Source organism: Cajanus cajan, chromosome 6, assembly GCF_000230855.2.
Source record: "Cajanus cajan strain Asha chromosome 6, NIPB_CcT2T_4, whole genome shotgun sequence".
NCBI classification, from domain to species: Eukaryota; Viridiplantae; Streptophyta; class Magnoliopsida; order Fabales; family Fabaceae; genus Cajanus; species Cajanus cajan.
The window spans coordinates 40670266-40734051 of record NC_138522.1 but is presented as its reverse complement, the minus strand read 5'-3'; the positions used below and the strand labels follow the sequence as shown (position 1 = coordinate 40734051).

The 63786-nt window shown below is 32.4% G+C and overlaps 2 protein-coding genes across 7 annotated transcripts; both read left to right on the top strand.

The window, feature by feature from the left end:
* Positions 1-22029: 22029 nt before the first annotated feature.
* LOC109787967 (mitogen-activated protein kinase kinase kinase 1) lies at positions 22030-29351 on the top strand. 5 transcript variants are annotated; one of them, XM_083077081.1, is made up of 9 exons: positions 22033-23379; positions 24985-25069; positions 25266-25328; positions 25876-26033; positions 26743-26815; positions 26956-27015; positions 27624-27734; positions 28192-28440; positions 28941-29351. In XM_083077081.1, the coding sequence occupies exons 1-8, from the start codon at positions 22442-22444 to the stop codon at positions 28402-28404; spliced, it is 1701 nt and encodes a 566-aa protein (XP_082933207.1). In that variant the 5' UTR covers positions 22033-22441; the 3' UTR covers positions 28405-28440; positions 28941-29351. The 5 variants fall into 5 exon arrangements, with proteins under 5 accessions (XP_082933208.1, XP_082933207.1, XP_082933206.1 ...); XM_083077080.1 differs by having other exon boundaries at positions 22034-23379; positions 28926-29351; XM_083077079.1 differs by having other exon boundaries at positions 22034-23379; positions 28900-29351.
* Positions 29352-33865: 4514 nt separating this feature from the next.
* On the top strand, positions 33866-41337 carry LOC109787971 (uncharacterized). 2 transcript variants are annotated; one of them, XM_083077078.1, is made up of 3 exons: positions 33866-34088; positions 34230-34340; positions 39927-41337. In XM_083077078.1, exon 3 carries the CDS (start codon positions 39946-39948, stop codon positions 40930-40932), a length of 987 nt encoding a protein of 328 aa, XP_082933204.1. In that variant the 5' UTR covers positions 33866-34088; positions 34230-34340; positions 39927-39945; the 3' UTR covers positions 40933-41337. The 2 variants fall into 2 exon arrangements, with proteins under 2 accessions (XP_082933204.1, XP_020202175.1); XM_020346586.3 differs by lacking the exon at positions 34230-34340 and having other exon boundaries at positions 33867-34088.
* The last annotated feature ends 22449 nt before the right edge of the window (positions 41338-63786 follow it).

The following is a 63786-nucleotide window of genomic DNA, read 5'->3' as shown; positions in this document are numbered from 1 at the left end:
TTCTTCTCCAAAGTTGTTTGTTCCACTCCTTCTCACATAATTTTTCTTCTTCTCTGTTTCACAAAGAGGCACAACGCACATAGACGCACGACTCTTTCATTTTTCCTTCTTCTGAGAGGTTGATCTCACATTACAAAGGTCACTACAATTAGGCTAATACAATTAGCATATTGTGCTTTTTTGTTTTTTATTTTTATTTTTAAACCAACATGAGTCCAAATAAATTGGTAACCCACTTGATAAATATAAAGTTATTGAGTGGTGTAATACTTAGTAAAATTACACTGGTGTTATTATAATCCTTATATATATATATATATATATATAGAGGAGGGTTCAAACGATACCGGTGTAACTTTTACTAAGTGTTACACCGCTCAATAATTTTATATTAAATGTCAATTTTGAAAATCCAACCATTAGATTGAAAGTTCATATCTCTTAGATCATATATATCAAATTTTATATTAATCTAAGATGATTTGATACTTCATTCTCATAAAACAAAATTGACGTAATATATAATTTCAAAATATACCAAAATATGAACACTTTGATTACCTTCAAGTTGTTGTTCAATTTTAACAAAATTTGACATATATGATCTAAGAGATATGAATTTTCAATCTAACGATTGAATTTTTAAAATTCATATTTAATATAAAGTTATTAAGTGGTGTAACACTTAGTAAAAGTTACACCGGTGTCGTTTAAACCCTCCTCATATATATATATATATATATATATATATATATATATATATATATATATATATATATATATATATATATATATATATATATATAAGGGTTATAATAACACCGGTGTAACTTTTATTAAGTATTACATCACTCAATAATTTTATATTAATTGTAAATTTTGTAAATCCAACCGTTAGATTGAAAGTTCATATCACTTTATATGTGTAAATCAAATTTTGTTAAAATTGAACAACAACTTAAAGGTAATCAAAGTGTTCATATTTTAATATATTTTGAAATGAATATATTACGTCAATTTTGTTTTATAAGAATGAAGTATCAAATCATCTTGGATTAATATAAAATTTTGTATATATAATTTAAGAGATATGAACTTTCAATCTAACGGTTGGATTTACAAAATTTACATTTAATGTAAAGTTATTGAGTGGTGTAATACTTAGTAAAAATTATATCGATGTTATTATAACCCTCTCTTCTATATATATATATATATATATATATATATATATATATATATATATATATATATATATGGATATACGTATATCACCCTTCACGCGCCCACCTATCTATCGCAAATCTTCATGTTTTCTCAAATGGAGGTATGATTCCTTGATGTCTAAAATCCTAGTCAGAGTTGGGGAAGAAGGATTCATACAATGATTCCGAAGATTAAGTTAATATAGTCGGTTGGTTTAAGCGTACATGGAAAGTATGTGCTTTTATAGACTTCTTAATAACGTGAAATTGTAAATTATTTTATTCTAGGTGAAGTCTTTATCTTTGACAGGTTGATATGGCTTTTATAGAATTATTCTTAATAATGTGAATTGTTGTTGATATCTTTATGGCACTTAGACCTTCTCAGAGTTTCCTTCATTGATTAGGATAATTTGGCCTAAATTGAGTCTAGTCCGGAACAATAGTCCTAAGGTATATCTATAATTTATGGAAACACGAGCTTAGACTCAATTGAACCAAGTTTGAACTAAATCTGACATGCATACAAATATTTAATTTACACACTCACGATTCACAACACACACGTATATAGAAAAGATTATAAAAAATGCTAAAACATTCGATTAATACACACGCTAAAACATTTCATTGCGACCCAAATGGGTCCAAATTCACACACTCACATGCTAAAAATACTGGTGTAATAACTTGTATCTTGTCCAGGTGTTAAAGTTGATAAATTATAACTTGTATCTTGTCCAAGTGTTAAAGTTCATAATTTATGAGTTTTTCTTTATATTATTATATTTTTAATACATTTTTTGTTGTTGTCCATGGATACCATCTTCTAGTAGACTGAGATGTAGAACTATACACAAAAGAAAAAATGTTGAAAAATAAAGAAACAAATAATTAAACAACAGTATACTAATTCTATTTATACAAAGAGATATCACTATAATTAATCACGATAATTAAAATTAATTAATTTTAAAATATTTAATAATTTAAAATTAATTAATACTAAAATAATTAAATTATAATATCTCATTAAAATTAATATTAATTAGACTTTTAAAATTATTAATTAATAAAATAATGGTTTTAAATTTATATTTATATTTTAAAAAAATTATAAATAAATAAATTTTATAAAATATACAATATTTTTAAATTATTTTTAGTTTTATAAGAATATATTTTTACACATATATATATATATATATGAATATTTAAATATTTATATTCGATTAATTGTATAATCACACGTCTTATATCACTTTTAATAAATTAGTATAATATTTTGCTATGAATATTTATTTTTGTGAATTTTGATCTTATATCTAACATTTTTATCAAATTAAATGACTATTTGACTACGAATATGTTTCATAAGGCATTTGAGGAGTTTAAAAGTTTCTTTGATGAGTTCATAAGTTAGTTTGACTAAACAAAGTTTGTTTAATATGCAAACTTATTTTATGATTTTATAGTTTATTTTTATAAGTTAATTAAAATATAGCATAAATCTTATAAGCTATTTTTATTTTCTTTTCTTATTTGTCTTTATTAATTTAGTTGAATTTTTATTTTTTTAATTTATAAATTATTTTACTTATATGTTATTATCTCACTCTCATTATTAAATAACTAAATATTATTTTACATTGATTTACTAGCTTATTAACTATTTTTATCAAATATTTTTAATTCAATAAGTTAAGTATGATTCTTAGTTGATTTAATGACATCATCGTTAAATCAATAACAATTTTCATTGCATGATGACTTGACTCATTTATATGCTCAGTTCTTTATTAGATTGATCCAAGTGGTTGTTCCAAGTCAAATTTAATACTTGAGATTTAGGTGATTTTGAATAAATGTTTGAGTGACTCAACTTCACTTAACACAAGTATGTACGTGTATATATATATATATATATATATATATATATATATATATATATATATATATATATATATATATATATATATATATATATAGCAACGACCCGTCAGGTCTCACACTATCTATAGCGTCCAGATACAAGTATAAAATAAAATATCACTACTAAATAATTATATATATAATGAGAATACACAACTAGAAAGTCTCATAATATATATAACTAAAAGTAAGGCATAATACCCTACATAACAACTAGATAGTCGAATGCTACTAATCAACTAAATAAACCGTCAGCTCTCCTTTTGAGTCTCAAGCAAAAAGAATCTCATTGAGTCCAACAGAGCACCTAATCTTGATCTGCTCGCATATCAAGGTATGGTCATCGCAGTCCCAACCACAAAGGGAAACATGCTAGGATTAACTCACAACAATAATCATAAAAAAATAACATCAACATATAATAAATATCAATAGCATTCAACTTTCAACTTGCAACTTGAAGCAACACAACACATACAACAATAGATATACAACATCATCTAATAGCAACAACATTTTCAACACATCGTACTTTACTCAAATTGGTCACTTGTAATCGGTATAGTTCGGCTTGACTCCTATACCGTGATCGCTTCATACATGCGTATCTCGACCTTGCCCACACATCATCCACTCCAAGGGACAACTCTCCAAGGAGGGTTTTTCAACAAATTGGGCTTTTAGAGCACCACAACTATATCTCAATCCGCACAATGAGATGAGCAACTTCAAAAACTTCTCCTCTAGTCCTAGTGAACAACAATTCATTATCACGGCACAACCACACAATTTTTATCACAATAATTCAACTATCAACTCATTCATACAACATTATATACAACTTGAATGCAACATCAACTAATGCGTCGTCACGCATATACAACTAGGAGATCTTTAACAATTGAAGTTGAGCAATCTAGGTGGCATAAACCCTACTGAATCCAACGTTTAACCTATCTCAACAAGGTTAGGCATAGGGCATTATTAGGAACTCCGAAGAGAACCAGGTATAGATAATAATAGGTGATTGCTCAAGTGTGCCACTCAGACTCGGAGGTCTAGTACTATTATTAAGGTAGAAGGGTTTGGGTATGGGCCTACCACGGCCTTGGCTTGCATAACCAATCCATATATAGAGTTAGCCCATCCACTGTCTTCCAAGTACCACGCACCCTTCAGTACCTAGTCAAAGACTACATATCTAACTAGATAACTTACTCAATTTGGTCATTCAACCATGACATGGAACGACTACTTCCATGTCGCCCACACAATACTAAGGGATTCAACTTTAAAACAACATTCAACTTATCACCTTAGTACTATGTATCTCAACATAGGACATATATCTTCACCATATGTCCCCAACTTTATAACTTTACAATAATAGGCATCTTTATACAACTTTACAACAATAGACATCATAATATCAACTTGAATAAACAACTTGAGCAACTATAGTCATCACAATATCAAATTTATGACTTCACAACTATAGACATCCTTCATTAAACTTTACAACAATAGTCATCTTGATACTTTAAATCAACTCAATGTAACTTAACAACTTTACAACAATAAACTACTTCAACTTATACATCTTGACTTATTAATAATTCAATGCTAGACAACATGTAAACAACTTAGTTTCATCAAATACACAACATATAAACAACTTAAGCCAACAACTACTCAACTCATCTTCATCAGACAACTTAGCAACCCAAAATAGCTTTCAACTTAACCAAATCACTTATTGTGAAATGAAAACCTTCACATAAAACAACGTATTGGGAGTTATACTACTCTTATCAACCTCATCCTTATCTCATATGAAAGATAATAAGATTTCCTACAACTCTTATGAATACATCAAGTCATAGTTCCATCATCTACTTTGTCAAAACTTACAAAAACTGCAACATCTATAACTAATACTAACAACTTGACCCCTGTTCACTAACACAACCATATCTGTAGTTCTAGACCTCCTTTTTGGATTATTATAGAGCCATTGGAAATCTAAGATCCAAGGCTACAATTTTCATGAAGACCACAAAGTCAAATTTTGAAAGAACAAAAGCGCTTAGTGCCTCGAAAGCGTTTAGCACTTCCCAAGCGCTCATCATTTTACCTCTAGGAACTCTCCCCTAGCACACTGCCCCCAAAGGGCTTATCCCTTTAAAAGGGTTCAACCATTTTCCAATGGCTCAACCCTTTACCTCCAGGGAGTGCTCCCCTTGCACGCTGCCCTCAAAGGGCTGAGCCCATTAAAAAGGCTCAGCCGTTTATGACAGAACCCACATGTTCTTCACCATTTTCACCCAAAACCAAAATGCAAGTGCACTCAATTCATATATAATCATCAATGCAAAAAGATATAACACACAAAATCATACATTTTTAGTACACAACCCAACATGCAACTCAGAAATCGTTAGAAATACCACATGCAAACCTTAAACAGCACAAATCCAACACATTTTCAACTTTTCCCCCAAAACAAATTTTCAACTTCAATCCGCACCAAATAACTCAACTATTTCAAGGAAAAAAATTGCATGAAGTTTCCCTAACCTTAGAGGAAGGAGAAGAAAACGTTTTTGCACGACTTCGGGGTTTTCGAGCTCCGTGAAAGAAGAACGTGGAACCTCAGAGCAATTACGAAAGAGAGAAAAATGAAGCTGGGGAATGAAACAGCCAAACACTCCACTCTTAGAATCCACCTTCTTCATGCTTCAACCTTGAAAAATGGGAAGATGATTTAGTAAAAGCATGGCTGAGGAAAGGAAGAAAGAAAGGAATAGAAAAGAGAGAGGGGGAGGAGTGCATGTCTTAATGTATGTATATATATATATATATATATATATATATATAGAGAGAGAGAGAGAGAGAGAGAGAGATCCGTTTACTTTAGGAGTAAGTCTATATAGACTTGCTTCATTCAATAACTCATGCTCTACATCAAATCTCAACAATCCAACCATTAAATTTAAAGTTCTTAATTTTAAAAAAATTTGAAAACCATTTGATATTTATTTTCATTAATTTAAATCAAGGTATATAAAAATTTTATGATTATCTGTCAATTTGAATTAATGAAACGGAATCTCAAATAGTTTTCATTTTCTTAAAGATTTGCATAATTGACCTAAGCATTAAGACTTTTTAATTCAACAGTTTGATTGTTTAAATTTATTATAAAATATGTTATTAAGTAAACTAAATCTAAGTAAAATTACTCATAAAGCAAGTGAATCCCTCCTTTTATATACACACACAAAAGCAAAGTTGCAATGAGACAAAAAAATGATTACATTCTAAATCCTAGTAAAGTAGTCAGATAGATACAATAATAGAAAACGTATAAAAAAAACAACAACAACTTTACATGACAAATGATATTACACAAAAATATATATTAATCTAACCTTCCCCCTAAAGTTAGAACATATAAAATATATGCTCCAAGCTTGGAACAAATAAATTGAATGTGAATTGCCCCCTTAAAGACTTAGTTAGGATGTCAACAAGTTGGTCATGTGGAGTTGGTGAATTTAGTAGTGATCTCCTTAGATAATAGCTTCTCCCTGACAAAGTGATACTCAACCTCCATATGTCTAGTTCTTTTGTGGAACATCGAATTAGAGACAATGTGAAAAATTATCTGGTTGTCACAATATAGTTTCATTTATTGGACTTCACAAAACTTTAACTCTTGGAGAAATTATTTGATCAATATCAACTCACAAGTGCATCTTCCCATAACTTTATATTCAGCTTCTACACTAGACCTAACAATAACATTTTGTTTCTTGCTCTTCCAAGAGAAAATGCTTCCTTCAATAGATGTACGATATCCAGTAGTTAATCTCCTATCTATGGGACATCCTTCCCAATCAACATCACAATACCATGAGATTTAGGTATTTCCCTTGTCTTCAAACAATAATTCTTGTCCTGGAGCTTTTTTAATATACATGAGAATGTGAATCACATCATTCTAGTGTTAAATATGAGGGGCCTGCATGAATTAACTCAACTCCAACTTTAAAAGACATATTAGTGTCGCAACCAAAATTTTCGATCTTGTGACCTATGGTTTAGACATCCGATTGAAAATCTCATCAATTAAGGAATGCCCAGATATCAGACTAATTCCTAATTAATGGTTTTGAAAATGGTTCATGGAGTCGCCACCAATGTTTTACTCAAAACATTTGGAAAAGAAAAGGTTTTTAAAGATCCAATAATGACCTTGATAACCAGAATTAGGTTTGGGGGTCGATTACGTGTAGGGAATGTATTAAGCACCCTTACAACGCCCTTAATCGGTACCCTATGATGAAGATAGCGTAATAAGAATTAATAGTTTAAATATTTAATCCTCTTTATACATAAAATTTAAATTACACGATGAACTCTAAGATATCTACATGATTGTGTTTATTATAACAACATTTGAAATAAAAGAAGAGAAAGATGGAACAAGAGATTGATGAGTAATACCTCGTAGCAAGCTTTATTAAATCTTCAACTATGGAGATTTTAGGTGCTTTATGGCAACCTTTCACACTACACAAATACCTCACAAACCTCAAGAAATACAATAAGAGAGAGAGAGAGAAATTTCGAGCTCTAAGGAGTCTTGGACGAAATTTTGAGGCCATGAGAATTGTGCCCGAGTCTGCTATTTATAGACATCAAAAAGGTGTTAGAATGGCCCGTTCCAAATTCGGAATGGTCCATTCTGGATCTATACGTTGTGTGTTAATTTCGTATCTTGGAACGACTCGTTCTGAAACTAGAACGGCCCGTTCCAGAGGTGAGTTTAACACATAACTGCCTATGCTGGAACGGCCTGTTCCAAATTAAGGTTTTAGGCCTTTTTTTGTAACTTGGAACAGCCCGTTCCAAACATAGGTTTTAGCCTTTTTTAGGATCTTGGAACGGCCCGTTCTAAACTAGGGTTTTAGGCCCTTTTTGTAAATTAGAATGGCCCGTTCCAGTTTAGGAACGACCCGTTCCAGTTTTGGAACAACTCGTTCCGGGCTACTAAAACTGGCTTATTTGGGCTTTAGGCTTTCTGATGTCATGTCCTGTTGTTTCCATGCTTCGGGAGCTTCTTTCCTTCGATAATGGAAGTTCATTTCTTTGTTTGTATGCCCCCGGACGAAATTGGGTGTCTACAATTAGGTCTTGTAATTGTGAGATAATTGAGTTTTCCAACTAACCTTCTACATCTTTATGGATTTAGGAATGGTGCACCTTGCTTTGCCATTAAATTTTTATTTGGGTCCATAGGACTATCAATGGGTTTACAATCAGTCATCCCAATCTCTTCCATAATATCCAAAGTTTACTTTCTTTGTGAAATAACAATGCCTTCCTTGGATTGAGCCACCTCTATGCCAAGGAAGTATTTCAGACAGACAAGATCCTTGGTCTAAAAGTGATTGAACAAGTGTTGCTTTAGTTGAGAAATTTTAACGTCATCATTCCTTGTATTGACTATATCATCAACATATACAACTAGACAAACATATTTTTCAAGTGAACTGTGATAATAAAAAAAGACTGAATGATTTGTTTCACTATGTTTCATTCCAAAATTTTGTACAATGTGACTGAGTTTGCCAAACCAAGCTCTTGGAGACTGCTTGAGTCCATAGAGGGATCAACGAAGTTTACACACCAAACCAAAGTCCCCCTAAATAATAAACCTAAGGGGTTGCTCCATGTAAATCTCCTCTTCCAACTCATCATGAAGGAAGACATTTTTAATGTCTAACTGATGAAGTGGCTAATGACAAATGACAACCATAACAAGGAAGAGACAAACAATGGAAATTTTGGCCATAGGAAAAAAGGTATCACCATAATCAAGATCATATATCCGAGTATAACCTTTGGCTACAACCAAGCCTTAAGGCGATCAACCTTACCACCAGGACCAACTTTAATGGCATATACCCATTTGTAACTAATCGTTTTCTTTTCAGGAGGAAGAGGAACCAAGTCCCATGTACCACTATGTTCAAGAGCATGCATTTCAACAATCATGGCTTGTCACCATCCAGGGTGATCAAGTGTTTCATGAACATTTTTAGGAATATTAAGAAAAGATAACGAGGAAACGAAAATGAAATATAAGGGAGATAATGATGGAATCATGCCTAGGAAGGCAAGAGGTGACATATTGAAGGAGCCAAGAGGAGTTGGTTAGACATGAAGGTGTGGGCCAGTCAAGGCCCAATGGGCCCGATGGGCCTGGGAAGGCCCAAGTTGAACTTTTCATGGGCCATATTTTGTTATAGCTATTTTCATATGTTTTGTATACATCATGTTAATATAGGTATCATATATTTTGGTCTTGTATTTTGGACCACATAGAGTAGCATTTTAGGTTTTAGGCTTGTTGGGCCTAGTTTTGGGCTTCATGGGCCTTTGGGCTTTTGGTACCCAATATTGGGCTCATTTTCATTCTTGTAATTTTTCCTTTCCATTATATTTGTTTGACCATTGTATTTAGGTCATTAGATTAGGAATATACAAGAATTACTTAAATAGGTAAATTAGGTTAAACTAGGTTTAATTTGGAAGTCATTTAAGTTACATTTGAGTCACATGTTTAGCACCATGGGTGGCTGAACATGTGCCACTCAAATTAACCCTAAATAACTCTCAAATCAAACCTAAATGCATCTAGGCACCTAAATTTTCAGACTAGCACATGGGAGCCAAAATTTGAATTCAAATTTCAAGTTTGAATTCAAATTTTGGGCGCCACATGTAGCCTTGGATTTAGGTGCCCAAAGTTGCACACTTGGAACCCTACTTAAGTGATTCTTCCACTCTTTGTATTCACTTTTGAGAATAATGAAATTTGAGAGCTTATTCAGCCAAATTTCGTTCAAGAGTCACCATGAGAGAAAACTTCACCTTAGGAACCCTTATAGGATTTCCTCCTCTTTGAAGTGAGCTTTCCCTTGCACCTTAAGCTTGGATGCTTCCATCCAAGGCTTAAGCCTTCTTCCTATCCGAGAATCTCCTCCATCTAGTGTTCTTCACGTTGGTTTCTATTTCCTTGAAGAAGATCCGTGCATAAGGAGAGCTAAGGAGAAGAACATTCATCACTCCTCCTTACCTCTTCCATCAGATAAACAATAATAACTCAAAAGATTATAAATAGGGTGAGGATTTTGAGTAAATCGAATACGTTTCCTCAAAGCAATAGGCTAACTAGAGTTTTCATCATGAGAAGCTGATGATGGAGAAGGACCCATCGTAGGGCGGTCTGATGAAGAAAAACTTGAACCAGGAAGATTTTTAGGCAGTACGAGATTAACTTCTATGTCCTATGCTAGTATGTAATGAAAGAAGACAACTCGACTGTTGAGTGGAGACTAAGGTTGATTTTCTTCTTGGGTAGAGGTAAATGGAATAGGCAATACTTGTTGTATGGAGGTGGAATCATGCACGAAAGATGAAAAGAAATGTGAGTCTTCATAAAAGGTAACATCAGTAGACATGTAATACTTCCTAGTATCTAGAGAATAACATTTATACTCCTTTTGAAGGCAAGAATACCCCAAAAACACACATTTAATCACTACAAGAAAAAATGTTATTATCTACGGAATATTACCTATGGAATTTTTTCCGTAGGTAATTTTTAGTTATCTACGGAATATTACCTACGGAATTTTTTTCGTAAGTAATTTTTAGTTACCTACAGAATTTTTTCCGTAGGTAATTTTTAGTTACCTACAAATTTTTTTTCGTAGGTAATGTTTAGTTAACTACGAAATATTACCTACAAAATTTTTTCCGTAAGTAATATTTAAGATTTTCTACAGAATTTTTTATTATATATATATTTTTTTTCTTTTAATACAATGTAGAAATGAAATGCGTATATTATTTTTCTTTTAATATTTTAAAGTTTAATATTAGTAATAATTTATTTTATTTTTAAAAAAAATTATAATAAAGTATGTAAATAGAATACGAATTTATCTTTCAATAAACTTATAAATTTTACTTTATTATATAAATCAACAAGTTTAATATTTAAAAAGATAAATAAAATTTTATATAATTTTAATATATTATAGTAAATTTAATATAATAATAATAATAATTATTATTATTATTATTATTGTTATTCATTTTTATTCAAATAGATCAATTTTTAAGTGTAATATAAGTTTTTTTTTTAAATAACTTGTAGCGTATGCTTTTAAACTAAATAGATTATAGTAAAAAATAAATATTATTAAAAATTATCAATTTAAATTTTTTATTTTTATAAATTAATGATGATAAAAAATAACATACTAATATTTGGTTTTAAATTTGATATGAAAATATTATAATATAGTTAGATAAGATTTTAAATTAGTATTTTATTAATGGTTGATAATTAGAAAATAAAACAAGAATAAATATATTTTTTGAATTTTATATCTTAAATTCAAGATAAATAAATATATTAAGTTAATTAATTAATAATTTATTTAAAATGTTAAATTTTAGTTACCTACGAAATTTTTTCCGTAGGTAATATTTACTACCTACAGAATTTTTTCATAGGTAATTTTTAGTTACCTACGAAATTTTTTCCATAGGTAATGTTTAGTTATCTAAGAAATATTACTTACGAAATTTTTTCTGTAGGTATTATTTAAGATTTTTTTTCTCACAAATTTTATTATATATATTTTTTTCCTTTAATACAATGTAGAAACGAAATGCGTACATTATTTTTCTTTTAATATTTTAAAGTTTAATATTAGTAATAATTTATTTTCTTTTTAAAAAAATTATAATAAAGAATGTAAATAGAATATGAATTTATCTTTCAACAAACTTATAAATTTTACTTTATTATATAAATCATCAATTTTAATATTTAAAAAGATAAATAAAAGTATATATAATTTTAATATATTATAGTAAATTTAATATAATAATAATAATAGTTATTATTATTAATATTGTTATTCATTTTTATTCAAATAGATCAATTTTTAAGTGTAATATATGTTTTTTTAATAGTTATTATTATTAATATTGTTATTCATTTTTATTCAAATAGATCAATTTTTAAGTGTAATATATGTTTTTTTTTAAATAACTTGTAGCGTATGCTTTTAAACTAAATAGATTATAGTAAAAAATAAATATTATTAAAAATTATCATTTTAAATTTTTTATTTTTATAAATTAATGATGATAAAAAATAACATACTAATATTTGGTTTTAAATTTGATATGAAAATATTATAATATAATTAGATAAGATTTTAAATTAATATTTTATTAATGGTTGATAATTAGAAAATAAAACAAGAATAAATATATTTTTTTGAATTTTATATCTTAAATTTAAGATGAATAATATATTAAGTTAATTAATTAACAATTTATTTAAAATGTTAAATTTTAATTTATAAAAATAATATTTTAAAAGAGAAGGGTTATAATAACACCAGTGTAATAATAAGAGTTATTTACAATGTTAAAATTTAATTTATAAAAATAATATTTTAAATGTGCATTTTATAAATTCAACTGTTAGATTGAAAGTTTTTTACTCTTAGCTCATATATACAAAGTTTTATATTAATTCAAGATTATTTGATACTTCATTCTTGTAAAACAAAATTGATGTAATATATACATTTCAAAATATACTAAAATATGAACTCTTTGATTACCTTCAAGTTGTTGTTCAATTTTAACAAAATTTGATATAAACATATAAAGTGATATGAACTTTCGATCTAACGGTAAGATTTACAAAATTCATATTTAATATAAAGTTATTGAGCGGTGTAATACTTAATAAAAATTACACCGGTGTTATTATAGCCCTTATCATTTTAAAATATATAAATTATTATTTAAACTTTTAAATTTATAATAAATAATTAAAATTCTATCATAATATTAATTTTAAATATAAATAAGTAGATTGTTAATTATACAAGTAAGTATATATATATATATATATATATATATATAAAGATTAATTAAATATAATATAATTATTATTATTGGTAATATAATTATTATATATATTTTTATATTTTTATAGCGGTCTGGGCATACCAAAATGAAAGGGATTCAAAAATAGTATAAGTATGAGATTGTATAGTTGAGAATGACTTAAATGAATTAATTTGTACTACTTATACTGATAACATGCATTAGTTTTTCTGTAGCCCATTTCATCAGAACTCCACAGTTAAGGGTGCTTGAGCTGGAGTAGTACAAGGATGGGTGACCTTCTGGAAAGTTTCCCAGAAAATGTGCAGTAAGGATAAAACACGTTAAAAAGTGAAGTGTCATGAAATAGCATCCTTGAGAGGCCAAATATGAAGGTTGTTACATTAATAAATTTATTAAAATTAAAAAAAATCATAGTTAACGCTACCTATAGAATTTTCCGTAGGTAACGTTACCTATAGAAAGTTTCGTAGGTAACGTTACCTACGGAAAATTCTGTAGGTAACTTTACCTACAAAAAATTCTGTAGGTAACGTTACCTACGGAATTTTTCATAGGTAAATTCCGTAGGTAACGTTACCTACGAAAAATTTCCGTAGGTAACGTTATCTACGAGCTTATTACCTATGAATTTTTTTCCGTAGGTAATTAACAGTTACCTATGAATTTTCAGCATTATCTACGGATTTCTTCCATAGATAATGCTTATTTTTCTTGTAGTGAATTACTCTTACAGATAACTTGTCTAAACATGGAGAAACATCATGAACAAAACATATACAACCAAAGACACAAGGAGAAACATGATATAAAGGTTCATTTGGAAAGATGATTGAATGGGGAATTTTATTTTCAAGAGAGGAGGAGGACATCCTATTTATTAGAAAGCAAGCAACGAAAACTACATCACTCTAATGATGTAAAGAAACATTTGCATTTAGTACTAGGGTGCGTGCAATCTCAACTTAATGTGTGTGTTATTTTTCTTTTCACTATTCCACTTTGTTGTAGTGTGTGAAGTTGTGTGGATTGATGTAAAATGCCATGTGAGGATAAAAATGAAGAAAGTTCAGAAGAAAAAATATTCTCTGGTATTGTCACTTTGGAGAATCTTAATTATTTTTCCAAATTGGTTTTTGATCTCATTGAAGAATGACATAAAAATAGATAAAAGCTTGAATCTGTCTTTCATTAAATATACCTAAGCACATTGAGAATATTCATCAATAAATGTAACAAAATATCTAAAACCAAAAATGTTGCATGACTTGGACCCCAAATATCTGAATACATGGTAGAAAAAATCAATTTACATTTTTTTCTTCAAATTGTTTAGGAAATGAAGATTGAACATGTTTTCCTAACTGACATGATTCACAATCTAATATTTGGAGTTTTTTGAGGCTAGGAACCATTATCTTTACCTTGGCCAAACTTGGATGACCTAACGATCATACAAAAGCTTAGGAGGTAAGGTTGCAAAACAAGACATAGAGGGATTAGTTTTTGTAGACACCCAATTTCTTCCGGGGGCATACAAACAACAAGATAGGACATCAGAGGGCCCAAAAACCCAAATCAACTGTTTTTTGTGGCCCGGAACGGGCTGTTCCAAATTCAGAACGGGTCGTTCCCAAGTCCGGAACGGGCTGTTCTTGAATTGGAACGGGCCATTCCAAGACTCCTAAGAAGGCCTAAAATTGTAGGTTGGAATGGGCCGTTCCAGACCAGAACGGGCCATTCCAAACCAATCCTAAACCCTAAAGTTTGTACCTCGGAACGGGCCATTCTCATTTCAGAACGGGCCGATCTAGGGTGCAAAAATAATACATAACGTTCAGATCCGGAACGGGCCGTTCCGGCCCACGTCTGATGCCTATAAATTGAAATCTCGGCCACAGTTCTGAGGACCCCAAAAAAATTCCGTCCAGCACTCCTTAGAGCTCAAAATTTCTCTCTTTTTCTCTCTCTCTCTCTCCTATTGTATTTCTTGAGTATTGTGAGGCAATTGTAGTGCGAAAGGTTGCCACAAAACACCTAAAATCTCCCTATTTTGAAGATCCAATAGAGCTCATTCAAGAGGTATTTCAGTTAATTTCTTTCTCTCTTTTTTTATTTCTTATCTATAATAATTATTATTATAATAGAAATAATCATGTAGACATTTTAGGGTTAATTGTATAATTTAAATTTCAAGCGTGTAAATAGTTATTAACAAAAGGGGATTTAATATTTATATTATTATTGTTTATAATGTTAACTTCATCATAGGGTACCGATTAAGGGCGTTGTAGGGGTGTTTAATACCTTCCCTATACGTAATCGACTCCCGAACCCAATTCTGGTTATCAAGGCCATTATTGAATTTTTAAAAAACCTTTTCTTTTTTTAATGTTTTGAGTAAAACATTGGTGGTGACTCCAAGAACCTATTTTCAAAACCATTAATTAAGGATTAGTCTGGTGTCCGGACATTTCTTAATTAATAAGACTTTTAAAAGGATGTCTAAATCATAGGTCGCAAGATCGAAAATTTTCGGGTTGCGACAGTTTTTAAGTAATAAAGTCCACATGATTCATGTCTTTCTCCAATCAAACGACCCATACCAAATTCCTAGATGACAAAAGAATCAACATCAAATATTATTGAACAATTTAAGGATCTAGTTAGTTGACTTAAAAAAATCAAATTAAAAGAATAATGTACAAGACAAATTTTAAATTGAAAGTAGAAGAAAGAAAAACTTGACCAATTCCTTAAGAGACAACTTTAGAGCCATTGGCTAAGGTACTGAGACAAGGAATCTTAGGTGAAAAAATAAATGAGAGTAAGGAACTATTATAAAAAATATGGTCTAAAGCACCTGAGTCAATTATTCATGGACCTTGACCTTCCTAAGATTGAAAAAATTTACAAGTTGCTGAAATAGCAGGGGTTGAAGATGATTGGGCCATGTTGCTAGATTTAACCTCAAATATTCTTAATACTCTTCATAAAAAAATCTAGGTTCAACTTTCTTTGACTCGGAAACATTTGTTGGGGAAACCATGTAAAGAGCAACAAGTTTCTGTGTGACCTATTCCTTTGCAATATGAGCACTAAGGACCTCTACCACTATGTCCTCTTCAACTGCCACGACTTCCTTTTCCACAAGTGGATACCATGAATGAAGATTTTGTAGGCTCAAGTAAGTGTCCACTCTTAAGAGTGGGAACACGAAGAAGACATGTTACTAAATTTTCTATTGAAGAAACTTTTTGACTAGTCAAAATTCGTGATCAAAATCTAGATTCATAGCAGCATGAAGAACCATCACCATATACAACTTTTCCAATTTCCATTTAATTTATTCGAGAGAGTCAACTTCCAAGAACAACTTTGGCTCTTCAACACAAATTAGGTTTGAGCAACAAACGAGATCATATCATGGTCAAATTGCTTAAGATAAGCCATCCTTTGGGCAAAATCATAGAGGCATTGGAAATCATTTGTAAAGATGCTTTAAGCCTTCTTCCAAAAAGAATTACAAGTTTTGAATATTGTTCAAAGGGTCCCCGATATATTGTGTTTCACAAATAGTTTTGAATGTTCAAAGGGTCCTTGGTATATTGTGTTTTACAAATTGGCACAACAAAGCACAAAACTAAAAATCCAACTTCTTCCATTATTCTTTGTTTTCTGATACCTTAATTACTAATATCCTTCTCCAAGTGATCTGGTAATCTTAACCTAAGAACCAAAGTTCAACAGAGGCAACTTAGGACAAATAATTTTTTCCATTAAGTTTCTCTGTAGTTATAATGGCAGATCCTTAGATGAAAAAAATAGGACCTGGAGTGGACATTTTGATGTTAGAAGGTATAACTGAAACCCAAGAAAGAGAGAGAGAAGATGGATCCACTCTCAAAAAAGATCAAACATGGGATGTGAGGTTTGATATGGAACCTGAAAACTCCAACAAGTAGAAACACAGTGGTGCAATAACTTTTCGGTGATCGAAGATTAACGCATGAATTGCATGCACCTAACAAAACAACGAAGAACAAAGGTGCGTGACGGAGCATGAAGCAATTTTTGACCTCAAAATCACATTGGTTGAGTATCACTCAACGAGGCACATCAGACCCATTGATTGTCGAAAAAAATTACAACGACAAACGACACCCACAAGTATATATATATATATATATATATATATATATATATATATATATATATATATATATATATATATGAGCAAAGTTACAATGAGACAAAAAATAACAATTATATAATTGGAAAAGTAAAAAAATAAACAGCTTTACATAGTAAATGATATTGCACAAAATATATATTAATCTAACATTAATAACATTGTTTAAGACACATTTTAAAAGTATATTTTCAAAATAGAATAATTTATTAAAATTATTATAGTTTTGTTTATACTAATATTTTAGTTTGTGCAATGCACAACCTAAATAATTATCATATGTACTAAATTTTATAATAAATAAAATATATAAATAAATATATATTTAAATATATAAATCACATTTAAATTTATTTAAATATATAATTTTAAATATATAAATTATATTTAAGATTTATGATAAATAATTTATATTATATCACAATATTATTTTTATTTATTGATAATTTATTTTAAAATATTAAAATTTGATTGATGAATAATAAGGATAAAGAAAAATCAAATTAAATAAAGTTAAAGGAATTTTTAAAGACTTTCTCATTGAAAAATAAAAAGTCCTTTAAAAATATTTTAGAAATTCATGATATAGAAGTTAATTAATTAATTTTAATAAATTATATACATATATACATATATATATATATATATATAATATTTGAATATATAAATTACATTTGAAATTAGTATACATAAATATTTTATTTATTTATTTATATTTTTATAAATTATTAATATTTAATTCATAAATAATTATAATAAATAAAAATTAAATTAAATTAAATAAGAAGTTAAAAAAATATCTTCAAACTCTCGTTGAAGAAAAACTCTAAAAACACTCTTGTACAAGATAGAGATTTATGTTTAATATATAAATATTAATTTTTTTTAAAAGTAAATAGATACAATATTATTATTAGATTATATTATGTAATTATATTTACTATTATTTTTATCGTCTATATAAAACGTTTTATTTAGTTTTCATTGAAATATTTTTAATTCCAAATAATTTTTTTTTATATTAAATTTGAAATATTTCTTTTCACTCAGATATTATTTATTTAAACTAGTATTTTATCCTAGAAAACCAAATATTTAAACTTATAATACATCTTTATTTTATATAATTAAAATTAAAATTCACAATAAACAATAAATATTTTTTAAACAAAATATATTATAATTAAAAATCCTACTAAATAAATATACCTAAATATATTAATTATACTTGAAACCATAGTGAATAATTTAAATTGTGATATAAAATTATTATTAATTATTGAAATTCAATTTTGAAATAAAGATAAAAAGGTAGATTAAAAGAGATAATTAGTTAAGAAAATCTATATGTATATTATATATAAATTAAGAAAATTTATACCTATATTATATATAAAAAAATATGAGTAATTCGACAAATCTGACGTATTGATTAGACACTCTACACTTACATGTTATGGAAACAATCTATTTAATGAAAAATTTATGTTTGATCTATATTATGTATGAAAACTCATCAAATTAAAAACAATCACAATAAATTAGTCTCTAAGGCTTTGTTTGGATTTGAAGATGGAAAAGGGGGAGTGGAAAAGGAGAGATTTAAAGGGAAAGTGAGGTTATTTGGATTAAGGGAAAGTGAGTGAAAAGTGTAGAGAAAGTTTGTGAGTGAATTGATTGATGTGATAGATAAAAATAAATTTTTTAATTGATAATTGTGTAAGATTACTATTTTGCCCTTATGTTAAATTTTTTTATAATTATTATAATTAAAATATAAATATATAAATTTTAACTAAAAAATAAATATAAAATATTAATTTAAAAATAATTTAATTTAAATATTTGCTTTAAAGTTAATGAGATAAAAATTAAAATTTTAGTAGATGAATATATAATTTATACTTTTATCTTTGAATTAAAAATGAGTATAATATTATTTATTGTAAATAATAATAATAATAATAAAATTATATTAATAGGTATAATTTATTAAAAAATTAATAAATAATGATAAGAATAATAATAAATATTAGAAAAATAATAAGAATTATAATAAATAATAATAATACTAATTATAATAAATAATAATAATAATTTATAATAATAAATAATAAAAAAATATGTATTATGAAAACGAAAACACCCTAATCGATTATGCAATGTGGTTGTACTTGTATCAATCTTAGCGGTGCCCCTTGAAGCTTTTTGGGGAGGTGATGGAGGCAAATTATATCTATTGGAGTATCCCGAGGAACTAGCAACTTTAGCAGTAGGTATGCTGACTGGAGCACTTTCAGATCGTAAAAGTGGCTTGCACCCGGAACTATAAGTTGAAGGTGATGGAGAGGGATAATAATCATCAAAATTTGTATTCTTCTTCTGGATCAAAGGCATCTCAGTTAGAGGAGGAAGCAAACTTGTAGGGGGGAAACGCCGCAAACCAGCATTATACACTCATGAGAGTGATTCTGAATGAGTAGGCGAAGGGAAATAAGACGGAGGCGAGGCTCTATAATGATCAAAACTCAAACTTCGCGGCCTTGATGATGGCTTGGATAATCGATTATGCTCTCAGCATAATCGATTATGCAAGTCACATAATCGATTATTTGGCTTGCATAATCGATTATGTTTCGTTCCTTTGCTGTATGGCTCATGTATGGGAGGGGCATTTTCGAGTTTTCACAAATCCTACGTGTCTTTCAGCTCCTTTCTTCAGTTTTGTGCGAGGAGAGCAACAGTGCTTCTCCTCCCTTTTCTTCGCTTTTCCTTCATTCCAAATCACGGGAAACAAACGCATAGTTTCCTCGCCTTTCGTTGCTCGTAAATAGTACTTCCCCGGAAACAAACACTACCTAAGTCTGTAAATCGTAATTACCCATGAGAAAGAAAAGAAAAAGGAGAGCAAGAATTATGTAACTCCATGTATGCTTATTTAATGTGCATGGCTTTTTGGCTTTTATTTTCTCCATTTTTTTTCTTCTTTCTTTGATTCTCTCTCTACTCAAATCTTTCTTTTCTTTGAAACTTTTTGCAGCAACAAACTTCACTCAACCCACCGAAGAAATTAACGAAGACAACGAAACAAAAATACTTTAAACATGTTTAAAATCAGTCATTGTCTACCATTTCGAATTCAAACAGATGGTAAATAACACTTTTTTTTTTTTTTTGAAGATGGTTTTAGGAGTATAAATGAAATGGTCAAAAAACAAAGAAAGGGTCACGAATAGAGTAAGATTCGGAACTGGAAGGGAAAGAAATCGCAAGAGATGGGGAAGGGTGGATGAAGGAGGAGGCATAAAACTGAAAAAGAAAAGAGAAAGTAAACAACAACAAAAAAAAAAAAAATCACAACGATCCATTTATTAAATTAGTAAACCAATGGTGATAAAAGCTCACCCACGGTTGGGGTATGTCATCTTTTTCCACGCTAAAAATCCATCCTCGACATGTACTTTTAACTTAGGGACAACAACAAACAAGACCTACTCTTTCTGCACTTAAATATAAATATAAATAATTATTTTTAGTTTTAAATATCTTTTTAGTTTCAATAAAATTTATGATTTTGATTTTCCTCTTTTTAAATTTTTTTCTTTATTATTTTATCTTTTTAAAATTTATAAACATTATTTTTTGTTATCGTAAAATAATTAAATATTGATTTTGATTCTGCAAAATATTTTTATTTTATTTTTATTCTTTAAAATTTAAACTAATTATTTTTAATTTTTAATGATCATTTTAAAGTAGATAAATAATATTTATTTTAAGGATTTATAATTTTTTTTAAATATTAAATATTAATATAATATTAGTAATAATTATAAGTAATACTTAAAATGATTATTTAATTTTTTAATAATTAAAAAATGATTACATATAAATAAAACTAAAAGTATTAATTTTAATTTTATAAGAATGAAAAAAAAAAAATTACAAGATAAAAAAAGGAAAGTCACTTCATTGCTCGCATTAGCTAACACAGCAACTAGTGAAGCTCAATACGCGAGACATCCAGCTCTTAAAACATGGTATCAAAAATTCGAACCTAATTTTGCCAAAACTTTTAAATAGTTATTGTCCTCCGAGCCCGATGGCATGTTTAAGTAGAATACTTCAAGTTATTTATTTATTTATTTATTTATTTATTAATTTTATGTAATCTCTGGTACTATAAATAATCGTTGCATATTTATGAAAAGATTTTTGAGATTCAATTAATTGTCAATTTTGAGATACTAAATGGACTACCTCCATAAAAAGAAGTAAAATAAATATAAAAAATAAGATAAATAAAAAATAATAATTTAATATTTTTTAATCTCATTTTACTTTTATAATTATTCAAAACTATTTGAATCGTCTAATTATTACCATTCACTATTTATTAAATAAAATACTGAAAGGCACAATATTTTTTTACACTAATAATTCCAAAGACGTAAAGAGGAAAAAAAAAGAAGAAATTTTCGATAAAATAAAAGTAAAATAATGATAAAATATAACACTATTTTTTTGTCCATATAAATTATAAAAATGATTGGTGAGTTTGAATCTAATAACACATGCATTCTTGTTAAACTCGAAACTGATACAAGTAGTTGAATATAATTTAGTGTTGAGAAAATAAAGATAATATATAAAAACCAGTATCCTTACCATGTCCATATTCATATTTGTTTGAATAGGTATTGCAGTAGCTAGCAACTGGTCCAAGAAGAAGAAGCGAGTTAAAAGAAGAAAGAAAGAAATGAAATGAGAAAGTAAAAAGAAAAAAGTCCACGAGAGCAATCCGAGTCATGCATTGGTCGTCGATGTGGCACCGCGTTTTGTGTTTCCAGTTCAACGACGTTTACCAGTGGCGTGTGTGTGCAGTCTTTCTTCACTTTCTCTTCCTCCTTCCACCCCCGTTTCTCTCTGGTCAGCTCCGTTTACTTTCTCCCTCGTCTCATGCGTTTCCTTTCTCACACAACGCCAGAGAGAACCAACCAACCAACGCTATAAAATCACGAACCTCCCTTTCGTTTTCTCCATTTCCCGCTCCACCTGTTGCAGCCATTGACGTCGCCGTTTTAGATGGATTATTCAGATGAATCGCCTATCTCGGATTTTTGACCACAGCAACCAAACCAACACCATGGACCGCAAGAACCCGCGCCGCAAGCCCAGGCTCGAGCGCCGCAACGCCCTCAAGTACTCCGAATACGACGCCGCATCGTCTTCCTCCTCGCTCGACGACGCGCTCTACACGCGCTCCATGGAGTTCTACGACCGCACCAGTTTCCGAATTGAAGGCGTCGAGGGCGAGTTCGATCGAATTTGTCGCAGCTTGGGCCTCTCCGGCCCGGAGGACTTCGCTATTCCCGCCGCGGCGTGGGAGGCCATGAAGTTTCGTTCCTCTTCGGATATTCTCCCCAGGCTGAAGCTCGACAACCTCGAAATTCAGGAGGACGAAGAGGAGAAAGAGGAGAGGAAAATAGATTCGGCAGAGGAAGGTGAATCGAGTGGAGAATGCGGAGATAATAAGGTTAGGGTTAGGGTTAGGGAAGTAGATGATTCTAGCGAGTGCTGCAGTGGTATTAAGGGGGTTCGGCCGCCGATGCTGAAGCCGCCGCCGGGGGTGAAGGTTACGGCGGTGGATAGCGCGTGTTCCACGTGGGACCTTTTGAGGGAGTTGGCGCCGCAAGGGGAAGGGTATCCGGTGAACCATTCCGACGAAGAGAGGGAAGTGGAGAGAGGAGACGCGGTGAAGGAGGAAGGGGAGGTTGGTGGAGTGAGTCCGAAGAGAGAAGAGGAAGGGAATGTGGATAATGGGGCGAGGATTGCGGAGATTGTTGCGGGGCTTTCTGAGTCGAGTTTGTTTTCCACTTCCAATGAAGATGATTCTTCTAGTAGCACCACGGACCCTAAGTCCACGAACATTTCTCCCAACACGAGGATCAAGCGTATTATTACTGCCGGTAGCTGGCAGAAGGGTGAGTTCTTAGGGGGTGGCTCGTTTGGTTCCGTTTATGAAGGAATTTCTGAGTAAGTGCAATGCTGTTCATCTATCACCCATTCTCGTATTCTATTTTCTTAAAACTGCTGCTGAAAGTCTATTATGTTAGATGCAAGTTGGGAAAATTCCAATTTGAATTTTGAACGAGAGTGGGATAGGATTGGAGGTGAGGTTAATGCTTTGGTAGTTTAGGAGTTCATGATTGGGTAGGTTTGTTCAAGAATATTGTTGGGTGGGTTTGGATATCTATAACTGACTATGATAAAGGCAATAGGCTTTTTTCTTATACCCCATTTTATTACTATTCCTTTATAAGTTACTACTTTTTCCTGTAAATTACATGTTACAAATCACTCACACTTTTTAAATAACTATTCTGTCTACTTTTTTTTTTTTTTTTAATTTCTTTTTTAAAATGAGAGTGGCACGGCGTGCCTTTTTCTCCCTGTGAAAATAAATTAGGTAATGGTTTTGCTGTTGTTATGGTTTTTGATGCATCGGGTGGAGATTTTCTGTCTAGTGAAAAAGAGGATGGGAAAAATACACTTGCTTTTACATTACTAACATTTATTCTCTCAAATATTTCCAAATAAAGCGTAGCTAATGGAGCAATGGTTATAGTGAGTAGAATAAGTAAGAGCAAGTATTGTTCTATAGATACTTTTTGATGTTCCCATTATAACACGAGTAATAATTATTTCTCGAATTATTTTTTTATTGATGAACTGTTACACTTATGTATGACAGCACCTAAATTTTGTCCAATAGGTTATGTAATGAGCCCCTTGAATCTGTTGAAATAAACAACTCAGAAACTGTTAGTTTGTGTTCTGAAACCAAACTTTTTTCTTTGGTGGGTTGGAAAATATTTTGCATTACATTGGATAGTATTGTCAAATAGGAGTATTTAATTTCTTTTCCTTTTGAAAACACCTACACTTTTTGGCCACAATGACCAGCATAGGAGCACAAGTGCTTTTGATTTTTGAACTCTCCAACATCCAATTCCATTGCTTTCCTTTTATGGAAGATTTCCTCGAGCAAAAATGGATTATTTCCATCTCACCCAAGGTGTCAGTCATGTTTATAAACTTCCAATTTTTAGTTTTGAATTCCCAATAAAATGTATCTTTCTGTGCGGACAACTAAATTCAAAATTTTGGTTGGTCAACGATCTACTGAAAAAGAGCTTGATTTTAGCGACCCTTTGTTCTACGTGGGGCGGGGTTTGTGTCTGTGTCCAATGTTTTCATTTGAGCTTCATTACATTTGTGTTTCCCGTTAATTGAAGGGCAAATTGATGCAGTGATACAGTTGGCTTCTAGTTGAATAAACAATGTGAACATATTTAAAATCTTGGTTAAAGAAAACTGGAAAAATTAATGTGGTGAGTGATCTAAATTTTGCAGGGGCAAGGATACTGTAATTGCTGTTTACTGCCAGATTTTTGTCAAATCCAAAAAAATATCAATTGACTATTTATAATTTAGCATCTTACTTTTAAATTGTTGCTTCCTTTGGAATTTTTCTGTATGAAGCCTGGCAGTCAAGCTTTAAGATGATTTAGTCAACTATTTTATGTTATACAAATGATAAATACTAACATGCTATTTATACTTTCTAAATCGCTGTAGCGATGGATTCTTTTTTGCCATAAAAGAAGTTTCACTACTTGCTCAAGGGAATCAGGGAAAGCAAAGTATCTATCAACTGGAGCAGGTGACAGGCTTGCACTTTTTTTCTTCATACTTTTCCAATAATGAACATTCTTCAATTGAAAATAAAAAAGAAGTTTCACAACATACATATTATGCTATCTTGTGCAATACCTTATAGATCATTTGAGAGGTTACTCTTCTTCATGCTTCTCCCACTATGTTTATTTTCTCACATTTGTTTTTTTCTTCTCTATCAGGAAATAGCACTTTTGAGTCAGTTTGAGCACGAGAATATTGTTCAATACTATGGCACAGAAATGGTGCTTTCTTCTTGTCCTGATTTTCTTTTATTTTTTATGTTCATTTTGTTATTTTCTTGTTGTTTACCATTGTTGAGTCTATGTTTTCTTGTCTTGTTTTCTTCTTTTACGTTAAATTTGATATTTTCTTCTTGTTTACTATTAGTGAATGTATTTGAAAGTTGCCATTACAGATTTTGTCAATGGTAACAGGTCCTACCAGGCTACCACATCTCAAAAACTCAAACTTTTTACTATGTTTCCATTATAGGTGGAATGATTGTACTTAAGAGTCAGCACATGATGTCATGATAGGCTATATCAAATGTGGTCTTCTATTGTTTGTATGATAGAGAATCCACAATAATACAATAACTAATAATGTAAAAGTTCAGACATAAGGAACTATAGTATTTTGGAATATATTAGTCGCATACTCTCATTATTATCATTAGAAATATATTCATCTGTGGGACAGGTTTTGTTCTCTATATTTTTACATCTAACAGAGTAAACTCATTATTCAAAATGGGATTTGTACTTTACACTTGGCTTGATGTTTATGCAGGACGAATCAAAGCTGTATATCTTTCTTGAGCTTGTAACCAAAGGTTCCCTTAGAAGCCTCTATCAGAAGTATACGCTTCGAGATTCCCAAGTATCTGCATATACCAGGCAGATTCTGCATGGTTTGAAGTATCTTCATGATCGAAATGTGGTTCACAGGTGACTCCAGATTTTAATATTTTTAAATCGATTTTAACTTTCCTTTATGTATGTATGACTTTCGCTTTTCTGTGGTAATATTTGTCTTGAATCATATGGTTTCTTTCAGTTTTCTAGAACAATGCTGGCAAGAGTTCTATGGTTCTTGCTTTCCTTGCTTCAAAGCAACTTTCACTTTTGTGCACTGTCTCATAATTGCGATATATATATATATATATAAAAAAAATTTCTTGTTATTTGGCTGCATACTTTTTCCCTTTTGGAATAATTTTGCTTCATATTCATTGTTTGAATTGCATTTTGCTTATTGGGCTGAAGAATAGAGTTGAGGTGGACAGAACAATACAAGGGGAAAAATATATCTCATCTAATTATTGTCATTGTTATTCTTTTCATGCCCCAAACCACTACCTTTTGATGCTAATATGTAGTTTATGGCAAAGTAATTTCTTCAGCTGTTAGTTACTTTGAGCTTCAAATTTCAAATGATTAAAAAGGAAAATAAAGTTGATCTATGTCAGACTACGATCAGATTGAATAGTAACTACATGTGGGAATTTTCAGTTATGAAAATTTTAATGGATAGTTTTTCTTCTTCTTTGTTTGGGTGGAAGCTCGTGATTTGTTTAACCTCCCATTTTCTTCATTAATATGTAGTTATGTAATTGGGATGAAACTATATATACTAATTATATTTCCCCAATTTAAGGGATATTAAATGTGCAAATATATTGGTGGATGCAAGTGGATCAGTCAAGCTTGCAGATTTTGGATTGGCGAAGGTATCCACTCTCTTTTGTTTGTTTCTCAATCCAGGGTTTCTATTATTTCTTGAATGTTTTGATATCAGTTATAGATGTCTGAATAATGTTAAATTACTTGTCGTTTCCATTTTCTGATATGACTATATGAATTTTCTCAGGCAACCAAATTGAATGATGTTAAATCAATGAAGGGGACAGCATACTGGATGGCTCCTGAGGTTTGCCTCCAATCTTTACTTCTGAGCAGAAATACTGACTAATGGTTCTTCCAAATTTGTTAATTGAGTGTGTACATGGTTCCAACTTCTAAATTATTTCCTTAACAGTAGTTGGTTACGTTGATAAGTAGGTGCACAACTCTTAACTTTTTCAAGCTCTCATTTAGGTTTGAACTGAACACTTGCTAAGTGAAATTATATCGTCATAGTTAAAATTGTATGCATTCAACATGTTTCTGGTCTAAAACCCTAGAACCTAAAGAGATTATTAGAACTCTGAAAATAAATTACATAGCAACATCAGATCGTGTTACATTTTGTTCGGAGGGCTATTAGAGAATATGGAGAGTTGGAATTTTTTCTTTTGCTTTGTCCCATGTATTTGCCAAATGGCTTGATCAATGTAATGAACAGTTGGATATAATTATTGATAGTGGTGTAGTGGTTATACGTTTCTTATTTCAAGAATTCATTGTCTTCTCATATATAGCAAGAAGCATCCCCTTGCTTTTGTGACCTTAAAACTTTCTGAAATTCTTCGGTTTTTGGTGTTTCATATTTTGATTTCTTGATAGCATGTCTCTTGATTCTTAATCTGGAATATGTAGGTTGTAAAAGGAAAAAACCAAGGTTATGGGCTTCCAGCTGATATGTGGAGTCTGGGATGCACTGTACTGGAAATGTTAACAGGGCAACTTCCATACTCTAATTTGGAATTTGTATGTGTCATTATTTATATGCAATTCTCTTTAGTCTTTAGCCGTTGGCATCGCATAGTAAGGGTGATCATGTTACACAATTTTGTTTTTCCTGTATCCAGGGAGGGCTCTTCAGTCCCCACAATTGCACTTCAGATTTTAATTCCACAAACCATTTTCGTTGTCTGTTTCATGCAGTTACCTTCACAAAAGTTTTTTGCTTTTGCTGTTTGATAATTATTAAACAATTCAGGCTACCACTTTTGATCCAAATTATCAATTTTATTGCCATTTTTTTTTTTTGTAAATTAACTTGCAAGTTTTGTTAATTTTTGTGTTCCGCATTTTGTATTGGGTAGAATTGTTGGTTGATGATTCTTATATATATATTTTTCATTAATATACCTCTTAAATGTAAAAAATTACACTACTGCTGGTTTTGACTTTTGAATTTTAATTAATTTCTTCAAACAAACAGATGCAGGCATTATTTAGAATTGGAAAAGGTGAGCGACCTCCTGTTCCAGACTCCCTTTCAAGCGACGCGCGGGATTTTATCCTGCAGTGCCTTCAAGTTAATCCAAATAATCGTCCTACTGCTGCTCAACTTTTAAACCATTCATTTGTCCAAAGGCCACTTTCCCAGTCCTCTGGTTCTTCATTTCCTCATATTCAGGGCCGGAGAGGTTAAACTATATGTCATTTTCAAATATGAAACATTATGGAGGTAAAGATTGTGGCACACTATTTCATCTTGCCACTGTTTTCTCATTTTACCATGACACCTGAATTCATATATATATATATATATAACTGTTTTCATAGTTTTCCATCCTTATAAGAATTTTCATTCATAACTACATGAGTCATAACATCATTTTAGTTGGGTACAAAATGCCAACGATGCCTGAATTGTCAGTTTTGATTTTCAGGATGCACGTAGAATTCCTTTAGTTAGAGTTGGTCAGGGTTCAAGTGCGCTTTTATTCTTATTTGGGGCCCATTGTTCATGCAAGCATAACTGAAATAAGAAAAGGAAGAAAAGCAGAAATTGTTCCTAACCTGTTTGTTTGCATCCATTTGCGCATATCATTGTGGCGTTGTTGGATTTATCTCTTTCAGTGGCTTATTTGATCATTTGATGATAGTTCTGTTCTTCATTGCATGTAACGTTTCCAATGTTCAGTTTTGATGTTGCTGGGGTTCATATAGGGTCCATTACTGCAGCAATTTGTTGATTTGCTCGTGTTGTAGCATTTGGAGTTTGCTTGCCTGCAACTTGTATCAACTTTCGAGCGCTGCTTTGGATCTAACACGTCATACGGAACTCTAAAGAACCAAAGTTATCGACTTGGCAATAACCTATTGGAGAATTATGCTCAATGTGTTATCTAATTACTCTGATGATTTGTTCGTTGTAGCAAAGGTGAAGATCAGCGTCCTGCTGAAAGAGTTACCCCTGCCTTCCCCCTCAAATTAACTGACCGGCGAAAAACCTGTAGGGCTTAACTTGGAGCAATAGTAGCAAGAATTGGGGACTATTCTATTTGTAAATATTTTTTTTTATTACAATTAGCATGCCATTGTTTCTGTACATCTATATTTCCAAAAAATATAATTTAGTCTAATCTTTTTTAATGTTTCGCACTTTATGTATGGCCTCTCTGAAAATTTGGTCTTTGGTTGAATGCGATTGTATGAGCAGATGGTTTAGATTCAATTAATACTCGGTCGTAGTCATGTACTTCACCAATCTTTTAAACTATAGTATAAATTTAGAGAACTGTTATGGTACCCATCAAAACTGAAGGGTTTTGGTACATTACATTATATGAACAAATACATTTTAAAAAATAAATTTAAAACAACATAAATTTTAGATTAAAAATTTATATAAAATAAATCAATCAAAAAGACTAATTTAAAATAAAATAATCAAAAAATTAATTTTCATAACAAATTTTATTTATATCTGACTAAATTAAAAATTAAAAACAAAAAATTATAATAATATTATTAAAACATTAAAATAAAAAATAAATAATATAACTGAAAAACTAATTTATATTATAAATTTAAAAAAAGTTATCATCAAAGAAAAATTAAAACATATTAACAAAATATTAATATTAAACTTTTTAATTATAATAAATGCTATATTAAGATATAAATTAAAAAATATAAAAATAATATAAAAATACAGATAAATTATTAAAAATATTAAACTAAAATAAAAATAAAACAAGTAATTATAAAAATAAAAAATAAAAACAAAATAATTGTTCCGGTACTCCAAGGATACCGTAAAATTGCTCATAAATTTATGGATATACTTTGACTAAAGAAAAACTGTAAACACAGTATCACTGAACATCTATCTCTATAAGAATCATAATTCGTTCAACTGAAATTCCTTATTTGTCCCACTTTGCTCAAGTTTAATTTGGTATTTTTGATAAAATTTCATTTATCGCCTAACAGGGTTTTGTCACCATTCATCTTGTCACTATGAGTAAAGAAAAAAAAAAAGAGAAAAAAAAAGGAAACTAAACACGAGAAAATTAAATGCCCATAGCATTAGCTTGGAGGGCAGGGAGAATGTCTAGGGTGAGAGATGTCCAGGTGATGAACTAAGTCCATTTGATACACACTGTACAAAACAAGGAGAACAATACTAGATACCTACTTGAGTTATTAGACAATATTTCGTCAACACACAACACAAATATAACAATATGAAATTTCCCAAAAAAACCATTTTCATTTTTCTAGTACATTGTGTAGGAGTGTAACTGTTTATGGAATTGCACTACACACCATTTCCATTGACGGAACTTCCAATTTATGACTATGACTAACATACCTGACGATCATGATTGTGTTTGCATCTTTTTTTATTTTATAAATATAATTATGTATGAATAATAACTTTCAGTTTATGCTTGAACAAATCTTGTATATAGAACAACTCGGTAACTAGCATTATGTTACAACATAAGTGACACCTTATGACAATGAATTTGAATTTATTTGACATTGGTGTGCCAAAGCTTTTTGCTATCGAGTCTGTCCATGTAAGCAGGTTAGTTTATTGAGGGGAGAAAGTGAAAAACGTGACAAAGATGTTGAGGAGAGTGGGTGAAAAAATGAGATGGATATTTGTGTCATTTTAATTTTATTATGCGACACAAAAAGTTGTCCCTCAATTTTGTGAGTAGCAAGTTTTTATGTTTTTGTTTTGTTCTGTGGCACTTCTTTTATTATGTCCTACAGTATTTTTTAAATCTAACTCCAAACTATATTATTGTGATGTATTGTTCTTGTTTTTTTACAAATCAAATATACCCTAAATCGGTATAGATGAACAGAACAATCTTAATTGAGAAGGTGATTAGACTTTTTTTTTTTTTTTTAAGATAAGAAACATTATAAAGATGTCGTAACGAGAATTGAACCTAAGTTCTCATATTTCTAACTATTCCGACCCTTCCCCTATCAATCACTAGAGTTAGCCTAGTGATTTAAGTGATTAGACTTTTATAAACTTAATTATTATTTTTAATAAAATGAAGAGAAATTTAATTATCGAATCCATAAAAATTTAATTAATTAATTTAGTTAAAATTAAGAAAATTTATAAAATATTTATTTAAAGAACGTATAAAAGTAAACAACATATTTTTACAATATCAATATCAAAAAGCATATTAAAAAGTTAGTTGAAAATTTATAATAAAAAGATATTAGAAATTAATTTCATTAACTTTTTTTACACATACTTCTCAGTTATAATAAAATATATCAAGAATTTTAATATTTTTTTTTTCAAACCTTTATTTGACTAGCTTCTTCTTCCTTCTTGTTTTTTTTTCTTCTTTTTATGTATCTAAAACACAAGAAAAAAAAATCTAATAACTACAAAAACGTCTATAAATGAACTAATCTATTTTTTATTGCTTGCTTTTAGTAAAATACGATTCAAAAGCATAAGATTAATTACCTAATATTATTAGAAAAAAATATACATATTTGACCTTTATTAGCGAACTTGACTCTTCCTAAGAGAAATACAACGATTAAATTGATTAATTAACTAAATTATATGTAATGAGTGAAAGTACTCCATTATCAATGTTTATCACATGTTCCCCACTAATTATATGCCTTTAATGTCGGTCATAATATATCTTTTAAATATTTTTAATATCTTTAATATCACTCACAATATATTTATATGTAACCTCTTGTTATCGAAAATAAGTTAACAATAATTTCATTTTTGTTAAATATAATTATTTTTATCATTATGATTTGTATCATTAATAATATTTAAAAGTATATATTATGACTGTATATGTGATCTCATCATGTTAAAAATAAGTTAATAATGATGTCATTTTTGTTAAATATAGTTACTTTATCATTGTGATTTGTATAATTAATATTTAAAAGTATATATTATTTTTGGTGTAAAAAATATTTTAAAATATAAAAAAGAAAAATAACATGAAACAAATATAATAGTAATAATAATAAAAATAATCTATAATAATTATATATTAATAATATTAATAAAGAAAATACCTTATTTTAATGTTCACATTTTTTTTTGAATCCTTTTACTCCTTAACCAATTTGTTGAACTACCTTTTTTCTCTTTAACTAAATTTTTTTTAACTATCCCACTATTTTTAAGTTAACCGCACATAATAATAATAAAAACCACTAGTTATGTTGTTATGTGATTTTTTTTTGTTATGTGAAAAAAAACATCACTAGTTTGAAAAGAAAAAAAAAATATAAAAAAGGAAAAAAAATGCTTAAATACATAAATGTATTTAGATGAAGAATTTTAGAAATTTAAAAAATTTAAAACTCGTAGAACTTGAATTACTTTATTTTTAATCCCTACCAGTTTTTAAAATTTTTTGTTTGAATAAGTCAATTTAAATTTTTTTAAATTTTTAAATTTTAGTTTAGATAGAACAATTTATTTTTCAACGTAGATAAAACTAAATTTTCAAGATTAAATTCTATAAAATTAAATATTAGTCAAATTTTATAAATATTAATTTTATAAAACTAATAATTTTATTAGATAATATTTAATAATTTTAAAATGATTTTGAATATTCAATAATTAAAAAAAATTATTCATATTTTTATGTCAACTTTGAAAGAGATGAGAGGAAGGTGGGATGAAAAAGAGAAAGAAAAATTTTAAATTCTTATCTTTTTGAGAGAATTTAAAATTTTATATCATTAAGGAATTTTACAAATGCTTAACTTTCAAATTTTTTATAAATTTTTCATCCAAAAAAATCATTTTACATCAAAGCATTTAAAATTCTTTAAAAAATTAAATTACTTTATTAAAATTTTACATCCAAACACATTATCATTAAACTATATTACTCAATTGAAATCCTCTATCAATTAAAATTCATAAAAAAGTGATGAAAGCATTTGATTTTTTTTAATATCTTTTTTTTTTTTTTTTTTTTATCAATCCTTATATATTAAACATGAATTTTTTTAGGGACTTTTCTTCAGCAAGAAAACTTTTAAGAAAATTTTTTAAACTTCTTATCTAATTCAATTTTTATTTACCATAATTATTTATAAATTAAATTTATAGTTTAAAATAAATTATCGATGAATAAAAAATAATATTATGTTATAATGTAATTTTTTATTATAAATCTGAAATATAATTTATATATTCAAATATTTATATATAATTTATTATTTAGTTATATATAAATCTAAAATATAATTTATTATTTAATTATATATAATAAATATTTAATTTACATATTACACAAATTAAAGTACTAGTTATTTAATAAAAGGAAACTATTGCTTATAGTATATTTAATTTAATTGACTATATGTTAATTTTATCGATTATTATAGCAACTATTTAAAAAATACTTTTAAGGATGGTTTCTGATCGATATAGTATAATTTTTTTTACTCTAGGTATTACAATAAAACTCAAAGACAAAATACTTTTGAGGAAAGAGTGAATGGTGGTAGAGGAAAGAGTGAATGGGCTTTTGAGGAAAGGTAAATGGGCCCCGTATGGCAAGTTACCATCGTGATAACTAGGCTCGTGAGCCCACATAACACAACACCTGTGTGTTAATTTTGATGGCGTTATAAAAAATGAAGAAGCGAGAAGAAAGCAGCATTGTGTAGGTTAGGTGTTGCAGTACCGGAACACGTCACCTCTGCCAGCCTTTTTTAATTTTTTTTTTACGGATTTTGGAGAACGTGAGCGCGAAGATCGGACGCACGCTCCGATTCCCTTCATTTTCTCCGTTTCAACCAAACGACTCCTCTCAACCGCTTCTTCAAGAATTCCAGTTCCAGGTATTCCTCCTTCTTCAATCCTTCCCTCTTCCGAGGGTTTTTCACTCTCTGATGCCTCTCCTTTCACGTTTTGCTTATTTCTCTGTATCGTTTCTACGCAATCTTGACAATGTTTTTGCATCTGCATGTGGTTTTACGAAGTTTCGTTTAATGTCATGTCTCGATTTATGGATTATGATCGCTTCATTCCGCTTCCGCATTCTCCTTGGACTCGAATCGTTTTACGATCTTGAATTCCGCCAGCGTGTCATGGTATTGAACCATTTTTAGTAACTTCGTCTCTCATTCTCGCTCCGCATTTCCCTACTGTGGCAGAAGTGGCTGCTTCCGTCTTATAATCGAGAATTCCGTGCGTAGATGTATTTTTGAAACTTCACTCTGTGCTGCTAAGTAATTCAAATAAAATATCAACAGTTCCAATTGGTTGGATTTGGATCATGTCCTCACCTCACTTGGCTGTTGTTATGGCATGTATGTGTGCTGTGATTTGTTTGTTCTTAGAGGCAAATGTGTTATTGATGGATATTATGAGTTTACTCTTTCTTAGATACTGAAGTTTGGTATCATGTTGCCTTAGACAACAAGTGGATATTCTCGTTTCCCCTTTAACTGTGGAAATGGAAGATTACTTAATGCCTGTGCATCTGTTAGATGTGATATTGTCTTTCATCAGTTGACCTCCTAAACTGAGGATTCCAGATACTACCATTTTGTGAGAAAGTGGTGAAAACAATTGAAAATTTTATGTTGAATTGTTGACGTTGAGTGATTCGGGTTCTCCTTTTTAAATTTTTTTTTTATTTACTTTTGCGATGCTGTACTTTGAAATCCAAATGTGTACGTTGAGATTGAATGGATAACACGTGGCTTATTTTTTGTGGACTGTTTGCTATCGAGCACTACATTGAGAATGTGTGCAGTAGCTACCAATTTGCTTATTATCTGTTTACTTAAATGTGATTTTTTTTTAATGATTCTCTCCATTGAGAGAGACTTCAAAGTCCAAATCAAGAGGTGTTTTGTTTCGTGCAAAGCAAACCACCTTATTTCAGCCCTTCTTTTTAAGATGCTATTTACTATATAGGAATCAGGTATGGCAGGACACAACTTATGGCATTACTGGATGATACCGAATTCACTTGGCTATATTTTTATATTTTACTGGTGACGTGTCTGAAATAAAAATGTTTTGTCATCAAAGTTGTGTTTTTCTGATATTTTATATGTTGTAGTTGCTTCAAGACTGCATGTTAGATTCTTATGATAATTGTTTTACCCTTGTTATACCCTTGTCGCTTGACATGTCTTTTTTAGAAAGTCGTCTTAATTGCAGCCATTCCTAGCCTGTCTTAATTTCTGCCACCCCTAACTTGTCTTAATTGTAGTCACTCTTAGCCTGCCTTGATTGCAGTCACCCCTAGCCCACCTTAATTGCGACCTCTTTTGGGGCTAGTTTGCTTGCAACATAAAGGGTGGTACTTAGTCTCACATCGATTGATGATATGACTTAAATAAAACTTATAAAGTTTGGGAAATGCTCACTTACGAACTGGTTTTGTGGAGTTAAGTTAGGTAAACCTTAATTGTAAGATGGTATTGGTGTTTATCTTAGATCCATTGTTGGGGCACCTGTATTGCCACACTCCAAGTTGGTAATACTGGGAGTAAGGGAGAGTGTTGAAAAGTCATCTTAATCATGGTCACCCTTAGCCCCCTTTAGTTATGGTGTCTTTGGCAGTTGTCTTAGTTGCAGTCTTTGTGGGGTCTGCCATAGTTGTACCTCAAGGTGATGTTTATTCCTACATCGACTGGAGAAATGACTTATAAAGCTTGGATAATCCCCACCTTACAAGCTAGTTTTGTGATGTTAAGTTAGGTTTTAAGCCCAAATCCTAAGATGGTATTAGAATCTATTCTATAACTGTTATTTGGGCCATTTGCATTTGCCATGTGTCGAGCCAATACACCTAGGTGTGACTTTCTGTTTTGAATGTTGTCTTAATTGAGGCCTCTTTGGGGTTTTCCTTAGTTGCAACCTCAAGGGTGGTGTTTAGTCCTACATTGACTAGAAATATGATATAAATAAAGCTTGGACAATCCTTACCTTACAATCTAATTTTATGGGGTCAAGGTAGGCCCTGGGGCCAAATTCTAAGAGTCTTGTTTAGCAAAAAGGTCAAGATCACGATATTTAAATAGCCTGTTTAGTTAAGTAGATCATATTGCAGGCTTTTAGAAAGGTCTACCAGGATTGACAGCTGATCTGTTAATAAATAATATTACTTTTAATAGAAATATTAATATTTAATAAATAACATTAACATTATATCATTATTTTAAAGCCTAAAGCTTAATGTTTCTTACTTTAGTTGGTTTTAATGGTTACTAAATGCAATATGTTTTGTTGTTTTAACAGTTTCTAGTGTGATAGGCCCGATAGCATGCAGTCTTTTAACTTGTAACAAATTTATAGGATAGACTTGGGCCAAGAGATTATAAAGCAGGTTGTGCCAGACTATTTGCATTCTATCCTAGGTAGTCAATTTTGCCGCTTTAGCGGTGATTTGCGCATTGGTTGGGTGCTTTGCAAAACCTGAGTGCGATGTGGGTTTAGGGTCATGAAGGGTGCAACCATGTTTTGCAAAGGAATAATGGTGCCTGCACATTAAGCAGCTGCAATTTCCATTGTTGGGGTTAAAACTGAAATTATCCCTGTTTTGTACTGTTTTGGTATTTTTTATTTGTTTGGGGAGGGGGGGAGGGGTTAATTTGTTAAAACTTTTTGGTTTCAGTCCCCTATTAAATTTTATTTTTTGTGTTCCACTATAAGCATATTACCAAACTGCCCCTATTAATACTGTTGGCCCTGTTTTTAATTAAACGTGGATGTTTTCCAAATTGCCCCACTTACATGAACTGACTTGACCTAGTTTTTAAGCTCTCACTTCCCTCTCAGTTGTTAACCTTTCTTCTATTTTTTCTCAGTTCTTCTGGTCAGTTTTTCTCCTATTTCTCAGACCACTTGTTTCTATTCACCATGGCACCGTCTCAGCCATGACCATGTCTCTACACTTTAGTTGTGTATTTTTCTATTTTTCAGTGTTTTCCAGACTTTGCAATAGTGGCCTCTCTGTGCCGCTATCTAGATTGACTACTTAGACTCTACCCCTTTCAGAAGGTAAATTTTTTGGATTCATATATCAGTATTATAATCCATTTGTCCTGGTTTTTGTAATGAAGGAGCCTTTGCAATTCATGATGTTCTTTTATTCTTCTAAGACTTCATCATGCTTAGAAAATACTCGTGAATGTTAGTTTTGATGTAGACATTGTTAAATAGGAGTTATTGTGGTGCTGTAGTTCTGTTGCATTACGGAATTTCTCAGATCTGCAATTGTGACTTTGTCCACTATCGAGGCCACTATGGGTGTTGTGGTTGCAACATGCGTCCCTGTGTTGTTTTGTCATCTCCAATGAGTCTCCGTAACTGAGTTAATACTATGCCAATTTTTATGCATCTTATTTTTATTAGCATACAACTTAATTTTTTATACATATAATATAATTGATAATAATATATTTCAACTGCTATTTGACTTAACCCCATAATGCTATCCACTGTATATGTCAGATAGATTATTGGCTCTCCTCTTATTTCCAAGATCTGCAATTGATATTATTGGATGGAGATTAATTTTTTTTTTTCTAGCATTAGTCACGATTGTCTGATTAAGAATGATTAACTATTTTGTCATGATAGATTATTTTTTTTAAGCAATTGATAACTTATTATTTATGTTTCATTGATATCATTTCAATTCACATTGCTTTTGTGGACTGTTTCGATTAATTAGTTATCATATAGTTAATAATGATTGTCTAGTCGTGCATAGTCTAATGCTGTAAAGGACATCTTGAGTAGTGTGTCACCGTTAAAATTGTTGTGTGGATTGTAAGGAAACCCTAATCTTATGGGAATGAGCACTAGATATATCAAGTGTTGCAAATAAAGAATATTTAAAATCATTATATTGAAAAGTCAGAAGTGTATCTAAAGTATGCAATCGATTTATATGTGGTGATTTACCTTACATGCTGCAAGAACTTTCTGCAAAGGTTATTCATATTGTTTTTATTAGGCTGAGAAACATGCAGATGAGTTTTGAAGAGATGAAAAAAAGAGAGTATGTTTTCTATCTTTCCTCTTCTGAAGGATGATGGATCCACCAATAATTACAGTTTTCTCTTTATGCATTTCTAAGTTTTTCATTACAGTGCTCTACAATATGGTGCTTGTTTTATGTATTTGAATTTTTTATTCATTTGATGTACTGCAATAATAAGAAGGCAACTTGAATGCATAAAATCAAGACATATAAAGAACAGAAACATGTAAAGACAGAACTGAGTGAAATTCAATGGGACATCAAAGTCACAGTGGTCTATCCTAGATGGAATTGAATATATTAGATCAAGACTGATGTCTGGAAGCTTGGGTACATATTTCAAGATGGGAAATGATTGAGTGGTTTATTGATCTAGCTTTGTATTGTGTGTTTCGTTTCGGATTTCATTTCCATGGGATATTCAGCTAATATGTAATAGGACTGATATAGATGGATTGGTTTTACAAACCTTTTGTCTGCTTTTTATTTGTTGTCTTTTATAGTGATCGTACTTGTTACTCAATCTTTGCATGATGGTACTTATTAGGCGATTTTTCCTCTTTAATATTTATTTTATGGCTCCTGAATTTCACATTGCATTGTGTGTGTGTGTATGCGCTCCTTGCCTGAAGTATAGGCGTCTTTCATACCTTTCCTGGGAACGGGCAAGAAAACAGATTGGCCTATGAATGTGCACCCTCTTTCCTGATACTAGGGACATTTGATTCTTTCTGACCTATATTATAATCTTACCAACCCAACAGCTCTTATTCCGCTAAAAGAGCTAAGAGAAAAGCCCTCTTATGCCAGAAATTTAATAAAGAATAAAGAAAGTGTACTTTCACCTCTGGAATGGTAACATGCGAAAGACACCCACTGGCGTGCTTTCGTTCTTTCTTCGCTTCCCAGCCAACAAGCAAAATATATATTATGTTGTGTTTTTTTTCCAATTTTCTGCAAGATAAAGTTCTGTTTGCTGTTTTGTATTAGACTTGTATATTATGTTGTGTTTAAATATTGTGAGGTATATTAAAAAAATGTATGGTGCGGTATGGTGAGGAGCCTATGATAGAATTTTCTTGGGATTTTATGCCCTCTATTAGTTTATCTATGAATCACATGATTAGTGCTAATTTATGTTAGCAGGGGTGACATAACGGACCTGTTTGTTCAAGTTTTTTTTTTTTTAACTTTTTTGTCATGTCTGTTTAAACTGGTTTTTTAGAAGAAAAAAAAGTTTTCTGCTTTTTTTTTTTTTTTCAAGAAGCAACTCCTCTTTGCATCTTAATTCTTAAAAAAACACTTTTGAAAAAAAACACTTTATTTTATTTTATTTTATTTTAAACAAATTGGTCCAATATTGTGTCTCTACTTGTTATTTAAACATATGCTTCATTTAATATTGACTTAATGCTACCATTTGTGCCATAGATGTAACTGCAAAAGCTTTGGAGAATGATTGGATCACTGTGATCTATATACATGCCTTTGTTGCCAAGACCTTTATTGGTTTTGTTAAAAATTTCTGCAAAATCATATAAATGATATCAAGTCAAACTCTACTTTAGACATTTGATTTGTTATGTTTGAAATGACCTTCATGTTAATTTATTGTGCTAGAATTTCTATCCTTTAAAGGACCCACTATGGATAATTGTCTCTACTTGATCAGTTTTAGGTTCAGTTTGTAAATGGCTAAAGTTGGAAAGCTGCGGTGCAAGTCTCAATCTCGAGGTCAGAGGGCAACCCCTTGTCTTTTGTCTTGTGCAAGAAAAAATCTGAAAGTTGTTGATGTAAAGAAGAGCTCTTCTAAAGCATCAGAAAAGCAAGATTGGGATGATTCAACCTGCTCAGTCTGTATGGAGGTCCCCCATAATGCTATCCTTCTCCTATGTTCATCTTATGACAAGGGTTGTCGCCCTTACATGTGTGCTACTAGTAATCGCTATTCAAACTGTTTTGAACAATACAAAAAGGCGTATACTAAAGAAACATCTGTTCAAAATTTGCCGCTAGAAGCAAACAATTCAAATTTTGATTTAAGCACAGGTGAATCTAAAGACAATGCTGAAGTTCCTCAGCTTCTTTGCCCCCTTTGTCGCCGGCAGGTGAAAGGTTGGACAGTGGTTGAAGCAGCACGAAAGTCTCTGAATGCCAAGAAAAGAAGTTGCATGCAAGATGATTGCTCCTTTGTAGGGAATTACAAGGAGCTTAGGAAACATGTTAGGTGTAAGCATCCATTTGCACGGCCACGAGAAGTGGACCCAATAAGAGAAGAAAAATGGAAGAGATTTGAATGTGAAAGAGAACGGAATGATGTGATTAGCACAATTTTATCTTCATCACCAGGGGCTGTGGTACTGGGGGATTATGTGCTGGAGCCAAATGACCATGCCTTTTATAGTGACGATGATGATTATGATTCTCATGAGGAATATATAGAGGATGATTTCTTCTCAGTCAGGTCCATTGGTTTGGGGAGAACTGGCCGCTTTTTGCCAAACATTATGTATAATCAGGACCGTGCTGCTGATTCTTTCGATGTTGATCGTATTGGTTTGCAGAGTGTTGCATCTACAGGTTCTGCTGCTGTCTCTGGGCGTGGACTCCAGAGGTTATTGTTAGGAAGGTCTAGAAGACGACGGAGGGATAGGAGGATAGCAAACGCAAGAAGGTAAATTCAAAATCGAACTACAGAAATGAGGAAAGAGCTGCACATCTGCAAATAGTATGCCAGTGATCTTGCATGGCTGGTTTTGTTGCTATGCCAGAGCATTTTATAATTTAATTGGCAGAGTATAATAGCAGTTCATCTCATCTATAGATTGATATGGTGACGTTCCTTGTTATAGTTTTTTTTAGACTGTACAAAAGGCAAATTTAGAGTGCTCATTGCCTCTGATTTCTAGGTCTAGGAGATCCGGGTCATTATGATTGTTTGATCTCATAGGTTGGAATGGTTATTATGCGGTCATGCAAATCGGTGAATTGAACAGGTGATTAGGGATATAACGAAAAGGCGTCCCAAATAATTTTATTTTGAACTCATGCTTTATTCTTCCAATGATGATTTACTTTCTGTACAGGGTGAATTACTTTATATTCTAGTATCATGTTTCATAGTGTTAGGACTTAGGAACATGGAGCGTCTTGTTTTCCTTTTGACCCACTATTGTTAGCGGTGGTTGAGCTGATGTGGCAAGGTAATTTGAATTTTCAGCATATGTTTAGAACTTTGGATATGTTTAGATTAGATTTTCCAGGGGCACTTATAGGAGAGAAAAATAAAAGAAAAATAAGGATGAAAATAAAAATTAGTTTTTTCGTAAGTTAAAATTGCTTTATGCACAAGGGAAAAATAAGATTTCGAATAGTTAATAGGAGAAAAGTTTCTACACATAGATTATATATAAATTAATTTTAACTTGTAAAAATATTTATTTTATTTTTCGTTTCTATTTTACTCTCGTAGAGGTGTTTACGAAGAAAGTTTATTCAATCATAGTCTTTGTCAAATACTGTCCCAGAGATTATGGTGTTTTCCCCCCTATGATATCTTTATCATAGTGGATATGATCACTACTGAAAAATGCAGAGTCCTTGGTGGGACTTTTCGCTGTTTAGTGATCAGGACCCCGAGGCCTGCTTTGGTTGCATGCATGTGGTAATGAAGTAGTTAGTCAAATGATCTTTCAGATGTTATTGTAGTTTTTTTTTTTTTCCTTGAACCATGGCTGTCAAATGGCCTATTTATTTTTTCCTTAATTACTCAGTTTGATTGATATAAGAGTACTAGTATTTTTGTACTTATTTCGCCTCATATTTGTACTCATACATACATGTATACATATTGGTAACCATTTACATACGTGTACATATATACACGTGTCATCCATGCTTATATATAAATACATGGAGAAATAGGCTATGCTATTAGAGTGTAAAGTAATTTTACACTGGCACAAATTATATGTTATAAGTTTGTTGGCTTTTATGATAATTAACTTAAAATTATATTAATAATACTTTTAATTCGTTAATAATGTAAATTTTTTACCCCAACAACTAAAGGTGTTAAATGGGCTCAGCATGACGGGCCAACACATAAAAAGTTGACATGAATTAGCTTGAATTCTAAATGGCCACCAATTTGTTTTTCCTCGTACCAGTCCATTGGTTTATTCTATTTTTCTTATTTAGGTTTAAATTGTATAGATAAAAAAGTACTAGGTTAAATAGGTCTGATAAGGTTTTGGGTAATTAAATAACTTATCTAACGTATTTTTGCTTAGCCCATTAAGTCGAGCAAATCGTCTCTATTCTTTGATTTTTTTTAGGCCTAACCTGGCTTTTGTTAAGTTTAGTCATTTTTGAATTTTGATAGTTTTTCATTAAATTTCAAGGAAGTGTTTGTTTCAAGCTATTTTATGATGTTCTAAAAAATACATGGGTAGGGAATGTGTTTTTCTATTTTATTACAAGGTTATAAATTTTATTCTAGAGTATAAAACATTTCTAGGAATGATATTACTTTCATATTCTCATATTTTTATTCCCAAAAAAGAAGGTAGGTAAGTTGATTCTCATGATATGTCAATTAAAGATTTTTTTTTTGAGTTCGTCCCTGGAGTATCCACCGCCGACAGCAATAACTAATCTCCTCGCTACGTTGGAGGCACCTCAAAGGGTGGGATAGCTGGCCCCAAGATTTAACGCGGCTGCATACACAAGGCACGATTCGAACCCCTGACCTTGCTTAAGCGTGAATCAACCCCTACCCCTACCGCTGACCTTAAATCACCTTTATATCGACTTTCATAAAAATATTTCTATCACTAGCTAAACATATTTTTTAATATACTTAAGAATGTCATACTTTTAGAAATAACATTCCCGGTATGAAAGTTAATAACTCGAAACAAACATCCTAGTATATAAATATACTTATATATAATTATAATAATAAATTATAAATTATGTGTAGTATGTATGTAGTTGTGACTCGGATTGCACATTTTGTTACTCATACGTTTTTTTCTTCAAATTTTTTTACTATTATTTAATTTGCATATTTGTCACTTAACTTTTTAAATTTTACTCATTTTGTTACCTAGTTGACCATTTTGTCACTATTAGTTGACATGATGTTAGTTGATCATTAATATAATACATTGACAGTCATATTAATTTGCACATTTTTTTTATCCTAAATTTAAAAATTTTATACACTTTATCATCATTTATTGTATATAATTAAATGTTATAAATGTATATATAAATTTATTGATGTATCATGATATCGAATAAAAAAATGCTTAATTACAATGTAGGTGTAAAATATGTAAAATTTTAATAAATTTTAAAAAAAATTAATCAACTAAAATTTCACATATTTTGCACCTACATTATAATTATATATAAAAAATTTAATTTTATACAGTAAATCAAAGAATATTGTATAAAAACATATATATTAATATCATTGCTTGAGTAATATTTGAGATTTTAATAAATTTGTTTTAAATCAAATAAAAACACATATAATACATGTTAAAAGACAAATAATTTATTATTATTGCTAAAATATTTTAAAGTCATTTATTTTTTATTTTTACAATTATCTTCTTAAAAAACTGTGATATCCGTTTAGCGGATATAAAATTGTGAATGGAATTCTTTCGTTTTAAAAAAAATAATTGAAGTCACGATTAAAACATGATATTTTTTTTATAAAAAAAAATTGTATTAAAAATTATAGGTTAAATTGTATTATTAGTCTCTTTATTTTTGTCAATCTATAATTTTGGTTCGTTTATTTTAAAGCAGAGACATTTAATTTATCTAATTTTAAAATTATAAAACTTTTGTACTTTTGTCAAATTAATATTTATTAATTATTAAATTTTAACGTTTATTTATATTTAAGTGATACAACATTTAGTAAAAATAAATACCAATCACTCGTTACAATATATACAAATAAAAATCTATATATTATATATTATTTGTTAATTTTTATTTTTACATATCATATCACTTAATTGATGATAGGTCATAAAAAAAGTCATAATTTATCGATCAATGAATATTAAATTAATGATAACATTAAAATTTTGTATTTTTAAAAATAGTAAGACTAAATATTTTTATTTTAAAATAGAAAAATAAAAATTACAAATTCATGAAAATAAAGAGATCAAAATTATAAATTAGTTAAAAATATATTTTAATGTTAAAAAAACGAATGGAGGCAAGTCGTATCGAACATACATGGCTTCTCCATTTTTAAAATATAAAAAAATTGTTTACAAAAACAATTCGTGTTAATGAGAAACACTACTTTCATTAAAGAAGAAAATAAAAGTCGTGTTAACGAAAATACTAAACAGAAGTCGTGTTTTATAAATACTATCTTATTTGTTTTTTTTTTATTTTTTAAATTTACACATTTCATGATTTTATTTAAAAATCAAAGGGTTGATAGTCGTAAATGTTCTTTGTTTTGTTGTGTAAAATTAAATTGTATGGTTAGATATATATATTTTCTTAAGTTTCTTGATTTTGATTGAAAAAAGCTTAATTATAATATAGGGGGCGGTAAAATGAATGAAAAATTGAAACCCGAGTAAAATATGCGAGAAAAAAAAGGTTGAGAGAAAAATATGTGAAAATTTAAAATTATACAAAAGAAAATGTGCAATTTAATTTCTTTGTCATTCATCCATATTTAAATTATCAATTCACACCACGTTACTGTGATCAATTAAAGTGTCAAAATAGTTAATTAATAGAATGACAAAGTGAACATAATTTTAAAAATTTGTGATAATGTGTAAATAAAATAATTAGATAATAAAATTTGTAAAATTTTAAAACATTAGTGACAAACTATACGATTAAGCCATATAATTTTTGTAGTCATAATAAAAATTTATTGTTACGTGATACAGGTTTATCTTGTTACTTATATTGCACCCAAGTTCCATGTTTCAATTTCTTGTGTGATTCCATGAAACATGAGTAATTAAATTGTGACTAAATTAATGTGGTAAAGTTCAAGAACCGTTGCATTTGCACCACCATTGCATCAAACTTGAAAGTTTATAATTTTGTTATTTCGAACATTTGTTGTAATATTTCATAAAATATCTTTATACAATATTTGATTCGATTTTCACTTGTATCTAAATCAATAATTTTAATTCATAAATACTTTATAGTTAATTAAAATGTGGGTAACATGTCCAAGAACTTTGTATGCATATTAAAGTTTCTAAATAAGAATGATCCTTTTCAAATATAAAGAATACGACCGGTCAAAAGGCAAAATGAAATAAGTTTATAATCTACATCCTTTTTAAGTTGAATTATTTTATGATTAAGTGATTAATTGATAAATTCAAGAGTTGGATAATCGTTTTACAAAATTAAACATTAAGTTTCTTTGTATAATGTAACAACCCGACTGGTCGCTACACACAGCACAACAAAATAACACTATACAGAAAAGAGCATGTATATATATATATATAAACAACTAAAATATATATACAAGGTCCAATGTAAGGCTAAGAATCAGAGTATACAAAATACACCCAGCAATGCTATACTAAAAGCTAAAACAGCAAAATCATCAAGAAGAATAAGTTCCATCTGCCAGCTGCAGACCTGTCTCAACTCACCAACCTAACCATGCTCTGCTCCCATACATAGTATGATCATTGCAGTCCAAACCACATGAAAACAACAAAGGGTAAGCTAGTGAAAAGAATCAACATACATATATAAGAATACATGAATGGTAAACAACTACAACTATCAGCACATCAATCTAGTTCAACAAAATCAACATACAACAACACATATACAGCTCACATCATTCAACAATAACCGCAATAAACAAACAATGCGTCGTCACGCATATCAGCTAGATTTGGTCGCTTATAAGCGGTATAGCTCGACCTTGCCCCTATACCGTGGTCGCTTTATAATCGGTATAGCTCGACCTTGCCCCTATACCGTGGTTGCTTTATACACGTGTGCCTCGACCTTGCCCGTACACGGGACCAACTAAGTACTTAGAGGAGAACAACACAGTGACCACTCCAAGGGGCAGTTTCCCAGGGAGGGTTTTCAACAAATTGGGCTCTAAGAGCACCACAGCTACCTCAATCCACACAATGGGATGAGAAATTTTGAAAACATCTCCTCTAGTCTTAGTGATCAACAGCTCAGCCTTACGGCCTACAACAGCTCATATCAGCATGCAGCACAACATAATAATAACATCAATAACAGCATACGACACAGCTTAATAATATACAACATAGCTTAATGATTCACAGCACAACTTAAATAACTTATAGCATAGTAATATTATAATTCAGCATTAACAGCACAACAATATTCATCAATTTCAGCTCAGTTCTGCTTATAACAACATCTATCAACTAACCTCAGCATATAACAACAAATACACATCCGCGCCCGGCACCCTCATGGTTGCGCCTGGCATGGCCCAACCAGAGAGTACCAGGGCTAAAACGCGCCCAGCGTAGTACCAATTGCGCCCGGTGCCACCTCTGGCAGAGACTCCCAAGGAGTCTCCACGCTCGGCGAGACGAAGTCACGCCCTGCCCCACACCAGAATCACAACAAAGTGGTTCACTAACTGATAACGCGCCCAGCGTGGTCCAACCACAACCGGCACGAGCCATCCAGGGGCATCCATCCTCCAGCTCGCCCGACGCACACCACTTGCGCCCGGCGAGCTCGACTAGTGAAGCCCTCTGATGGTCACGCGCCCGGCGCCAAGAACTGCGCCTGGCGTGCTCTCAACCATAAACCCTCCAACTTCGAAAATTTCTTAAAACCTGCACAAATCATACAGCCCAAGCACATGCAATCGGTCCAAAACTTCACATTTTCATTAGATAACACAAAAATCCCAGCTTTTTCAACATGCATTCAATCAATCCTCAAAAATCCCAAATTTCACCCAAAACCCCGAAAATGAGTTTTCATCAAACAACTAAAAATCTTTGAAAATCCCAGCAATCCGTGAGTTTCTAACTCACTCAATCCATCAACCAGTAAGAATCCTAGCTTCCCTTACCTCGGTGAAGAAATCCAAGCTCCAGGAAGAGAAGAACGGAAGAGAAAGAAGAAGGAATGAAACAGCTCCGGTTCAGCTAGCTCCGCCTACACTGGATCAGCACCTTCAAACCCTAAGTCGAGAGTGAATCAGCAAAGTGAAATCAGAGTTTTGGGGAAGAAGAGAAGTGTGAAGTGAGAATGAGAGTGAGTAGTAGGGAAGAGAAGAAAAATTCGTACGGGGTCTCACATATAACATTTAAATTTAAGAGATTTGGTTTTTATGTTTAACAAAGATAAATTATTTTGTTTTAATAATTTTATCTTTATGAATTTTCTTCTGTTGAACTTGTGACTCTAAATAATTGCTTGAAAATTATTTTACATGTGTGTTTTGATAATGAATTTTCAAAATTAAGAAGATTAGTGGTCTTTCTATAAAGTTTGTGGAGACCAAGAATTATGTTGTATATATGTTGGTATATTTGCATTTAGAGCTAGCTTTCATACTACTATTAATAATTACATTAATTAAAAAAAATCTACTATGAATATTGTCAAGAATTATATGCAAAATTGCATTGGAGACAAATGATTAAATAATGTTTATTTACTTATATAGAAAGAGTTTTTTTTTTTTTTTTTTATAGTTTGAAAATGAAAACAATCATCCATTCCTTTCAAAATATGAAAACTCATATAAAAAAATTATAATATATATTTGCACTTACAAAAATGTTTTGTAATATTCTTATTGCTACAAATTTATATATATATAAATATTGCTTCTATTACTTAAAATTATGAATTTATCATTGTATGTAATAATCGTAATATCGTCAACCCATCACAATATTATAAGATGGAGGATAGAAGATATTGATAAACATTTTACATGAAGTTTTGTTTGCAACAGAATCTGAGATATTCTTAATATAACCATAGAGGCTATGGTGCTTTGTTTCATGGCTAAAAATATTGTAGACAAAAGAGAATTGAAGGGGGGCATATGAGCGTTCACATTGTGTTTGTCCTATGAGGAAACAAAATAAATTGAGTTGTATAGTGCAATTGGCTTGGTCACCATGCTTGAATGAATTGGAGCACTGCTAAAACTTTATTCCCATTAACTACAAGTCATTCAAGTTGGGGATGTTATTCTTGTGTAGTTTGATTAAGTTTTGTAGTGTGTTTTTTCTTAGTCCCACATTGCTTAGTATTGTGAGATGGTGTTCCTCTCTATGTTAGTCCCACATTGCTTAGTATTGTGAGATGGTGTGCCTCACTTTTGTTATATAAGGAAGCTTATGTAAGGTTTACAAATGCACCAAAACAAATACTTCTTAGTATTGTTTATTTCTCTCTTCTCTCCTTTATTGCCATTGTTCCTAACAATTGGTATCAGAGCCCATTTCTTAGTATGCTCTGTGGTTGCAGCAGCGTCTGATCTTCCACATCAGAAAAGATTTGGTTAGAGTAAAATTTTTCTTAGTATGCTCTGTGGTTGCAGTTGTGTCTGATCTTCCACATCAGAAAAGATTTTTTTTTCTCTTGTTCTTGGGATCTCAGTTTAGAGAACTAGTGGGGGAGTTTTTCTTCAAAAGCAGTAGGAGTGATGGCAATGGACGAAGGCAAGATGAAGATTGAAAGGTTCGATGGTGCAGATTTCGGCTTTTGGAAGATGCAAATAGAGGACTATTTGTATCAGAAAGGCTTGCACGAACCTCTCACGGGCAAAAAACCAGAAGCTATGAAGGAAGATGAGTGGAGCTTTCTAGACAGAAAAGCTCTCGGAGCCATCCGTTTGACGTTATCCCGTAATGTTGCATTCAACATTGCAAAAGAAAAGACTACAGCTAGTCTTATGGCGGCCCTTTCCAGCATGTACGAAAAGCCGTCAGCCGCAAACAAAGTCCACTTGATAAGGCGACTGTTCAACCTACGGATGACAGAAGGTGCATCAACAGCGCAACATATAAACGAACTCAACACAATTACAATTCAGTTGAGTTCAGTTGGAATCAATTTCGATGAAGAAGTACGAGCTTTAATACTTCTTTCTTCCCTACCAGAAAGTTGGAATGCTACTGTCACAGCTGTGAGTAGCTCCTCAGGAAGTAACAAGTTAAAGTTTGATGATGTTCGTGACTTGGTCCTCAGTGAAGAAGTCCGCCGAAGAGAGACGGGTGAATCCACAACCTCTTCAGTATTGCATACAGAGTCAAGAGGTAGAAGTTCAACCAGAGGAACCGGACGTGGCAAATCAAAGGAGAGATCCAAATCCAGAAATCATCAAAGCTCTAACAAATCAAAAACTATCGAATGTTGGAATTGTGGGAAGACTGGTCACTACAAAAATCAATGTAGGAGTGCCTCGAAGAAACAGGAGGTGAAAGATGAAGCAAACGTTGCTACGACCTCAGGAGGAGGTGATGCGCTGATATGTTCTTTGGAAAACAAGGAAGAGTCTTGGGTGATAGACTCTGGAGCATCTTTCCATGCAACCTCACAGAAAGAACTCTTCGAGAATTATGTCTCTGGAAATCTCGGTAAAGTTTACCTTGGAAATGAACAATCCTGCGAGATCGTGGGAAAAGGTGTAGTGAAGATCAAGTTGAATGGATCTGTTTGGGAATTGAAGAATGTTAGACACATTCCCGACCTAACGAAAAACTTAATCTCAGTAGGTCAGTTGGCCAGTGACGGCTACACAACAATCTTCCAAGGAGAACAATGGAAGATTTCAAAGGGCGCAATGACAATAGCTCGTGGCAAGAAGAGTGGTACTCTTTACAAGACAACAGAAGCATGTCATCTGATCACAGTTGCTGCAAATGACAATCCCAATCTATGGCACCAGAGACTTGGCCATATGAGTGAGAAAGGGATGAAGATCATGCACTCGAAGGGAAAATTACCAGGTCTTCAGTCAGTGGAAATTGAAATGTGTGAAGACTGCATATTTGGAAAGCAGAAGAGAGTTAGCTTTCAAAAGGGTGGAAGAACCCCAAAGAAGGAGAGGCTCGAGCTTGTTCACTCAGATGTGTGGGGTCCAACGACTGTTTCATCCATCAGTGGGAAGCAATACTTTGTGACGTTTACTGATGATCACTCCAGGAAGGTATGGGTATACTTCCTGAAACACAAGTCTGAAGTATTTGAAGCTTTCAAGATGTGGAAAGCTATGGTAGAAAATGAGACAGGGTTGAAGATCAAAAAGCTCAGAACTGACAATGGAGGTGAATATGAAGACACCAGATTCAAAAGGTTTTGCTATGAGCACGGGATCAGAATGGAGAGAACTGTGCCAGGAACGCCTCAACAAAATGGTGTAGCTGAGCGTATGAACCGAACGTTGACTGAAAGAGCCAGAAGCATGCGTGTGCAATCAGGCCTACCAAAGAAATTTTGGGCTGAAGCAGTAAATACAGCAGCCTACTTAATCAACCGAGGTCCATTGGTACCATTGGAGCATAAAATACCAGAAGAGGTATGGAGCGGAAAAGAAGTAAAACTCTCACATCTTAGAGTTTTCGGTTGTGTAGCATATGTGCACATCAGTGATCAAGGCAGAAATAAGCTTGATCCCAAATCGAAGAAGTGCACTTTCATCGGTTATGGTGAAGATGAGTTTGGCTACCGTCTTTGGGATGATGAAAACAAAAAGATGATCCGTAGTAGAGACGTGATCTTCAACGAAGGAGTTATGTACAAAGACAAACAAAACACAAGTGCCAGCAACTCAAAACCGATTGAGCCTACTTATGTAGAGGTAGACGATGCTCTTGAAAGTCCTCCAGTTGAGAGTTCTCAGTCAGTGGAATCAATTGAACCAGACAGAGGGCAACAATGTGTTCCAGAACCTGAATTAAGAAGGTCTTCTCGAGTTCCTGTGCCTAACAGGAGATACATGAACTACATGTTGTTAACAGATGGAGGAGAACCTGAAGACTATTCAGAAGCATGTCAAACCAGAGATGCGAGCAAGTGGGAGCTTGCAATGAAAGAAGAAATGAAGTCTTTGATCTCAAACCAAACATGGGAACTAGCAAAGTTACCTATGGGGAAGAAGGCACTTCACAACAAATGGGTGTATCGAGTAAAAGAGGAGCATGATGGCTCCAAAAGATACAAAGCTCGATTAGTCGTCAAAGGATTCCAGCAAAAGGAAGGAGTTGACTACACAGAGATTTTTTCTCCAGTTGTGAAGCTCAATACAATCAGAACAGTGTTGAGTATTGTTGCTAGTGAAGAGCTCTATCTAGAGCAGTTGGATGTGAAGACCGCATTTCTTCATGGAGATCTAGATGAGGAGATATACATGCACCAACCAGAAGGATTCTCAGAAAAAGGAAAAGAGAATATGGTGTGCAGATTGAAGAAGAGCTTGTATGGTCTGAAACAAGCTCCAAGACAGTGGTATAGGAAGTTTGAGAGCTTCATGCACAAGGAAGGTTTTAAGAAGTGCAATGCTGACCATTGTTGTTTCTTCAAGAGGTATAACTCCAGTTATATCATTTTGCTACTTTATGTCGATGATATGCTAGTAGCAGGTTCAAATATGATTGAGATCAGAAATTTGAAGAAGCAGTTGTCAAAAGAATTTGACATGAAAGATCTAGGACCAGCAAAGAAGATCCTCGGAATGCAAATTACGAGAGATAAGCAAAAGGGAACTTTGCAGTTATCTCAAGCGGAGTACATAAACCGTGTTCTACAAAGATTCAACATGAGCAATGCTAAACCAGTTAGCACACCTTTGGCTAGTCATTTTCGCCTATCAACAGACCAATCTCCTAAGACAGAGGAAGAAAAGGAATTAATGGCTAAAACTCTGTATGCTTCAGCCATTGGAAGTCTGATGTACGCGATGGTATGCACAAGGCCAGACATTGGCTATGCAGTGGGAGTTGTAAGCAGGTTTATGTCAAATCCAGGTAAAGCTCACTGGGAAGCTGTGAAATGGATTTTGAGATATTTACGAGCCACTAAAGAGAAGTGTTTGTGCTTTAGTAAAGGTGAACTAAAAGTACAAGGCTACGTGGATGCAGACTTTGCTGGAGAAATTGATCATCGAAGAAGTACCACTGGCTACATATTTACGGTTGGAACTACAGCTGTTAGTTGGATGTCACAAATACAAAAGATCGTTGCTCTATCCACTACAGAGGCTGAATATGTAGCAGTAACAGAAGCTAGCAAAGAATTGATATGGCTTCAAGGATTGTTGACAGAGTTGGGATTCATCCAGGAAAGGAGTGTTTTGCATAGTGACAGTCAAAGTGCAATACATCTGGCTAAGAATTCAACATTTCACTCCAGAACGAAGCATATTGATCTCCGTTATCACTTTATCAGATCTCTGCTTGAGGATGAAGTACTAACGTTGAGGAAGATACTAGGAAGTAAGAACCCAGCGGATATGTTGACAAAGGTTGTCACAACAGAAAAATTGAGGCTTTGCAGTACCTCAATTGGCCTTCAAGAATAACTGATGATGAAGGCAATTACACTATGTGGTAATCAAACTCCAAGTGGGAGAATTGTTATTCTTGTGTAGTTTGATTAAGTTTTGTAGTGTGTTTTTTCTTAGTCCCACATTGCTTAGTATTGTGAGATGGTGTTCCTCTCTATGTTAGTCCCACATTGCTTAGTATTGTGAGATGGTGTGCCTCACTTTTGTTATATAAGGAAGCTTATGTAAGGTTTACAAATGCACCAAAACAAATACTTCTTAGTATTGTTTATTTCTCTCTTCTCTCCTTTATTGCCATTGTTCCTAACAGGGGACAAGGTGATGACTGATGAATGCTAAAGCCAAAGATTAAATCGAAGGATTTTACAATTTTTTATTCTATATATTGTATAAAAATACTACGTGGTTTGTACAAACATGAATGATAAATTGCTATTGTTGTAAAAAAAATATTTAATTAAATTTAAAGACTAGAAAGTGTTTAAGACTAAATTGAGATTTATTATGCAAATTACACTAAATGAATGGATAATTGGATGCGTTTTTCTCTCCAACATTCTCTAACCTTTCAATTCCAAGTCTTTCGCTTAAGAATTTCCACGATACTATAACGACAATATCACTTGAGAAAAGAACAAATATATACAATGCAATTTGTCTTCCAAGTTCCAACTACCCATTCAAGTCTATAATATTTACTTTTCCCCATCTCTCTTTTGAATGTCAATCTTAGAAAACCAAACGAAACATGTCGATCATTTTCAATGAGAAATACCAAGGAAGGAAAAAAGAAAAGAAAAGAACACCATAACATCGTTGTACTAATAAAATATATTGGACGCCCTAAATAACACCCACAATCATCATAATCTTCTTTACCACTAGATTTTCTTGCACGACAATTGTTTCAGCGTGATCTTCATTTTACTCTGTAGATGAAACAAAACAAACACGTAAAAAGTAAAAATTAAGGACTTAAAAAATCCAAATTAAAACATTGAAGCGCACAATTATATGTGTTCGTGGTCTTATGTAGTGAATGTGAATGGTAATATCATGTTACCAAAAACGGGGAGGCATTTGGGTCTCTTTCTTTGCTCTCTTTGCATGCTACCACTCGTTCACAACCACACGTACTTGAGCGCCACCATGGTTGAGATAACCATATACCCTTCGGCTAAATTTGCAAAATTTTAATTTCTTATAATTTTCATAATTTTATACGAAATTAAATTAGACTAAACTCACATTTTTTCATAAATTATTTTCAGAAATACGTACCTTGGTTTTAGCTTTAGGCCACGATTGATTGGTGTGTGATGGAACATTTTGGGACCCTTCATTTCTAAGCTCTTGAGAGTGAGCAAGAAGCAGAGCCCGACGATCATAGCCCCCATTTGACCTGAAATTTGGGCATGGCTTTGTTTTCTTCGTGGGATCCTCTAACATTCTTCTCGAGCGAGTTGTCACTGATTCTGTGTACACTGTGATCACCACCCCATTCTCTATCCTTTCCTTTGATGCCATTTCCATACAAATTGATCGCAAATAACCCCCAACCTAACACCATGTGGCAATACAAAATCATGGCATATCCAATATTTTTATTGCCACTTAGTTTGGTTTGGTTCATTTTTTAGAGATTATTTTTGTAAATCCAAAAGATTTCGCTTTTCATTAATTCACGTATCATGAGTCTCAGAAAGCAACCGTGAGGGGTCAAGCCTCGGCAACACTGGATTTTGGAATTAAAAGTTGTACCATATAAATCAAGATTATGATTAATGAGGTATCATTCACGTACGAGAACATACCAAGTTTGTTGTTTTTTTTGTTAATTTCTCTTTTTTAAATCCAAGTATTTGTTCTTTTTTTTTTTTCTTCTCTTTTTTGTGTGTGTTGATCTTTTTTGCGTTTGTAATATCGTTTCAATACTCGGGTACATTCCAAATCTAAGCCCGTATTTATTTTCGTCCTTTTGATATTCAAACTACTTGTTAAACGCCATGAAGCCCAACTTCATTTTTGGGCAGATGATAAACACACCTCCACTCTCGTATAAACACACCCCATTTTTAAAAAAAAAGTATATAAAATGTCTAAATTACCCTTTTAAAAAAAATGAAATTCCTAAATTTACACCCCCTTCCCCGCACCTCCTTTCCCCGCACCCCACACTCCACACCCCTCTTCTTCCCAAAGCTTCTTTCCGCTCAATGTTATTAAGTAATATACTTTTACAATCATTCTGAATAGAAAAAAAGGACTAGCCCCACCATAACCAGCATAAGAAAGGTTCTTTTACAGTCATTAGTATTCCGGAAAGTACTTTTACAGTCATTAGCATTCCAGAAAGTACTTTCCAGAATAGTAAAATTATTGTTCATATAATTCCGGAAAGAACTTTCCGTAATAGTAACTTTAATATTATGGAAAGTACTTTCTAGAATTATGTAACAAAACATTTCCGGAAAATACTTTCTGGAATAAGAATTTAATATTATGGAAAGTATTTTCCGGAAAATTTTTATATAATTCTGGAAAGAACTTTCCGTAACAGTAAGAAGAAGAAGAAGATGAGTGCCAGAAAGAGAAAGAAGAGGGGTGTGCGAGGTGCGGGAAAAAAAAAAAGAAGAGGAGTGTCAGAAAGAGAAAGAAGAGGGGTGCGCAATGTCAGCCGGTGGTCTTGTAAGAGAAAGACTCTTACTTGTTCTATGGAAAGACACACTAGTATAAAAATGACTTTTAAAATCGGAGTTTTAAAATCAGTCATAAGGTAGCCATTTTAAAAGTGACGCGGTGGCCTGAACTGCAACAGAACGGCCCCAGAACGGCCCGTCTTCAAGCAGAACGGCATGTACTGATTTCAGTACGGCCCGTACTGCAAGAAGAACGGCCTGTACTGCTTGCAGAACAGGCCGTACTGCAAGCAATACGGGGCGTTCTGCAAGCAGTACGAGGCGTTCTGCGATCAGAACGGGCCGTTCTACTTGCAGAACGGCCCGTTCTGGTGTCGTTCTGGTGCCGTTCTGTGCGGGGAAAGGAGGTGTAAATTTAGGAATTTTTTTTTTTAAAAGGGTAATTTTATATTTTTTAAAAAAAAAAACGGTGTATTTATACGAGAGTGGAGGTGTGTTTATCATCTGCCTCATTTTTGTCCTCAAAATATTTGGGCTTGCACACGAGGCCCAATTAATATATGTGATTCGGATCATGCATAAGAATGTGCTCCCAAGCCCATTTGACCCAGTTATAAAAACTGTCGTATCTCTATTAATGGCGGGAAAAATCTCTATCCATATATGAAAAATAAACATTTTCTCAAAGTCATTTCTTTCTTTCTTTCTTTCTTTCTTTTTCTTTAACCAAATACATCATTTTATACAAGTGCTAAGCGGAAAATATCTACTCCCCGGACTCGGTTTCAACTCTTCTAAATTTAAAATACCTTTACAATCCAACCAACATTATTAAGAATGCTTGCTCTAAAATATATGATTAGGATGTCCCGAATTAAAAAATAATAACAATATAGTTGAGTGTGTATTCTAGTAGCAATATGCAAGCGTCTCTGTCATGGCCCTAATGTTTTCTTCTCAGCTTATATTTTCTATAAAATAGCATATTGGGAAGCATCCAGCCATCCACTTGAAGCAACAGAGACAAGTGGTGGGATACAATAACCCGGTAACATATAGTTTGAACATTAAAAGTGAACTCCGTGATATATTTTTATGTTGATTAATTATTTAATTAAGTTGCCTGCTTTTAATTAAGAACACACAAGAAGAAAAAGTAATAGGAGAGATATTTATTAACGAAGAAAACGACAAATTACAATAATTAGTTTGTCATTGTATCTTGACTCAATTTTAAACAATGAATTTACGTGCCCTTTTAAGCTATATAGTCCCCAATTGATTCGTTTCACAATTCATCCCTTTAATTAATTTTAACTAGAGACACTTGAGGAGAATAGATTTTGTAGCTTACAACATTGAAATACCCCTCTTTCTCTTGCTTAGCTCAAAACTTTGTTGGACTAGGAATATCAAAAATCAGAAAGGAAAGTCCGAGTAGCGTGATTATGTGATTCATACACTTCACTTTTGTAGTTTCCAGTGTGTGACTCAAGGGAAAATGGATCAAAAGGAAATTAAAAAAACAAAAAAAGACAACCTGAGATTCTTTTTCTTCCTTACCAAATTAATAATCATGGAATGGCTTTAGGGATCAAATCAAATAGTGCAGGGCATGCTTGTGGACCTTTTCCTATTCGTTATCAAGCGCAATCTCTTGAGAGATAGGACAAACCAATGAACGGTAGTATTTCGATATCTGAATTGTTATAGGTTTTCACCAATAGGAACGAACATAGTAATTTGGATATCAGTTTTTAAATTTGAAATAATCATTTTTAATATAATTAACTTTAAATCGTTTATTGTACTTGGACTACATATTCAAAGTGATCTTAACCAGAAATTTATATTAATAGATATATAAGTTTTGTTGAAAGATACAAAACTTAATTTTCCAACACCAATCAATTTTCTAGTGCACGGTATAATATCTTATAGACAGAAAGACACAACATAGTCACCTATCAATACGCAGGAATGACAAGGAACATATGGGTGGAAACAGAAGTAACAATGAACGGACAGGAAAAATATCCAACGCCAGAGAAATTAGATGTGGTTTTTGTGGTATCATCGTACGTTGAGACATCTGAAAGACACAAACAGACTGAAAAAATCCAATATATTTTCAATTAAGACGCGAAAATCTTTTTATTTGGCAGTGTCACTACTATACATACATATATATATTTGGATTTTATTAATATTAATTTGTTGACCCTTTTGTGACGCACTCATATTCCTGAAGCGGGTACTAGAAATTATGTCGTCAGGTGATTAGAGTTTGGATTTTAGGAAGATGGATGTAGGGTTTTAGTAAGATTGAATGAAAGGGGTGTGTATGCATGTGTAGATTTATCTATCTGGCTGAGATGCATGTAAGAGTGGGTGACAGAAGGAAAGAGAGTGACAAAGAGAGAGAAAAAAGGAGGCACCACAAAAGAAGGTGACTCCAGGCTTCGTCAAAGGGCCAACCCAACCTCTCTCATTTCCCCTCTCAGTTTCCAAGTAGACGCCCCCAGTTCGTCACTGTCCCTTTTTGTTTCGGATAAAATTTACAATGCAAGATCATCTCTATCATAAGTAAAATAATCACCATTTGATATATTAATTAATTCCATCTCTTTAAATAAAATCTTAAGCAAAAAAATATAATTAAGAAAAAACATCTTGCTAAAATAACTAATCAATATGTATAGTAGTTAAGTTTTTTCCTTTTATTTTTCATTTTGTTAAAACTAATTGGTAACTACGGCCAATTTCTCTCTCTTGCTTTGGTACGTAAACCAGCCCCATGTTTTGGGTTCCTTGGCTGTTGGGGGAGACGATGCGCCACTTCGCAGTTGCTAATTTGTCCCTACAATATTTTTATGCACTTTAGACTTTTACTTACCGTTAGTTGTCCATTAGGGTTTAAATTATGGGAATCTCAGAGACACTTGGTCTCATTTGCCTTGCACCTTCCTTCTATTAAATAACCTAAGTGTAGATCTACAGGCCAGTTTAAAACCAGTGGCCACAAAGCAATATGGCAGCTGAATATAACCCTTTTTTTTTTGCCTCTTCATAGTTACCATTCATTGGCTGCAAAATGATACAGTCCAAAATATGTTGCACAATATCGTGTATAACTTAATATCATCTTTATAGATTCACCAAAATATCCTCGGCTAAGAAAAATCAAAAGCCTAACACTAGTTTGTTTTTCTATTTAAGAACTCTGGCATTGCATGTGTTCTTTGTAATCATAAAAGTGAGTGCAGGAAAGCTTAACTGTCAAGTGTAATTTTTATACGATAAAAAATTTATTAAAGTATAACTATATTTTTATGAGCCAAGTGTGGACCTTGCAAGTGAAAGAAATTTATCAGTAGTTTTTAGTTAGAGTTTTAAATAGGTAACTATATTAAATATTTAAATAAATTTTTTTGTTACTCAGGATAATTTTATGACCCGAGTAAGATTGTTTCTTAAAATATATACATGTGATCTCAAACAAACGTACAAACAAAAATACAAGAAATCTCATTTCAAAACGTTAATTAAAAAGATTGTCGTATATTGACGATTAGATGTTTTATTTTCATTAATATGTTTATTTATTTGGTAATTAATGAATAAATTTTTAATATAAATTAACACTAATAGTATATTTAATTTTCTGTATTAAAAAATTATCAACATAAAAATAATGTATTACTAATGAATCGAGACATTTAGCATCTTTATATTTTATTTAATAAAAATATTTAAAAATTACTAATGTCTTATTGATTAATTGATATTGTATTTATTTTAAAATTTAAAAGTCTTAAATATATTTTATTTTTATAAAAATGATTAAATCTTAAAATTATTTTTATTATTAAAAATTTAAGAATAAAATTATCTATAAAATATGTATATTAAATGAGAGAATCTCTTTTATTACATTTATAAATTAATATATCATATTAATAAATATATTATACAATATCGTTAATATAAATTTATAAAAGATTGTTCAAATGTTCTTGTTTTTATCTATTTGGAAAGCTCATTTTCCGGGGTGCGGGGGGATTATATCCAGGGCATTATATCCAGGGCGGGGGGGATTACATCCAGGGTATTTTCTTTTTCAATTTTTTAAATTATCCAACAAGTTTAATTATATTATAATTATGATTGAGAAGATATGTCTGAAAGAAATGTCTCAAAAATAGTAAAGAAATTGACGTTCCTGTTTAGTGATGATACATTGGCTGAATGACATTGAAAATTCGGATAACGTAATTTTAAATAAATATTTATATGTTAATTTAGTTTTATGTTGAGAAATTGATTTTAGTCTAACTAAAGTAAAGTTGAAATAAATTTAATTAATTGGGTCTCATAAAAAAATTTACATTTTTGGTCTAGAAAAAAATTATATTATATAAAACTGAAAAGTTATAATAAAATTTACTATTAACATATTTTTAGAAAGAAAACATATTACTTCAAAATTAATTTCATTTAAAATTAAATTTGTTAACAATCACCAAACACAACACGGCATTGTTTTACGGGCATCGCTTAAGCTTTATTTAGCTTCATATAAATATAATCAAGTATAAAACCTCTTTTTGCAGCCATTATTTACATTCAAAATCAATAATTCAATATACATATTTTCATTTTGGTAGATAAGAAACCCAAGTCAAATTCGAATTGTGAAAGGGTCGTTATTTTGGTACGGAATACACTTTAGAGGAATTTAATAGTAGTCCAAGTAAAAAATACTCGATGAATAACTAAAAAAAAATGACAACTTTAAATCTAGTTATATGTGTGTGTTTGCACATCAAAACCTCAAAGGTAAGTTCCAAATTCTTGAAGTGATCACTTCTACCCCTATAAAGCTAATCATCATTAAGTTAACTTAATTACATTAAAATTCTGTTGGAGGATACATAATCAACCAACTTTGAACATGCAATTTGAAAAGGCTCATGAATTGGTTAATTTTCATCAAGATATCTAATCTCACAAGGTATACAATCTATCAATTTTAAGCACAAGATGAGAGAAGACTCACTAATCAATATTGTTCTTACCGGAATTTGGTCGTAGAGGTGATCCGTCCAGTAAGATCGGTGAGCCTCCTTTGCCTTGGGCCTTTTTGGGCTTGAGATAAGATATATCATGATATGATATGATATGATTGAAGGGCGGATCTGGTTCGGGACGAGATCCTTGGAATCAGGTATGATTTGCTCAAATACCGGGCTGACGTCGCGCAACACGTGCCCGGGGCTGTTTTGTATTGCCAATCGGGGCTCGGAGCCCGGGTGCGAAGTACGGTTAGTACACTAGCCCCCCGAGCTCTGAAGACCGTAGGTCGAGGAGCTGAGACCGGGCTCGCCAGTGGGAAGTAGCTTTCCACGTGCGCCATCTGAGGGTCCGCCATGTGTCGCGACTGTTTATTTCCCGGAAACGTGCAAGTGGCGTATTAAGGGAAATGACGGTTATGCAATGATGGGTTGCAATTAATGTGTCATCAGGCGTGCCCCTTGGTTGACACGTGTCGCGTCGGTTTTGAATTTTGGGGGAGAGTTTTTTCCTTTTCTTCCACTCGCGCCTCTTCGTTTTTACTCTTTGTCTTTCTTCTGACTTCTCGAGTACGAGAGCTTTTCTTGCTTTCTTGCCTTTGCGCTTTCGTCGCCGTTTCCGGTAACCCTTTCTTTGTTAGGGTTATTTTCTGAGGAGGAGTACCAGGTACTTCCTTTTTATTTGCTTCTTCTCTCTTTTCATGGTCGGTGGAAGTGGTGTCGGATCCTCTGCGTCTGCCAGGGGCAAGGCGCGTGGCAAGGTAGTGGCCGCCGGAAGGGTCGTTGTTGAGAAAAAAGACCCGCCGCCGTCTGGGGGCCCGGAGTCAGGCGTTCCTGGTTACGACTGGGTTAAACGCGAGGTGGCTGAGGCTCAGAACATTTTTCGCTCTTTCCTCGAAGTGAATGTGTTTCGGAGGGCGCATAGGGTTTGCGATTCCTCCATCTCCCACATGATTCGGCTTGAGCCCTGTCAGGCCGATGAGGGCGTGTACATGGGGAGGTCTACTGATCCCCCCCATTTCTATGTATATCAATGCTTTTTTAGGGATTTGGGTGTCTGTCTTCCCTTCACTCAGTTTGAGTGTGATTTTTTGAATTTCATCAACGCGGCTCCTTGCCAGTTGCATCCCAATAGTTGGGGTTTTTTGAGAGCTTTTCAGGTTCTGTGTACCGTTCTAGGTATAGAGGTGTCTCTTCGCGTCTTTCTTCATTTTTATCAGTTGAAGATGGGCGTTTCGCCTTATGGCATTTTGTCCCTGAGCGGGAGTAGGGATGGGGGTTTGTTTACTCCCTACTCCCAATCGTATAAAAATTTCAAGCAGGAGTTTTTCCAGGTCGCCCTCGTGGGTGTTGATCCTTTGGAAGATGAGGTGTTTTACTTCGGCGGTTTGCCGAGGTTTCCGTTCTATTGGCGTCCCAAACCGTCTAGGTTTCACGGCTTGGGAGATCAGAAGGTGACGGCCGCGGAGGCGGCCGCCATTAAGAATCTTGTCGCGCTCCCTCGTCCGCTGGATTGCAAGCTCGTTCTATCGCTTGCAAATTCGCCTTATAGGGAGAGGGGCCTAGAGAGTGAGTATTGTACGCTTCAATAGATTGCCGGGCTTGTGTAGTTGCCTTTTACTGATGTGCTTCTATTTCTTTTATGCAGGCATTATGGGGAAAAACTTGTGGCGCGAGCTTAAGCACCGCTACAACGTTACCGAGCTCGAGGTTCCTGAGCCTCCGGAGGAGGATGTTGCCCCCCTAAAGGCTTGTTGGAAGAGAAAGAGAGGGGGAAAGAGGTTGAGGGAGCCTCAGTCCTTCCAGGTGCTGAGGAGGTGGCCTCCAAGGCTGTTGATGCTGATGCGGTGGATCTCACTGAGAGTCCACCACCCCAGGTGGCTTCTGAGGAGGTGGCTCAAGTTGTTGAGCCTACTGGGCAGGCCGCCACGATGGAGGTCCGGACTGCCAGGCAGGCTGCCCGAGTTGCCAAGGTGGTGAGTGTCGTCTTTCTCGGACTTTACCTTTGCCTTTTGTTGTGTTGTCTGGCTGTCCGATCTGGGTGATTTTTGCAGGCAGGAAATACCGCTGAACCTGAGGTGCAGGCGGGAAATGCGGCCGAGCCTGAGGTGCAGGCCGCTAAGCTGGTCGCCCAAGCTGCTGAGGTGGGTGGTGTTTTGTCTCCTTGTTTCCGTGGTTTCTCGTACGTCACATTGTTTGTTTTTGACGTGGGACTGGTTTTTTGCAGGCGGGTCCGGGGGTCCCTAAAGTGGACTTTCGGGGTGCTGAGCGGGGAGCACCGTCCTCTGCCACGGATTCGGCGCATCGCTGCAAGGTCGTTTTCGTGCTGGGTGCGCATGTTTTGAAGGTCGGCGTCGTGCTGTTGTCGCATCTGCTCGACTTGGTCGATCAGCCGCCTTAGGGTTGCAGCGTCGCTGTCCATGTTGACTGAGTGGCTTTCGTTGTATGTTGCTCGTCTAATGTGGCTTCTAGTAGAAACCATACAGGTGGCCGATGAAGGCTGTCTCGATCGGCCCCACGGTGGGCGCCAAATGTTTTTACCGGAATTTGGTCGTAGAGGTGATCCGTCCAGTAAGATCGGTGAGCCTCCTTTGCCTTGGGCCTTTTTGGGCTTGAGATAAGATATATCATGATATGATATGATATGATTGAAGGACGGATCTGGTTTGGGACGAGATCCTTGGAATCAGGTATGATTTACTCAAATACCGGGCTGACATCGCGCAGCACGTGCAGGGGCTGTTTTGTATTGCCAATCCGGACTCGGAGCCCGGGTGCGAAGTACGGTTAGTACAAATATTAACCTACATTGAGTTTGATCTTAGAGTGATGATTGGATTTTAATCTTGGAGGGTAAATCAAATTAACGACTAGTCGGTCTTAGGCCAATTATATTAGAATAAAAGTTTATTAGGTTGATTGTGTTGACTTATAGGCAAATAACTTAAATGAAGGTGGAGTTTATCATTTCAAGATTTTTAGGAATCACCTCCTAAGAAACTAGATATTAATGTATATAAGGGTTGAAATTTTTTATGTTCCTCTTTAAATATTTTAGACTTAGATGATGATTAAATTATTTTATAGTGTCTTTCATTCTAAAATAGTTGTAAATAAAATAATATATATATATATATATATATAATATTTTTTTTATTTAAACAATCTTATAGTTATATCATTTTATTTATTAATATAATAAAATAGTAAAGTAAATTATTTTTTAATACCTATATAAAAGATTACATATAA

Excerpts from the sequence above, each read along its gene's own strand:
- LOC109787971 (XM_083077078.1), top strand. The coding sequence starts at position 39,946 with ATGGCTAAAGTTGGAAAGCTGCGGTGCAAGTCTCAATCTCGAGGTCAG.
- LOC109787967 (XM_083077081.1), top strand. The coding sequence starts at position 22,442 with ATGAATCGCCTATCTCGGATTTTTGACCACAGCAACCAAACCAACACC. Across the intron at positions 23,380-24,984 it reads GTTTATGAAGGAATTTCTGA|CGATGGATTCTTTTTTGCCA; the intron begins GTAAGTGCAATG and ends AAATCGCTGTAG. Across the intron at positions 26,034-26,742 it reads GATCGAAATGTGGTTCACAG|GGATATTAAATGTGCAAATA; the intron begins GTGACTCCAGAT and ends CCCCAATTTAAG.